The 72,089-nt window shown below is 39.0% G+C and overlaps 1 protein-coding gene across 1 annotated transcript; it reads left to right on the top strand.

Annotated features, from left to right (window-relative positions):
• Window positions 1-32,925: 32,925 nt before the first annotated feature.
• On the top strand, window positions 32,926-37,288 carry LOC101289825 (HAUS augmin-like complex subunit 6). Its single transcript, XM_049712620.1, is given in 5 exon segments — window positions 32,926-33,667; window positions 33,670-34,247; window positions 34,249-34,495; window positions 34,498-35,491; window positions 35,493-37,288. Coding segments are annotated over 5 exon segments (2,880 nt in total). The 3' UTR covers window positions 35,812-37,288.
• Window positions 37,289-72,089: the final 34,801 nt, after the last annotated feature.

The following is a 72,089-nucleotide window of genomic DNA, read 5'->3' as shown; positions in this document are numbered from 1 at the left end:
TTCCAAAATTGGGGAAGTTGGGAGCTTTTACACGGATGCTTCTTATTCAGTACTGAGCATGTGAGTTGGAGTGTCCTAAAAATTGAGTGTCTGCATTCTTAGAAGTTCCAGGAGCTCTGTAATATAAGGCAGAAGCACAGATTCTCTGTGAAGAATATAAATGACCTTACACAAGAAGTGCTAGGAAAGAACTTCCTAGAACTATATTGATGAGGCATCTGAGAAAAAAGATGATGTTCTCCAAATAAGATTTTATTTTACACCTATGAAAAATTTAAAGGTAGTGTTAAAATTATGGAAGAGTTTTGATGAGAATTGCCTGATGGGTCTCATTGCATAGATGGACTTACACCAACTGTATTTATTGACATCTGCACATATTCTTTGACTCCTTCCCAAATTCAATGAATAAGAAATTCTCTATTTCTGGATGGCTTTGTTTACGTGAACATCTGGACCTGTGATTTCTCTTGGGTGTTCTCTATATCAATTCATGTCAACAGTCTTCTACTTTCCTAGGTTCATATCATACCTCTGAGTCTCATAGAACTTGTTAAAATTTCTTGAATATTTACAAAGGATTCATTGATATTAAAATATATTTAAACTATCAGTAATCAAATTATGTGCTTGTGGAAGAGTAATGAACTGACAGATGTGTGAAACAAAACACAGATTCTATAAAATGTTCCAAGTATATTTGGGAATTTAGCATTTTAAGTGAAAGGAGAAAAATGGAGTATTCAAAAATTAATAATTCAATAAATGTTGTTAAAATAAGTGGCTAAACATCAAAAAAGCTGAGGCCTTAAAATAATTGTAGATGAATCAGTAGCTTAAATGTAAAAATTACATCATATACATACTAGATTAAAATATAGATGTTTTGGTTATTTTGAGGCTGAAGAACTTTTAAAGTATAACATCCCAGCTAGAAACCATAAAAGAGAAGGGTGATAGATTTGATCCCTTATTTCACATGGAAAAAATGTCATGGAACAAAGTTTAAAGAATGAAAAAGTGGGGAAACTATTTCCGATGTAGATCATGATCAATATTCCTACAATATTTTTTTAATTCCTATGAAATATTGAGAGAAAAATTTCTGTCCCCATAGAAATAATTTGCAAATGACATAAACACAATAGGATAAATAAAAATCGCCAAAAAACGAGGAAATTATGTTCAACATTTCAGATACTCTAATAAAACAACATCTCCCCCCTCCCCACTTATTAGATTTGCATACAAAAATGATTGGTAACACAACATGTAATAGAGCATAGGAAGATCGACACTCTCATACACTGTTGGTAGAGTACAAATTAGTGCAAGATTTCTTAAGGGCTATTGGCAGAAGACACCAGAGAGAAAATTTTGATCCTTTTTGATCCAGCAACTCCACTTCTAGGAAATTGTTTTAAAGAAATAATAAGACAAAAAAGAAAAAAAAGAAAAGAAAATAATAAACTCAATGTCAGAAGGTAGATGTTTAATAATGATTATTATTGAATGATCATTAATGAGTGAACGCTGCTTGTAACATTGACAAACAAAGTAAGAAGATTCAAGTTCAGTGTCCTTTAATAAGGAAACAGTAAATAAAGCATGGCTCATATATTTATTTTAGAATAGTATGCAGCCATTATTAAGGGTGTCAGTCTACATTAATTAACATAACATGACAGTCACAACATAAAATTGAATGAAAAAGTTGGCTGTTCAGTGGCCTGTACAATATGCTACCATTTATTTAAAAGTATGCACATAACATATATGCGATGGATATGACCCATTTTATGAGCTTGTGGTTCAAAATAAGATGTTATATCTCCTGTTAAATTCTCAAATTAAAAAGCCCAAGTCTCCAGTTTGCCTCTAAACTAAAATGTCCTTTTCTCTTCTTAGGGCTCCCTCTCACATGATGGTCTTAGCAAGTTACCAAGTTTCTTTTTTACACTCATAGGGTCAATTCAGACTACTTTCAGCTCACAGTAGGAGCCAGATCTCAGCTGTGTTTCCTTGAAGCCGGAGAGCACCTCAGATACCACTAAAAACTGGTTCCTTTAGTCAGGGTCATCTGTTACCAAGCCAAAGAGTTGAGGTTGCAGCTTTTTAAATTCTTCCTGAGTGGCTGACATTTTCAGATCCAGCTGGAGCACATTATAATTCCCATCAAGTCTGACACAGCCAAGTCTGACCCTCTAGTTCTGGTCACTGCTCTTGGCCCTAGACCAGACTCCTTCAAGAAAGCAAATGTATCTTGCTGATGAGTGAGGGAAGAATGTTCCCACTATTTCAACTCTGAACACCTCCTCAACCTGGACCTTCTCAGCCACTCAGGATCAAGCCAGGTTTGGTGGGTTTCTTTTTTTAATTAGTTAATTAATTGATTGATTGATTAATTTATTTTTGGCTGCTTTGATTCTTCGTTGCTGTGCGGGCTTCCTCTAATTGCGGTGAGCGGGGGCTACTCTGTTGCGGTGCGCGGGCTTCTCATTGCGGTGGCTTCTCTTGTTGTGGAGCATGGGCTCTAGGTGCGTGGGCTTCAGTAGTTGCAGGACGTGGGCTCAGTAGTTGTGGCTCGGGGCTCTAGAGCTCAGGCTCAGTAGTTGTGGCTCGTGGGCTCTAGAGCGCAGGCTCAGTAGTTGTGGCGCACGGGCTTAGTTGCTCCACAGCATGTGGGATCTTCCCGGACCAGGGCTTGAACCCGTGTCCCTTGCATTGGCAGGTGGATTCTTAACCACTGCCAGGAAAGCCCTGGTGGGTTTCAATGTCCACCAATCACAAGCCCTATTTCCTTAGTGCCTGGAAATTCCCACTGAGGGCTTGTTTTTTCTATCCGTATAAGGATTTCTTTATAGTGGTCTTACTGGATCAAACCAATCGATTTCCACATTTTTCTTAATGAAAAGGGTTGAGCTTTGAAACTTCCCCTCCAGAAAGCTCCATTTATAGCATTTTTTTTTTCACACATCTCAGCAATATTCAGACTCTGGCTACCATCAGTATGTTGGCAAAGAAAAAAATTTAATTAAATATTTTCTTGATACCTATTCCCTTCAATGGGAAAGGGGATTGCTGGAGACAGTGAGAGAGAAAAGAGGTTATTTATGCATGCATTTCCCCCCAAATTTCTACCATATTATTTCTAGATGATAAGATTTCTGGTGATTTGTTTGTAGTATTTTTTCTACATTTTAGTTTTAAAAATGAGCATGTATAACATTTAAAAAATAAAGAAACTATATTTATTTTTGGAAAGTATGCAGTTTCTCAGAGCTCTTTATGCAATTTTTTTGCTACAAGAGCACAGACAAGTAATTCAATGTTTCTAGGCCACAGGTAATCCATGTGTAAAATGGAAGGGTATGATTACTTATCTGTAGCTCAAAAAATATTTTCGTCTTTCCCTAAGAGAAATAATTCACAACAGTATCAATATGGCAGGGATATATTTTGAAGCGTTCACTTTACAGAGGAAGTGGCAGAGTTCTAGAGAAGGTAAGCAGCTTCCTAAAGGTAACACAGGTCATCAGGGGAGAGCTCGACCACACTCAAGTCTTTTGACTCTTCTAGTTGAGTGGTACTGCACTCCACCCCTCTCTGTGCCTGTGTTTGTTTTCCACTTTAAAAATAAGAAGTTTGTAAGATAGTCTTTAAGGTCTATATCTGCTTTAAAATTCAATGATCTTTGAAAAAATTCGTGACGCAGCATACACATGAGACAACTTGGAATATGTTGGCATCACTACCTGTATTGACTTAAATTATCACATTTAACCTGAGCTACTTCAGAATAAGATCTTTTATTTACCAGTTGTGGAGACTTATTTCCTTGTTTTGTCTAGTTAAAAGGCATTGGAAAAAATGAGGCCAGTCCTCACTGTTCAAGGGAGCTCTTATCTCCCTCCACTGTTTGTAAGACTGAGGATGGTTGTAGGTTTTCTCGTTGCAGTCACTTAGGATGCACTTGTAAAGCATATTTTACCTAGATTGCTTCAACAAACTCTTGAACCCTCTGAGCAGTCATTAGCTCATTCTGCTCTTTTGCTTACCTTGTCCTTTTCTACCCTCATTACCTGAGACCACATTCATCTGAGATGGCTTGATTTGTCTGGTGTGAAACAACTGAGATTTGTCTGGAACACTCTTTCTCTGTTTCACTCATATGCTCTCCAGGACCTTCTTTTCACGATGATTTGTTGAGGGCATTCTTTTGGTCTGTAAATTGCATCCAAAGTCATTCAAACTCTGTTTTGGCTCCATAGTAGATTTCTCATGCATATCATTGTATCATAATATTAAAACATATCATCCAAACTTTTCCCCCCCAAAAAAGCTCTTAAAAATCATCCCAGTAGCATTAGGATTGGAACCCAGAAGGCAGGCCTCAGGAGGAAACACGTGGCTTGGATGGGATTGGTGGCCCTAACAGATTTCAGATGTAGTGAAATCTGGATCCGAATCCTGTGTTCTACCCTCCTCCATCACTCTCTCTACCCTTTCTCCCTTTTTCCTTTAAATTACTTATTAACTTAAAAATGTTTAAATTATATAAGAATAATTAGAATAAATGTGAAATCCCCCTATGAATGTCCTCCACTCCTCTCTTTAGTTGTAGCCACTAACATTTTTGATGCCTCTTATTAAATATTTTTCTATTTATCTCATATATATATATACATATATAGATAGATATAGAGATATGGATGTAAACTCATAGTGTTTCCTTTTTGCATTAAAGTGGGTTGTGATATATGTATAATTCTGTGACTTGGTTTTTTCATTTAATAAGTCCTGGATATATTTTTGGGTGAGTAGGTCTGGATTTACTCATTCTTTTGAATCTATCCATTATATGGGTGTACCATAATATATTTAACTATTATCCTAATAATGGATATTATTATTATGCATTATTAAAATGGATATTCAGTCTTTCAATTTTATTTATAAAAATAATGCTACAATAATGTCCTTTAAGCACACGTGCAAGTATTTCCTTACAGCTGTGCTGGTTCAGGCTTATATACTTCATCATATTGGCTTAGCCATGGTTTCTGTTGGATGCTGCTGGGTGACCTTCCAGTTAGCCTGGTGTTAACTGTATTCTTATAGGCCCCAGAGGGAAGCCTTGATCAATGCCAAACAGAAGATATTATGGAGCTGGTGGATAAATTATTTTCCTTCCCTTCCCTGATGGGCTATTGCCAGATGTAGTGTTCAAATGAACCCTCTCAGGGGATATGCTGTGTGACTGAACGACCAGGTGTGCTTTCTGCTAAGGCCGTGCAGTGGCCAGATTCGTAATTCACCATTTTGTATTTGCTTTCCCTCCTTCTTCATCTCATTTTCTTTTTTCTCTATTCTAGCTTCCTTGGGATTGTATCCCTAATGAAACATTAAAAGTATATTTTGCCTTTTTCTAGGCTTTGTTTTCTAGAAAATTTGGGCTTAGAAAAAGGTATATTCTGAAAAAAAATAATTATTAGGTCAAAGGATATGTGGGCTTGTGCTCATTTCATTATACCACCCTACTTTTTAATCAGACATAGTTATAAATATATGGTATTTTTGTTTTCATTACTTATTAATTGCAAATATTTACGTTATAAGAAGAGCTATGTTGTTCTATATGTATATATACTATATATTGTAAAGTAATATATTGTTCCTTTCTGAGCATTCAGTGGTGGTAAAGAACCTCTCTGAGTGTATTCAATATATTCAGGTATAACGTTACATGAAATCCTTTAAGTGATGAGTTCCAGTGCTTTAATTTTGTAGCTAAATAAAACAAAGCCTGAATTAGTTCTTTATTCTTCTCTGAATTACACTATAAAACAGCTACTGCTCTCCACAGAAGCCATCTTTCTGAAAATATGAAGTAGCTCAAAAGAGCATCATTAGGACACCCTATATTACAATTTTTTTTTATGTTGGAAAGGTAGTTGGTAGCATAAACTTTCATAACTTCATGATGCAGAGAGAACTTGATTAGCCTTTTGTCCAAGTTTTAACACACTGTGCAGAGGGTAGAAGGAATTAAAGGACATTTTCATCTTATTCAGTGTTCCGGGGTGAAGTGGGAGTCGGCAAGGGGAGAAATGGTTAGACTCTGAGATAAATAAAATTTGTCAAAACCTGGGCAGCCGAAGCTAATCTCTGGCTTGTCAGCTCTCCATGGCGTTCTTAGTACTATTACCAGCAATCATAATCCTAACCCACATTTGTAGCTTCTGGTCTAGCAGGGTCTAGCAGTCCCTCTATGAATATGTTTTCAAATGTGTATATATTATTCAGAACACTTCGTTTTCTGTGAGAACGTTGGGAAGAGCAGATAACCGTAACTTATGGATCTGGATCTAGAGTGTGATGTACTGGGTCAGGCATACACTCATACACTCATCCCCTCCTGTTTCCCATTCATACGGAGATAGATTCAGAAAGAGAATTTTTATTGCATTGTTAATACAGGCCCATTTTATGTTTTTTCATCCATTACCTGTGGATGTTTTTCTGAGTTGGCCTCACTTTCAGAACCCTGAAACGTAGCTGGACAGAGGGCAGAAGGAAGAGCCTGGATTCTTGGGAAAGTCTCCAAGGGAGATGTATTTAGATCAGGAGAGTAGGTATTAAATTAGGTGTATATATGGGAATTATGTTGGCTTTTCATATTTGCTTAATCAGGAAAATGGGTGTGGTGCTTTAGTGAACTCCTGAAAAGAGTACACGCAGTCAACAGTGAGTGCGGGGTCTCAACACAGATGTAGGAGGAAGGGGAATTTTTAATGGAGTCGAAATACGTCAGCAATGCTTATAGTTGCCAGCAAGCCACATACACCTGTGTTAGCTTAGAAGGAGGTCTGCATGGATTTGTAAAATGGAAACCTCATTTGAATTCTAACTAGATTAAAGACATTGATGAGCCCAGCCCAGTTTATCCTATAATTGGGAAAACTGGGGCTCTCTTCAGTAGTTATCTACCAAAGAACACTTCTTTGCAGTGCTTTATTGATGGAAAAGCAACATTTATGTAACTGCTATCATCCTGGAAACCATGTCTTGAATTCAGAGAGTTGCCACTCCTCAAATTGCAGCTTCCTGCTGGTGACTTAGCAAGCCAGGTCAGAGAGCGAAAAAGAGAAAACTAAAAGTGCAAACAGCACCCTTTCCATGATTCAGCCTTTTTTCTGACCACTTCATGTTTCAGAAATAAAGACTTTATAGTAAAATCTTCAGAAAATGTCTTCATTTTTCTCAAAATAATTCATACACATGGTTACGGAAAATAGAATGAAAGGTCTTATAATGGTGAAAATAACACTGGTGTCCGTGAATTATTCTGGAATAATTATATATGATGCATAACTTGCGTGTATGTATTTTCAGCATCCAGGTTTAGGAAATGTGATAAATTAAAGATGACTGCTAATTGTTTGACACTTATGTAGTGGTCTATGTCTGTATGTCTTTCCTTTAAATCTGGGTGGACTCTTTTACTACTGTGAACAATTGAATCTCGTAGAAATGATTCTGTGCCACTTGTAGGGCCCAGGTCTTAAGAGACTATCAACTTCTGTTATACTTCCTGTCTTTTAGAATTCTTACTCTTGGAACCCAGTACCCATGCTGTGAAAAAACTCACTTACCCCAGTGCAGAAGTCCATGTAGAAAAGAACTAAGACCCTCAACTGATGGCCTTCCCTGAGCTTCCAGGCAACAGCCAGCACTAACTTGCAATTGTGTGAGTGAGCCATCTCTGAAGTGGATACTTCACCTCCACATGAACTGCCCCAGCTAATGCCATGTGAAGGAAAAGCATTGCCCAGCCAAACCTTGGCCAAATTCCTGATCCACAAAATTGTGAGATATAATAAAAGAGTGGCTGATTAAAGCCACTGGATTTGGGGGTAATTTGTTATGCAGCAAAATATAGCCAGAACAGAAATTTTGGCATAGGGAAAGAATAGATATGTTGATTAAGAGATCTGGTTTCTAATTTGGCTCCAACATTTAATAGCTACGTGACTTTAAATAGCTGGGGACAGCTATTAAGCCCTTCTCAGCCTTAGTTTCCTTATCTGTAAAATTGCAATAATAATAGGTATTTTAAAGGCCAAGGTGAGCATTAGCGATATCATATGTAAAGCAACTATTACATTTCTTGAAAGATGATAATAACTCCATACAGAAACAATTATTCATCAAACAGTTAACCCACTCCTCTGTACCTTCTTCTTCCTAAGCAGTTTTCCAGATCAGGGTATTGCCAAAGGGAATATCATTTTTGAAAATCAATTTGGCAGTGTGATTCAGAGCTTTAAAATGTTTATATATCTTTCATCAAGTAATTCCATTTTATGACTCTATTCTAAGGAAACATTCCTAAATACTGGCCATAATACATTCATTCATGAAATAAAATGCTTATATAGTACTCTGATCTCCGCACAGTACTTAAAGAATTTAAGTCTTTTGAAGTTCATCACTGTGTTATGTAGACACATCAACCGACCGCAACATCAGCAGTGGTTGAAACTCTCCTCAAGGTAGCACCATCCCCAAATATTAATTTAGAAAACATCAACAACTATTAGGATAAGTACATGTAGTATGATTCAGTATGGAAGTGGAACTTTTAAGAAGTGCCTTTCATTCAACAAATACTTATTGAATACCAGCAAAATGGTAGACTCTGGGTAAGATCCTAGGAGAACAGAGATGAAACCACAGCCTCTCCTCTTTCCTAGAGAGTCTCATGAGGGTTCATCTTGTCCGGAGTCAGCCCTGCTTCTCATACATTCCATAAATGTCTTTACCTGGATGCCTTCATTGTCACAGTCTTTCTACTCACAACAATCTCCCCATGTTACCAGGCAAAGCATTTTGCATGACTCGATTTGAGTTCTATCTCCTCCAAGCACTCTTCCCTGGATCTGTGCTACACACTTTCTAGCTCCACTGTATCCCCATGGTGCTAGCTTCTTGCAACGTTCACTGTCTACTCATCTCTGGCTGTTCTGTATAGCTAGTTTTCTTTTTAAGTGGCTATGTACTATTTTCACAACTAGGTTAAAAATTCTTCATTAATCTCAAACATAACATTTCTTATGTATACCTAATATATAGAATATGAGATACCTGGGTATCTTGTTAAAATACATATTCTGATTCAGTATGTTTGGGGTGAAATCCTGGATTCTTCATAGATTCCAAGAGGTACAGAGAAAAAAAAATCATTCCAAGTGAAAATGTGCCAGGTGGGTTACAACATGTTGCTTCTAGTTGCTCACAACATAAAGCTGCCTAGAAGACAATTCTTCATAGATGCCAAGCTCTCAGGTGATGTCCTTGCTGCTTGGACCTCAGACCACACTTTGAGTAGCCATAGCAAGGTTGTTGAGGACAGGTACCACCGTATTCCTCTGTTTGTCCAGCACCTTGGACAGTGGACACCTTGTCCAGCACCTTGGACAGCCTTGGACACAGCAAAGATGTTCAATAAATGTTTATGATGGTGAGAAACAAAGAAAGAATACAGACCTTGGGACAATACTGACCTAGGTTACAGTATCAGTTCCACCACTTAATGCTCTGAACGATCATGGGCATTCAGTTATTTATAAAACAACCTTGCAGGGTTTCTATGATGTCAGAATTGAATTATGCATTTTAAAGCACTTGGCATAGTAGTAGTATAGAGCAAGAGACTGACAAATAAATGGTATTTCCTCTTAATGATGATGAAGGACAATTTTACTTTTCTTCAGTGGTATTGTTCTTGGTTTTATACAGAAGGAAATAAAGGGAAGGAAGGTACAGATAAAAATTTTGGCTTGATTTTTAAAGATTATTGCATTTCTATTTTATCAGTTTTAACATATGTTCCAAGAGGTACAGAGAAAAAAAATCATGACAAGTGAAAAGGTGCCAGGTGGGTTACCATATGTTGCTTCTAGTTGCTCACAATATAAAGTTGCCTAGAAGACAATCAAAGCTAATCAGTAGTACCAAAGGAGAAAACAATGTTACTGTCATCTTCCTACTACTCGGTGGTTCATACCCAGCCTGCTTGGCAGAGATAGTGTCTAGGTATTCTCCAGATGAAGCCCTGGCAAAGGCCCTCGGTAGGATGACTCAGAGGGTGGATGTGAAGAGGGTTGGCATGAAGCATTCGGTGCTCACCTAATTGCATCGGAAAAGGAATTGCATGCTGTACTTCCTGAATCAGCTCCCCTCATCCACTGGCAGAAAAAGTAGTTAAAATATCCCCCAGATTCAGACAGTTTGTATTTCAGTTGAGACAGTGAGTAGTCTTTCTTGCATGAATTGTATTTCAGGGCAGGAAAATAATTAGGGGAAGTTTTTTCCTTTTGTTTGTTTGTTTTTAATCATAGCTTAAAAATGAGAAGAAATGGTAGAAATAGAAAACCACATTTACAACGTTAATGGATCTAGATTATGGTCATAGTAGTTGCTAAAACCGTTTGATAAGAAACATTATATGTGAAACTTAATAATAGATGGATCAGGCTGGCATGACCTGAATCCACTAATTAATCTTTCCATCACTAAAGGAGGGGCAGACAGGACCTATTTTTCTTTGGATGCAAGGCAATAGGAAGTGTACGGAAATGTTATAAAGTATTGTTGACAAAAGAAATAACCTATCACTGATCAGGCCTCTAGATCTAACGCCCAGTTACAGAAAAATACAGGGGATGGAGGTCATTAATCAGCCAAATCCAGTTATTCTGTAAGACAAATAATTTAGTTCTTTCAAATAATAAATAGCAGAAAAAGGAGAATTGTTGTATATTAATAGAGACTTATAATACACATAATGTAAATGCAATGTGTGGACCTTGTTTGGATTCTTATTCAGACAAATCAACTTTAAAAGTATTTTTAAATATTCAGGGAACACTGAACTTGAAGTAGATATTAAAATATTATAAGGAATTATTGTTAATCATACGATAATGCTGTTGGAGTCATGTTTTAAAACGTTCTTACCTGTTGAAATGCCTACTGCAGTATTTCTTGATAAAAGAAGTCCATCTTTACCAGAAGGAGGAAACAGTGACATTCAAATTTAGAGAAGTAAAATATTTCACTGGTTAAATTAGCAAAAAATTAAAAGTATTTATGTTGTCAAGTGTGGCAAAAGTGAGAGTAAATAAAAACTCTTATGCATTTAGTAGAAGTTTAAAGAGTAGAACATTTTGTGCAGCGTCTTGGCAATATTTACCAAAGTTCATGTTGCATGTCCTCTATTTTAGGAATTCGGGGAATTTCCAGAATTCCTCTTCTAGCTCTGTGAATCAGGAGAGCTGGATGGAAGCTCTACCTCCTGCTATGGATCTGGCTGGGCTTGGTTCCTCATGGCTCAGGTCTGTCCCATGTTTTTAATTTTTGTTATCAATAAACAATTTTTTATTTTTTAGAAATAGTACTGAGAGTTCCCATATAGCACTGTCCTCACAGTTCCTCCTATTTTTAGTAACATATTAGTAGAGTATATTTGTTATAATTAATGAACCAATACTGGCACACTGTTATTAGCTGAAGTCTAATTTATTCAGCATTTCCTTAGTTTTTACCTAGTGTCCGTTCTCTGTTCCAGGATCCTGCCTGGGGTACTATATTATATTTAGTTGTCATGTCTCTTTAGGCTCCTCTTGGCTGTGACAGTTACTTAGACCTTGTTTTCAATGACCTTGACAGTTTTGAGGAGTGCTGATCAGGTATAATGTAGGGTGCCTTTGTATTGAAAATTTTCTGGTGTGTTTCTTATGGTTAGCTTGAGGTTATGGCTTTTGGGGAAGAAGTTCAGAGGTATAAAGTACCACTTTCATTGTTGCTTAAATTCTTTCAGCTTTGGCTGTTGTGCCCTGTTAATGTACCCCCATTAGTGTGTGTGTGTGTGTGTGTGTGTGTGTGTGTGTGTCTGTGTCTGTGTCTGTGTCTGTGTCTGTGTCTGTGTCTGTGTCTGTGTGGTGTTTTCTTTGAGCACTTTCTTACTTTCTGGGCTGCAAGATGCTCCAGGAGTCATCTTGTATATTCCCTGCCCTAGTCCTAGGACCAGCCATTTCTCCAATAAGCCCTGGTTCCTTATTGGTATTATTTCTTCTAGGCCTTCTCAGCTGACAGAGCAAAAATATATGTGTGCATACTAACCTATATTTATCCATATATCTGTAAATATTTCTTTATGTAATAAACTATACCTGTATTAAGTTAAACATGAGTTCTTACTGAGGTCTCCAACTCTAATCCATTACCACATGGATCATTCTAGCTAGTTACCCTTGCTGGTCTGTAACCTCCCATTCCAACAGTAAGAAACAGTAAGAAACCAGGGTCTCATCATCCACCATCTATTTACTTAGTTTTTCATTTTCAGTGGACATGTATAGCAGTGTTAGAATTATTAATCCCTATCTCACGGGAAAGAGTTTTATCAACTTATAAAACTGTATAGTGCCTATATACAGTTCCTGTTGTTATTATTCTTACAGATTCTACTCATTTCCAAAGTCACTTAGGTCAGTACACTTCCCCTAACCCTCTTCACTGAAGTTGTTTCATTTTTTTTTTTTTTTTTTTTTTTTTTGCGGTACGCGGGCCTCTCACTGTTGTGGCCTCTCCCGTCGTGGAGCACAGGCTCCGGACGCGCAGGCTCAGCGGCCATGGCTCACGGGCCCAGCCGCTTCGCGGCATGTGGGATCTTCCCAGACTGGGGCACGAACCCGTGTCCCCTGCACCGGCAGGCGGACTCTCAACCACTGCGCCACCAGGGAAGCCCTCATATATTTTTAATACAATTAGATTCCCTTACCATAGTCTGCATTGTTCTTGGCACCTCCTAAACTCCTATATGATTTTTTAAAATTTGCATATATTAAGGTTCATTCTTTGTGCTGTAAAGTTCTATGGGTTTTGATAAGTGCAGAGTGTAATGTACCACCATTACAGTACTATACAAAATAATTTTACCACAGGTAAAATACCCTGTGCTTCACCTATTCATCCCTCCTTTCCTCTCTGCAGCATCAATTGAACTGTTTACTCTCTCTATAGTTTTGCCCTTTCCAGAATGTCATATGATTTGAACGCTATAGTATATAACCTTTTTTGGACTGGCTTCCTTTACTTAGCAATATGCATTTAAGTTTCCTCTATGTCTTTGTAGGCTGAAATGTTGTTTCTTTATATCACTGAATAGTATTTCATTGTATGATATACTACAGTTTATTTATAATTCACCTATTAAAGAACATCTTGGTTATTTCCAGTTTTTGGTGAGAGAATAAAACCACTATAAAATTTTGTATTCAGGGTTTTGTGTAGACATGTATTCAGCTCATCTGAATAAACAACTAGGAGCACAATTGCTAGATTGTATGGTAAAGCTGGGTTTATAAGAAACTGCCAAACTTCCATCCAAAGTGGCTTTAGCATTTTGTATTTCTACCTGCAATTAATTCTATTCCTAATGTTCTGTATCCTTGCCAGCATTTGGTATTGTTTGTTTTTTGAATCATAGCTATTTTAATAGGTGTATAGAGGTATCAATTGTTATTTTAATTTTCAGTTTCCTAATGACGAATGATATTAAAATTTTTTTTGTTGTTTATTTGCCATCTGTGTATCTTTCTGAGGTATTTGTTCAGATCTTTTGCCCTTTTTAAAATTGCTTTATTTTCTTACTATTGAGTGTTAAGAGTTCTTTGTATATTCTGAATACAAGCCCTTTATCAGGTAAATGTTTTGAATTTTTTGTCATCCAGTCTGTGAGTTATCTTTTCAGTCTCTAAGCACCCATTTTATTTTTACTTCTGGGGCTACAGAATAGGGATGATTAGCTGTTATTCTTCTAATAGCAGTGGCAGAGCCTAGAGGGAAGACACTCAACCTCACGATCTTATTAGAATACCCTAATTATGTCAAGTTTGGTAACATTGCATCGAGCAAAGAAAGTCACATGCTCAAATTCTGCATTAATGAAATAGGGTAGAATATATGGATGGGGGATAGGGAAGAATGAATAATCTTAATAATATAATCAGTCCCATCATCCATGAAACTACAGTGGCTTTCTATTACTTTATTCTGTGTCTTATTTAATGTTAAACATTTCTTCAATCTTTCTGAAAGATCTTAATGTGAGAAAGCAACCAATTCTGTATTTCTTTCTTTTGCATAATTTTAATTCCCAGACATTGTTCACATTGATCAATGTTACATAAATAAGAGTGTAAGGTCGGATCTTAACAAACGGCACCGCGAAACAGAGGAAAGCTTCAAGTGAGCTTTATTAGGGAGCGCTCCCAGGCGAGGTTCACTGGTCCGAGAGAAAGGGGCCAGAGAAGTTGCACCCGGGCGAGGGTTGGGCAAGATTTTATAGGGGAAGAAGGGAAAGGGGTGTGGTGAATCTGGGAGGGCGCAGGGTATTCCTTATTTGGTGGTCTTTTCGGGTAACCTGGGGGACCGTTAGTCCCGCCCCTCGAAAGGTGGGAAGGCTGGGCTGGGTTCAAAGTCCCCAGGTCAGTTCCTGGAACTGGGTGGTCCGGAATGTCTCCAGGGCAGTTTCTGGAACTGGGTGGTCCAGAGGATGCAACCTGTGAATCTGATTGTGTTCCCCTGCCTCGGGCCAGTTGGCCTTACAAAGAGCTCACCTAACAAATATCTCTTTGAGTGCAATTCAGTGAAAATAGCTGGTTTCTCTCCATTACCTTGTCGAAGTTTACATGTAGTTCTGTTCTATAATAACTTTCACAGTTGTCTAACAAATTTATAATGGATTGGTTGCTTATTACCAGTTTTTTTAAAAAGTCATGGCTTCTCCAGTCATTCTGTATATCAAAATTATTTCATAAAGTGACTTAGTTCTTCTATATTTGAAAATGATATCTGCTTTTTTCTACTTGAGAAACAGCTTAGTTGGATGTATCTTTTTGGGTCATATTGTCTTGCCCTGATAATTGTAGCAGTTGCTTCAGCATCGTTATTATTGTTGTGGTTATTGTTTATATTATTTTTATGTTGTACTTTAAAAATTAAGACGTCGCAGAAAATCAAAGTTTTTGACTATTTTCCCAATCTCAGTACATTATTCGAAGGCAACAATGGTATCGGCTTTGTGTATTATCATTCAAGACCACTTTATATGTCTTTAGTTACAGATATATAAATATATATTCCATTTCTTTTTTTTTTTTTTTTTTTTTGCGGTATGCGGGCCTCTCACTGCTGTGGCCTCTCCCGTTGTGGAGCACAGGCTCTGGACGCGCAGGCTCAGCGGCCATGGCTCATGGGCCCAGCTGCTCCGCGGCATGTGGGATCTTCCTGGACCCGGGCACGAACCCGTGTCCCCTGCATCGGCAGGCGGACCCCCAACCACTGCGCCACCAGAGAAGCCCTATATTCCATTTCTTTTAGCACTGAACATCACTATGGAAAACTCAGAAAAATTTAACTTCTGAGCAGAACTGATTTTTTGCCTAGATTCACCCAACCCCATCTGTCCCTTAGAAATCCTTATTTAATCTTTGAAGTTTGGTAATGTCTTTAAAAGTATATATCTCACTCTTATTTATTCTGTGTCATTTTCCTGGAACATATTACGCACACATGTGCACACACACAGTGGAGGAAAATTGTTCCAAGACATGGAAGAAGAAGAAATTTCTGAAAGAAAATATAAATTCAAATTCATTTCTAGTTTGGAAAAAATGTCTCTTTTACTGTATTTTTTTTTTCTTTTTGGTATAATGTATTTATTTATTTATTTTTTATTGGAGTATAATTGCTTTACAATGTTGTGTTAGTTTCTGCTTACAATTAAGTAAATCAGCTATATGTATACCTATATCCCCTCCCTCTTGGACCTCTTTTACTGTACTTTTTACTGTACCTCTTTTACTGTGTCTTTGAATGTTTTTTCTTCCTCTGTTCTGATTTTACTTCAAGAAGACCTATTATATGTAGATTGGATCTCCTTGTGTTCTGCATATATCACTCTCCCCCTAATTATTATAAATTATTTTTCCAATTTTATTTTTCTCACTTCAGATGTCTAAAGTCTGTCCCTGATATCCCTGGATGTTTTTAGCAGAGTCCGATCTACTGTTTACTGTTTATAACTTGTTTTCATTTCCCTGATAGTTTTGTTATATTTTCCATTTCTGAGATGTCAGTTTAGTATTAATTTTATATTTTAATTTCTTTTTATATTATTATAATTTTTTATCTTTTTTAGATAATTTGTTTATCTAAACAAATTAATTTGTTTTTCTTTTATATACAGTCTGATTTCAAAGAAGTTATGCTTTCTAAAATTTATTTGATACCATAGTTTTTTAAGTGTTCTCCTTCCTTCCTCCTGGTATAATCCTGAAGAGTAGTCTTTATCTGCTTGTTGTTTGTTGTACTGTATTCCTTCTTTTTATGTTTTTGTCTATACTGGATCCTAATTGATTGTAAATTATATTTGTGTAGACTTTTGGGACTAGCTGTTTTCTATACTGTATATGACAAGGGGCTAGGGGAGTGAATCAGCAGAGAGGGCATGTTAAATTCACGTGTAGTTTTTCCAAATGCCGTCTCATCAACTCTGTTACTTATTTTGCTGCAAGAGTATATCTGCTCTTCACTCTCACAGAGTGTGGCTGGCACCCCTCTGAGGAAGTAGGGGATCTCTGTGCCAAGCAGCTTAGTCCTGTATGCTACAAGTCTCTCTCTCCTTATTGTCTTAAGTGTTTAATTTTCTCCAGCTGACTGTTAGAGGCAGCTGCAAAGCAGAAAACCTAGCCAGTCACACCAGAAGGTGACTTTGAGAAGATAGCATGCAGACTGCTTTCCTCATTGTCCCCTACTCCCGACCCGCGGAGGAGCGAGAATTCAGTGTTGTATCAATAGCCTCTCAAACCCTTGAGCTTGTGTCCTAAACTTTGGGGTCTTTAAGACCTTGCTGCATAATACAGAAAACTTTCTGTCATGTTAGAACATGAAGGTACATGTTATGTCTCTGTGTATTTCATTAATTTGATAAAAATAACATATTATGGGTTGTGAATATTTTATAACTTCAGTGAAGATGGGATTCAGTCCCCACTCCCCCTTCTCTCTCTCTCTCATTGTGTTGTTTTTGCTTAATGGTAGACGTATCTTTATTTCACTATTTTTAACCAGATGTCTCCCTGTTTAAGTTTTATTAAACATGCGGTTTTCTAACTTTTAGGAGTTAAAAAAAAATCTACGTAAGAAAGTTGGAAAAAATGTTAAACCACAGAAATAAGTAAATAAATAAATAAACTAACCCATTACCCACTACCTAGAAATAATAGTGCTTATCAGATAACTTTTAATATTTTAGAGGCCCCATAAGCTGTAAAAAAGCCCTGTAGATGGGAAGAATGTTTAATTTGGTTTAACCAAATATCTCAGTGTTCACCTGATACAACAAAAACACAAAATACAGTTTTGAAAGTGATTAGTTAATTAATAAATCAAGAAATATTGGTCTAAGTCTATTAGTGATGTGAAAATTGCTAACAACAACAGAAAAAACAAACAGCTAAGAAAGATAAAAGTGGTTGTCTCAGGTATAAGGATAGGAGGAATGGGGAGAGGTCAGGCAGGAGATTTGTTTTTTATCCTAAGCTTTTCTGTATTATTTGATTTTTGTGACCATGTAAGTGAATTACTTGGATGAGATAAAAATCATTCATTAAAAGTAAAGATTCAAAATAAATTAGATGTTAGTGAAAATAGGTATTTTTTTACATTTTGCTAAATGCTTCTCTTATCACAGACTTTAGTTTTAAATATTAAATTAAGGTATATAGTAGAGATTAAATATGGAATAATGCTCAGATCTCTATTTGGTTATGCATTTTTTTTTTTTTTTTTTGGCGGTACACGGGCCTCTCACTGTTGTGGTCTTTCCCTTTACGGAGCACAGGCTCCGGACACGCAGGCTCAGCGGCCATGGCTCCGTGGCATGTGGGATCTTCCCGGACCGGGGCACGAACCCGTGTCCCCTGCATCGGCAGGCAGACTCTCAACCACTGCGCCACCAGGGAAGCCCTGGTTATGCATTTTTTTAAAGATTTTTTTTTTTATGTGGATCATTTGTAAAGTCTTTATTGAATTTGTTACCATATTGCATCTGTTTTATGTTTTGGTTTTTTGGCCGCAAGGCATGTGGGATCTTAGCTCCCCAACCAGGCATCAAGCCTGCAGCCCCTGCATTGGAAGGCGAAGTCTTAACCACTGGACCATCAGGGAAATCCTGGTTATGCATTTTAATATTTCTTGGCACCTGTTGATACACTGTCCCTTATTTCCCTAATTCTTTCTGATTCCCTGTGTTCTAGATCACATGCCTTAGATCTTATGTCTTTGGTTATATTAGCTTAATTATATACATTTATTATTAAGGTCATATACATTTCATTTCTGTTTCTCATAGAGTCTGTTTGGGGAGCATGAAAAGCATCCTTTATACCTGGCGTGTGTCCCTGTCTCTGGATTTCTAACAGTAGGTTTTTCTGGGTCTTCCACCACTTCTCGCAACAGCCATAGTCAAGCCCTTCCCTTGCCATGTTCTTTGTCACCCAGGTGGAGGACTGCTGATTTTTTTTTTTCCCCCACACTGAGCAGCATGCTGGATCTTAGTTCTTCGACCAGGGATCGAACCTGCGCCCCCTGCAGTGGAAGTGCGTAGTCTTAGCCACTGGACCGCCAGAGAAGTCCTGAGGACTCCTGACTGTGTAAAGAAAATAAAGCAGAGACAAATGATACACTTTCCAGGTCCAAGTTTTGAGCCTCCTGGGACCAAATTTTCTCTATCTACACATGCAGGATGTCAGAATGCAAAATGCTCAGATTCTGTGAAAAGGTGGAAACAATGTCATTGATGTCATACACTCTGAATTACCCAGTGATGTCAGATTATTTAAGGCCTCCCCTTCCACCTCTCATTGACAAATACGTGTGGGGAGTCACATGGATTTACTTCTACGGAATGCTTGAAATGAGAGGGGAAAGTGGACATGGGTGTTATTGAAGAGGAAAAATGCAGAAATAAGGTAGTGTGCTACTATCAATTTCAGAAATCTAAAGATGTGAGAGTACTTGGATATTGCTGGAGTTTGAGAAATAAATGAGAGGTTTATCCCACAAGTCCGATCGCTTTAAACATCTGGAGAGACTCCAGGATTCCTTGGGGGTGGGGGGGGGGTGGAATAACAAAGCCACTTGCTTAACTTCCCCTTCATTTCAGGAATATCATAATTAGAGCAAGGCATGAATAATAAGGAGCTCTGCAAGGTCACATCCATCATCAAAGCAGGAGAAATGTAATCTCCCAGCCCCTGCAAAAACCTGTAGCAGTAGGCTGAGGCATCACATGGTAGGTTTAGATGATTCTTTTACTCCTTTGATCAGTATACTCAATTCAAAGGGTTCCGAAAGCAAAATAAAACAGTAAAGAAAACTCTTGGCATTTGTGTTACATTTGCTTTGCACTCTTTACTATCCTATCTGATCTTCTTACAAATCGGCTGAGGTGGGCACAGAAAGGATGATTACCCCCATTTAATAGATGGGGGTAACTAGGCACAGATGGATTGCATGGCTTGCCTAAAGCCAGGCAGCAGTTTTTCACAGGGGTAGGATTAGAGCCCGAGTTGCCTGATACTTTGGCATTTTCTCCTGCCTGCTTACATTGCTGCTTCTCCAATTCATTCACACAGGTGGCTCAAAGGAGGAGGTATATATCAAGTACCTGGAGTAGAGCTTACTGGAGAATAGGTGCTCTGTAAATGGTGGCTACGCCTTTAGTTTGAGCCACTCCTTTCCAGGCATCACCCCCTGGAATGCAGGCCCTTATAGGATGTGATTTTTCTTAATGATCCCTGCAGCAAGACAGAATTTTTTTAGAATGGACTTACTATGTACTTTGTTTGGGAAAATGAAGGCTATGGAGTCTGCAAAATTTTGCAGCTGAAGCTAGCAAAACTACCCCATTCTTATTTTTCCAGCCTTTTGCTCTTATGTTTCCTGTCTTCCTACTTCACTAATGTTCTCCTCAAATATATTCAAACATGTTATGACTATTAGCATTAACATTAGCAAAATGTAAGTTTTGTCTTCATAAGTAAATGAGAGAACTCCAGCCAGCATTTGCATTACTTGAACCTTGTTGTTTATTATTTTTCAATCACCTTCCAGTCATGCATTCTCTCCATGTATGCCAGAGATTTGTTTTATTTTCATTTTTTTCCTCAGTTATTTTATGTTGGCTTTGAGGCTCCAGAGCTGTAAGACTATTGCATGATCAGTTTTGTTCCTCTGTTACAGTGGAGTTTTCATGAAATTAATTATGCTGTTTCCTTCTCAGTAATGTCCTCTGATGAATATTTTATTTTGCTCAATTGCTGTGTGGTCGGCCTTGCTTGATATTTTGTGGTACCTTTTCAAATAAGAAGATGCTCCTGAGACTTTTCAGAGCCTCTGCTGCAGCCTTAATAGGAAATCCAGAGATCAGCCAAAGGAGCTCTTCACTCTAAGAGCACAGAAAATGCCTAATAGCGGGGCCCACAGGGTGAGAACAAGATTCACCTGACCTCCCAATGTCCGTATGTTAGAAATCATCATGGCATCAGCAGAGAGAAGGGAAATAAATACATCCCATCATGGAGATGTGTTACTAAACCAATCCAGTTCCATGACCTTGACTACTCAGAACTGCATGGGCTTCCTATTTATTTTGCTATGAGCACAGAGTTGACTCTAGAATATTCACTATAAAACCTCCTCAAGGGGGCTTCCCTGGTGGTGCAGTGGTTGAGAGTCCGCCTGCCGATGCAGGGGACACGGGTTTGAGCCCTGGTCCGGGAAGATCCCACATGCCACGGAGCAGCTGGGCCCGTGAGCCACAACTACTGAGCCTGCGCATAAGGAGCCTGTGCTCCGCAACAAGAGAGGCCGCAATAGTGAGAGGCCCGCGCACCGCGATGAAGAGTGGCCCCCGCTCGCCGCAACTAGAGGAAGCCTTCGTGCAGAAACGAAGACCCAACACAGACCAAAATAAAACAAAAAACAAACAAAAAACCTCCTCTGGCAACTCCAAGGGCTGTGTAGTTGAGTGTTTTTCTGAGGTGGGCATAAGTTCAGCAGCAAGAAAGAGCCCATCAGAAGAGTGGCTGGAGCAGGTGCCATGCAGAAGAAAGGAAAAAACAGAAATGGAGCAGCTGCTCATTGCCAGACACTGCTTGGTGTTTTAAAAGTATCTCATTTAGGGCTTCCCTGGTGGCGCAGTGGTTGAGAATCCGCCTGACGATGCAGGGGACACGGGTTTGTGCCCAGGTCCGGGAAGATCCCACATGCCGCGGAGCGGCTGGGCCCGTGAGCCATGGCCGCTGAGCCTGCGCGTCCGGAGCCTGTGCTCCGCAACGGGAGAGGCCACAGCAGTGAGAGGCCCGCGTACCTAAAAAAAAAAAAAAAAAAAAAAGTATCTCATTTAATTGTCAAAATTACCTCGCCATCAGGTTATGAACCCCGTTATAAATATGCGACCTCTGGTGCTCAGAGAGGTTAAGTAACTTGTCTAAGGAGCCCAGTGGCTGGCATTTAAATATTTGCTGATTCAATAATGAATGAATGAATGTTATGCCGCCAATGCAGGGAATTGATAAAGGGAGCGCCTCTTATCTCTATTTTATAGGAATAAATATTCCCTGTGGCAGAAGGAAGACTTAGCAAATGACATGGGAGCTTACTAAATGAAGTTTTTGGCATGAAATGCTGGCAGGAAGAGAAGGGGGCTGTGTCCCTGTTGTCCCAGTTGTGGGCTCTGTAGTCTCATCTACAAAATGGGGACTACACGGCTCTGCCTACCTTCCTTCCCACCCCTACCCTGCTTTTTACCAATGAGCCTTTGGGAGGCTCTCACTGAGATACGTAAGGTGATGTAATTATACATAATTCTGTATCTGGCCAAGAACTGGGGACAGGAGTCAAGGTCCTAAATGTTTTCTGCCTTTTGGGGCACCTGGAGGTAAGGGAAGTTAAAGAATTGGGAACTTCAGAGTTGGACAGTAAACGTGGGTTTCATAGTTAAATGGCACAGGTTGTGCCTGGCCATCCTGTTTAGAAGCCCTCATTTCCTTTTCAGGCCCTGTTTCTACTAAACCTTGTGGTTTTCCGAATTGTGCCGAGAGCAAATCCCACATCCCCTTTGAAATGATTTGATTTCTGTACTCAAAACTGGTCTGGAGGGCAGACTGCTGAAAAAGCTTCTTTCCCCTTGAATTAAATGCTCTTGGGCAGGGGAAAACAGACTGTCAGATTGTTGTGGCTGGTTGAAAGCAGGCAGGTATCTCCAGTATCCACATCAAAGCCTTCAGTGCCCATGGTGACATTAATAATAAATCTTGAGTTTCTTGCAGATTTTCAACTAAGCAATGTTGCTTTTCCTGTGGTTAGATCAGTTCCAATGTGTTTGGTGCTAGCATTTCAGACATCTTCTGCCAAAATGAATGTGAAATAATTACAGCATGAGATGCTTTCGCTTTGCTCACCAGAAGCAGTCTTTTAACCTAACATAATAGAGTTTTCAAGTGAATCTTGGTTATGAAAACCTTTCCTTTCTGAGGATTACTAACCAATCCAGGTAACTGCTAGGGTGGTCTTGAGTTCTTTTCTCTGATATTGATGTACCCATATTAGGTGGAACTGGGCGAAAGCAGTTGGAATAGGCACACAAATGGGGACCGAAAGTGGGAGTTGGGTGGGCTTCATCTATCGGCCACAGCAGAGGGCAGGTGAAAAAAGAACTCCCTCTAATTTCTCTCTGTCCCCACTGCCCTTCCCCAGTCCATGCCACCGCCAGCTCTCGTCTGACCATTGCAGAAACCTCCTATTCTTTTTGCTTCCACTCTCAACCTGCTCCAATTTAGGAAGCCAAAGTGAGTTTCTTAAACAAAAGCCAACCTAAACAATTTACTCCCCTGGTTGAAACCTTTCGTTGGTTTTCAGTTCCATTTAACATAATTCCAAAATCCTACCCCAGCCAACATGTCCAGCAGGTCCCTGGTCTCATGTTCATTGCTCTCCCCTCCTTACTGTGCCCTGGCTGTGCTGGACCTCCATCAAGCCCCTTACCCCTTCACAGCCCTGCCCACGCCTTCTTACCGCTGCCCTCTCTTCCTCCCTCTTTGTCTCGCCTGTACTAATCCATCAAGTCTCATGTTAAGTTGGTTCCTCAGAAGGTCTTCCCTGATTCTAAAATAAAACTAGACACATAGGGAAGATGGCCAAGGTGGCTGAGTAGGAAGGCCCCAAACACTTCCCCTCCCACAGGCATGTCAACATTACAACTACTTGCAGAGCAACTACCTATGAGAATAACCTGAAGACTAGTAGAAAATAATTTGCACAACTAAGGATATGAAAAGAAGGAAGCACAACAAGATAAGTCGGAGGGGCAAAGAAGCAGTACAGTCAGGGCCCACACACCTGGGGGAGGTGACCCACAAATGGGACGCTAATCACAGCCACAGAGGTCCTCCCCAAGAAGCGAGGGGTCCAAGCCCCACATCAGGCTCCCCAGCCCCCGGGTCCTGACAAGGAAGACGAGGCCCCAGGACGTCTAGCTTCGAAAACCAGCAGGGCTGAGGGAACAGACACTTCGCTCTTAAAGGGTGTGTGAAAATCTCATGTGCTCCAAATCCCAGCAAAGAGGCAGTAGTGTCAAAGGAGCCTAGATCAGGGCTTCCCTGGCGGCGCAGTGGTTGAGAGTCCGCCTGCCGATGCAGGGGATGCGCGTTCGTGCCCAGCTCTGGGAAGATCTCACATGCCGCGGCGCGGCTGGGCCCGTGAGCCATGGCCGCTGAGCCGGCGCATCCAGAGCCTGTGCTGCGCAACGGGAGAGGCCACAGCGGTGAGAGGCCCGCGTACCGCAAAAAAACAACAACAACAACAATAAAAAAAAACGCCTAGAGGGCTTCCCTGGTGGCGCAGTGATTGAGGGTCCGCCTGCTGATGCAGGGGACGCAGGTTCATGCCCCGGTCTGGGAGGATCCCACATGCCGCTGAGCGGCTGGGCCCGTGAGCCATGGCCGCTGAGCCTGCGCGTCCGGAGCCTGTGCTCCGCAACGGGAGAGGCCACAACAGTGAGAGGCCCACGTACCGCAAAACAACAACAACAACAGTAAAGAAAAGCCTAGATGAGACCCACTTTTTCAACTTAGCGAGCCTCCTGTAGAGGCAGGTGGCAGCTGGGGATGGAGATACTAGCAGCAGCCATTTTTGGAAGCTCGTTCTACCACGATGGCAAGCCCCATTTTGGAACCCACCCTCTAGCCTGTTAGTGTCAGGAGCTTACCTTCTTACCAGTGGGTCAGCGCCAGCGATGTGCCCCCGGCGCCATGCACCCAGCTGTGGGGGGATCTGGGCCTATCTGCCAGTAGACAGGCGGCAGCCACCAAACCTCCCCAGGCCATACAGCCAACCATGTGGGAAGCCTAACCCCTAACCCTGCCTTACAACAGGCCTGCAGCCATCACACGAGGCAGGGCCTGGCAGCCAACCAGGCCAGGGACCAGTGGTGCCTGCCAGCACACCCATAGTATGAAGGTTTCTTGGAAAATTAAGGAAAGAACTACCATGTGTTCCAGCAATTTCACTTATGAGTATTTGCCTGAAAAAAACAAAAGCACTAATTCCAAAAGATATATGCACCTCAATATTCATTGCAGCATTAGTTACAGTAGCCAAGATATGGAAGCAGCCTAAGTGTCCATTGATAGAGTAATGGATTAAGTAGATGCGGTGTATATATACAATGGAATATTATTCAGCCACAAACAATGAAATCTTGCCATTTGCAACAACATGGGTGGATTGGGAGGGTATTAGCTAAATGAAATAAGTCAGAGAGAGAAAGACAAATGCTATAGATCTCACATATATGTGGAATCTAAGAAAAAAACAAACAAAAACCAAGAAAACAGACTCATAGATAGAACAAACAGGTGGTTGCCAGAAGGGCAGGGGATGGGGGTGGGTGAACTAGGTGGAAGGGATCAAAAGATACAAACCTTCAGTAATAGAATAAATAAGTCATGGGGATGTAATATACAGCAGAAGGCATATGGTCAATAATGCAGTAATAACTTTGGAGACAGATGTTTACTAGGCTTATCGTGGTGGTCATTTCATAATGTATGTAAATGTCAAATTACTATTTAGTACACCTGAAACTCACATAATATTGTGTGTCAACTCTATATCAATGAAAAAAAAAGTTTTTCTTGTATTTTCCTTTCATAGCACTTAAGACTAAGGCTGTTTGTTAGTGTGTATTTTATATATGTCATAATTTTAAAAATATATGTCTTCCTTCCCACTGATTTATAAACTCAGTTAAGTAGGGACCAAGTCTGTTTTGTCCACCAGTATATCCTTAGCACCTAACAGAGTACCTGACACATAAGAGGTACTCTAAATATTTAGAGAATGAATAAAAAGCTGGCTTCTTGTGCCAGCTGTCCAAGTTGACTTACTCTCGTTTCTAAACCACTGTATAGGATGCCTGGTTTCAGGCCTCACATCAGTGGGCACAGCCTTGCCTGGTCCTTGTAATTGACTGGCTCCACCATGTTGGCCTTGGTAGGCATGCTGCCTATACCAGCCCTGTTTTTTCTAATGCAAAACAGATTTATTTGTGAGGTGAAAAGGAAAGCACACTTCTGTCAAATGAAGAAGATCAAGATTCTTAAGTAGCTGACTTTGGGACCTGCCGGGTGGGAAGACTTGCTGCGTTGCCTTCAGATGTTCTCTCTTTACCTGATGTGTCAGATGCTTCAGCAGCCTTTTCAGCCTGTCTTTCACTCTTGGCCGCCTTTTCTAAGTCCTGATAGTTAAGCTGGTATTCCAGATAGCTTATGTTCCTGGTCTGTTCATCCAGGAACTCTTTCATGAAGCGTGAGAGATTGGTTTCTTTATTTGTAGAAGCCGAGGTCTTCAGTTCTTGCAACAGCGTGTTTAACACTTTCTCCAACTGCAGATCCAAGCCAAATCCTTGGAACGTGACCTCATACCACTTGCTCAAAATCTGATTCCTGGTTGTTCCCACCCTTCTGGCAGTGTTTTGAGCCCTTGCTCAAAGCCTGTTTAAATGGAACCCTTCAAAATCCTTATATATTTTAAAGCTGTAGCATCTTTTTTTCTTTTAAAAAATTTACTTATTTATTTATTTATTTTTGGCTGCGTTTGGTCTTCGCTGCTGCACGTGGGCCTTCTCTAGTTGCGGCGAGCGGGAGCTACTCTTTGTTGTGGTGCTGGTGCTTCTCATTGCGGTGGCCTCTCTTGTTGTGGTGCACGGGTTCTAGGGCACGTGGGCTCAGTAGTTGTGGCTCGTGGGCTCTAGAGCACAGGCTCAGTAGTTGTGGCTCGTGGGCTCTAGAGCACAGGCTCAGTAGTTGTGGCACATGGGCTTAGTTGCTCCACGGCATGTGAGATCTTCCCAGACCGGGGCTCTAACCTGTGTCCCCTGCATTGACATGTGGATTCTCAACCACTGTGTCACCAGGGAAGCCCAAGCTGTAGCATCTTGATAGACCCCTCTGAGGAAGACTAGTAACTCTATAGCACTGTGAAAGTCAGCCCAGGCCTCACTGAACTTCTTGTCTGGGCTTATATGAAGAGGAAGTTCAAGTAGAAATGTTTATAAATTAATCTGCATTGAAAATATAATGGTTGTTGCAATTTATAGGGAGTCAGGCTTTTGGGATTCCCCAGTCATAAAACTTAAGAATATAAATGATACACTTTGGGAATAAAAGTATAGAAAGAAATGTGATGTGTATGCCAATTATGCATGCATCTAACATCCCTCTTACACCTGCTCCTGCAAGGAGTCAAAGAAATCCTTTTTTCATAGAGTTCTCATTCCAAATTTTGTGAAAATTTAAATTGTCTTACCCTTGACTCTCCACACTTCTCACTTGATTCTGACCCTCTTCAAGAGCCTGACTCCATTTATTCCTGAAGTATCTTGCAAATACCACAGTATGTTTAATACCGACAACACCAAGTATACCGATTTTGTTGCAAAGATTCATCATTATCTTAACTTATCATGAGGTAAAGGGCATTGACACAGAACATTCAAGTATGCTACTTCAATACCCTTTTCATTTTTTTAAACAAAACGATCCTCAGCCTCTCATTAATAAATGTTATGTGCCTGTTAGAAAAGCTTCCTGGCTCTAATTTATCTGATGGCATTTTCTATCACAATAAACAAAATACTAGTGAAAGGTTGAGCCTGCTTCTGTCTTTCCCTTTGCCAATTTACAAAATAAACATTTACTGATTTGGTCATTAGAGTTTAAACTATTGAACTGAAGACAGATGTTCCTTGAACAAAGATTGAAAAGAGGAGACAGATCAGAAATTCTCACAAGGCCAGAACTTAAAACATTGATGATTACAGCTTCTCTTATCTGTCACCAGAGCCTTTAGGGTGAAAATATGGCTCTGGATTTTCTGGAGATGCGTATAGTGTACACCAGCCTATGGACTTTGGAAAACCTTTTTCCTTTGTGTTCTTCCAGTGAATTAAAAAGAAAATAATTTCTGAATTTAGCCTTGTAAACTGAACTTTGCCCAGCAAGTATATTGAACTGATGCATGACTGAATGCCCAAGTCCCTGTTCATTTTGGGGATTTAGCAAGCATTCCTCTGAAAACGAACCAACTCTGTCAATGTCAGTACCACCCCAAAAAATATTACAATGAAACTAAATTCTTCTTTTTTAAAAAATTTGCGTCGAGGGACTTCCCTGGTGGTGCAGTGGTTAGGAATCCACCTGCCAATGCAAGGGACATGGGTTCAATCCCTGGTCTGAGAAGATCCCACATGCTGTGGAGCAACTAAGCCCATGTGCTGCAACTACTGAGCCTGCGCTCTAGGGCCCGTGTGCTGCAGCTACTGAGCTCGTGTGCTGCAACTACTGAAGCCCGCACGCCTAGATCCCGTGTTCTGCAACAAGAGAAGCCACCGCAACGAGAAGCCCGTGCACTGCAACGAAGAGTAGCCCCCGCTCGCCACAGCTAGAAGAAGCCCTCGTGCAGCAACGAAGACCCAAGGCAGCCAAAAAAAAAAAAAAAAAAATTGCATGGAAAAAGGAAATGTGATTATTTGGAGGAAGAAATCAGTGCAGGGAATGGGAATTGTTAAAATGTAATCAATCTCTGAAAGTATTGAGAATCTAAGTGAAACTATAGGATGAATGGGTGGCAGGTTTCTTCAGGTCTGAGAGTCCTCCTAAGAACTGGGTTCGATTGGAAAGGTTGACTGCACACAGTGTGACTGAAGGCTTTGTGCCTTACCCTCACTGGCTACAAAAAGAAACAAAGAAATTAAAAATATCCAATATCAGTGCAACATAAACATCCTCTTGGTGCCTGAAATTCCACCATGAAGATTCATTGCTTTGGGAAAGCCTAGTTTCTTGGTAGTCATCTTGGTTTAAACTGTCTTCCCTAAAAAAGCCACAAACAGAATATGTAGAGGTTGGTGAGAATAGAGGAAATGAGAAAGGGAGGTAAATGTAGAGCTATATCAGCCTGTTTAGGATAGGAAGGGTGGGAAGGAGCAAAGAAGGACCATATTAGTGAGTAACACACTCCTGAGGGCTGAGTTGGAGGGTGAGAATGCACCCATCACAAGGCAACCTCCTTCCTGCTTTAATCAAAACCCAGGACGACTATCCGGGTGGGGCAGAAATTTCCTTTGTGAAATAGCACTTTCCCTTGAAGCCAAGGAGTTCTTAGGGACATTTTCTGGCCATATATCTAACACCTCCAGAGCACTCTAAGAGGCACAGTGGGAAGAGGGTGGGCCAGTTAGATAATAGACCGCAAAAGCGTCCACGCCTACATGTAGCATTGTCTGAACTAGACACACACACAGAGAAAGGGCAATTTGGAAAGAAAAGGTACATCCCAGGAGCCAAGACAAAAGGGGAAGTTATAATGAGTTCTTCCCTTCTTCCTGCTCTTCCTCCTTTTACTTCTGTGAATGTTTACAGAAAATCACAATCCTGCTCTGTATTTTGAGAGAGAATATAAATCTACCACCTACCAACATGTCACAGCCACCATTTGCCACTGCCAACCACCTATGGATTTCCTATAAGCAGGGTTCATTCATTGTGCAAATTAGATAATTGAAACAATCTATCTGCTTCAGGCAGCTGGCTTCAGGGATGATGCTTGCCTGTTGCCATGACAAGTAATTTTCAGAGTGAAATTTTAGGTACAATAACTCACTGAACAATAAGCTGTTGCCCTGTTCTATCAGGAAGACAAGACCTTAAGGATAAAATTCTTTCTTTATTTATATTTATTGGCTACTGGAGATGATAAAGCAATCTCTTGCCAATTAGTATTCTAGCCAGCCCCTTTTCTTCTGCTTTATGATCATCTCCCTTGCTGCAAAGGAAGATAGGATGAAAGAGTACAATTCTGTTGATGTTGGTTCTCTGGGATTCCTCAGTCATACCTTCTAGATGGTGGGCTATTCATTATGGTGCAGACCTTGAAGGGATGAAATCAGAGGAGCTAGGAAATCCATAGCTTGTGTTGCTTCACAAATATGCGTGTGGCATCTTCACCCAGGGATTAATTATACTTCTATATATTCTAATCAGAAAGAAAAGTCTTTTTAAATTTTTTTTATTGAGTATAGTTGATCTACAGTGTTGTGTTAGTATCTGCTGTACAGCAAAGTGATTCTGTTATACATATATATACATTATTTTTTAATATTCTTTTGCATTGTGGTTTATCACAGGATACTGAATATGGTTCTCTGTGCTATACAGTAGGACCTTGTTTTCTATGCATTCTGTATATAAAAGCTTATATCTGCTAACCCCAACCTCCCAGTCCATCCCTCCCCCCAATCCCCTCCCCCTTGGCAAGCACAAGTCTGTTCTCTATGTCCGTGATTCTGTTTCTGTTTCACAGATAGGTTCATTTGTGTCATATTTTAGATTCCACGTTTAAGTGATATCATATGGTATTTGTATTTGTTTCAGAAAGAAAAGTCTTAGAAGGAGAGTAACATAGGCTTGGAACATTTTTCCCTGTGTTTTATAGGATTAAAAGCAGTCAGCAAAGTCAGAGAGGACAGAAGAGGACATGAGCTCTGTGAAAGCTGGGACCCCAGCGGCTTTTGATCTCTGCCTTGTCCCCTTAGCCTGGAAGGGCTCAAGCCCCATCAGGTGCACTTGATAGATATTTTCTGAACAAACAAGTGAAAGAATGAATTGCTTTCTCCCACTTCACTTCAGTCACATTGCATTCTAGTGTCCTCCCCCTTCCCCTTCTCATCAAAACCTGCTCTTACAAACCTATCTCCATTTAAGCACAAGTCCCTACGACCTGCTCCATGAAAAGAGGTCTATATGTCCACATAAGTTTGGGAAATTATGCATGCATTCTATTCTTGGTGATTGAAAATGCTCATGAGAATACTAGAGGCACTTTCTCCTGCAGCTAAGAAATCGGAATAACTTCGCCTAACTCAAAATTTCCTAAACTTTATTCATTTATTTCATTTCATTTGGTAGATGTTAATTGAACATTTGCTATGTGCCAGGAAATGGTCTAGACATAGGAAGTGACCAATCAGATAAAGTCCCTGCCTGTCCTATGGAATTTACGTTCTGGTGGGGAAGACAGAGAGTGCACAAATAAATAAAATATTTAGCTGATCAGATGTTGGTAAGTGAAGTGCAATGAAGAAAAACAAAAAGGCAAGAGCGGTAGGGAGGACTGTGACAGGGAGTTACAGTTTTAAGTTCAGTAGTTATTATTGAGGAGAGGTTTGAGCAAAGACCTGCAAGAGGTGAGGGAGTGAGTCACTGGGGGGAAAGGTATTCCAAGCAGAGGAAGCAGCAAGTGCAAAGGTCCTGAGAATGTCTGCATGTCTGGAGTGTGTGAGGAAACCAAGATGGCCAGGGCTGCTGGATGACTCTAGGATGGGAAGGGCAGTAAGAGGAAAGGTCATGGAGGTGAGAGGGGTAGGGATGGGGGTCAGGTTACGGAGATCATATCTAACCGCAAAAGTGCTTCACTGGTAATGCTGAGAAGTGTTGTCTTTGCTCAGAACCCTCCTTGGTCTCCGCACACACAAGTAAAAAACAAACACACACACACAATTTTAAGAAAAAGCAAAAACGAGACCGGTTTCCTCATGAGTAAAATAATATTGCCTTCCTTTCAAATATTTTTTTTAATAATAAAATATAAATTTTATAGAGTTGTGGGCATTTAGTTAATGCTCAGTAAACGTTAGCTCTTTGCTTTTTTTCTCTTTCTCACTCCATCTCCCAAAAAAACATGTTGTCTGCCCACTCTACTATCATGCTGCTATAGCAATGATAACAGTAAGCAATAAGCATGAAGTGCAGAATCAAAGACATAGGACAACGAGCGTTTGAAGGTGGACAGATAAAAACTTTGGTGGATATAATGCCATAGATTCCACTAATGAAAAAGATGAGAGAAACTAAAAGATCCCACACCAGAGGATCAAGAAAGCAGACAGGGCAACAGGGATCAGGATTCTAGGCTGTAAATGTGGACGTCGGCTGCAAACAGTGAGGAAGGCACCTTGTACCCACCAGGGAGGTTTCTTTTTTTTTTTTTTGCGGTACGCGGGCCTCTCCCTGCTGTGGCCTCTCCCGTTGCGGAGCACAGGCTCTGGACGCGCAGGCTCAGTGGCCATGGCTCATGGGACTAGCTGCTCCGCGGCATGTGGGATCTTCCCGGACCGGGGCACGAACCCGTGTCCCCTGCATCGGCAGGTGGACTCTCAACCACTGCGCCACCAGGGAAGCACAGGGAAGTTTCTTGAAAGAGTGAACGTTAGATGTTTTGGGGGGGGTATATGGGAGGATGAGTGGGCCTTTTGGACAGTCCATGTTGAAGACTACTAGACCCCATGGGTTGAAAACGTGGGGATATTTAGGTTCTGACAAAAGATTGGCAAATCACTGCTTGAGAGTTTCGGTTTCCCTACATCATAACCAACACATGATATTGTCATACTTTGTTAATCTAATGGATATGGAAGTCTCTTTCATTGATATTTTACTTTATATTTCCCCAATTATACTGTCATTGAGCTTCTGGTCATATGTTTGTTGGAAATTAGGGTTAAATTCATTTAATTCATTGATATTTATTGAGATTACTTATATTCATATAATATTTTCATTTATTTCACTGTTGCCCTATTAATGGTTATGGGTATTGTTGCCAGGTTTTGGTATTACAAGCAATGTTTTAATGAACAATCACCTACCCATGTCATCTTGTACATATTTAGGTTTCTTTGTTGGGTAAATTTCCACAAATAAAATCACTGAATCAAAAGTGTATTTATTTATAATAATTAGTAGGAAATATACTTTATTTTAATCATTTAGTCATTGTATAATACAGGAACATATTATAATCTTTAAAAAGATCAAAAGGGTAAATTGTAAAAAGTAAGTCTTTAATCAGCTTTTCCCCTCTAGCCCTCCAGTTCCTTTTCCTGGGGGCTAATACTGCTACCAGCTTATAAAGAATCCTTCAGGACTTCCCTTTGGCTGCTGTTCCGTACTACGCTTAGAGGCTCTATTTCCCTGAGACTTTAGAGTCTCAGGCCGCTTGAGGCATTTGAGGCCATTTGAGGCGAAATGGTTCCAGGCGAGAGAGGATCAGGCAGTGGCAATGGAGGGGTCACAGTCACGTCAGGCTGCCTGTAGGGAAAAAGCCTGAGGGGCCCTTTTGGTCGCTGGACCCTGCACTTTCTTCCTTTGCCGGTCCCTGCCTACCACGAAGATGAGTTTGGCCTGGGTCACCACTTTGGAGAAGGAGCATCTCTGGATGTATCTGCAGGCACTCGGCTTCAAGCTGGGCTCGGCGACCGTAGCCTGTGGAAAGATGGTGTCACACACGCACCTCGGAGTGAACATGTTTGACAAGTTGAACCGTGAGGCCTTTCAAATAGTTTCTTATTTTTTGTTTCAAATGCTTGACCAGTCTCTCAGTAAAGAAGTGTTCAAGCTTTGTTGGCCTCCATTTGACCAAAAAAGTGATACTGAATTCCGAAAACATTGCTGTGAATGGTTAAAAAAGATTTCTGCTGAATGTGGAAGTAGCTTTCCTCCAGTTGTGGGTTCACTATTTCTTTCTTCTGGTGGTCCTAAGTTTATTCATTTGATGTATCACTCTGCAAGATTTGTTGCAATAAAAAATATAAAAACCCATTCTAAAAATTCTGTACATTTTACAGAGACATTTAATGTAAAGCCACAAAATTTGCACAAGTGCATTGCCAGATGCCATGTAGCACGTAACAGATTTTTACAAATTTTGCAGAGAGAAGATTGTGTTACCTGAAAATGCCAGGAAAATGCACAATTGTCAGTTAAACAAGCACGAAATTTGAGATCAGAATGTATAGGACAGCAAAACCAAATTAAAAAAATGGAACCCTATGATGACCAAAGTAATATACAAGAGAAAATTCAAAAGGTTCGGTCTTTGTGGGCTTCAGTGAATGAAACATTCATGTTTTTGGAAAAAGAGAAGTTGTTAATTCAGTCCTTAGTCTTGTTAACCAATATACTTTAGATGGAACTAATGTTGCTATCAATATTCCAAGGCTCTTACCTGACAAAATTGAGAAAAAAATGTGTCAGTTGCACATAGGAAATGTTTATGAGGCTGGAAAATTGAATCTCTTAACAGTTATTCAGTTATTAAATGAAGTCTTGAAAGTAATGAAATGTGAACATTGTCAGGCTGACCAAGCAAGACTGACAATAGACCTTCACTTCCTTGAAAAAGAGACCAAATTTCAGAGAGAAAGACTGTCAGATCTGAAACATATGAGGTATAAAATAAAAGAAGATCTCACAACTATAAGACATTCTATTGTTGAAAAACAAGAAGAATGGCATAAAATTTGGAAAGAATTTCTCGGCCTGTCTCCTTTCAGTCTAATTAAAGGTTGGACTCCAGCTGTGGATCTTTTACCACCTATGTCTCCCCTTTCGTTTGATCCTGCCTCAGAAGAAGCATACGCGAAGAGTATTCTTTTGCAGTACCCTGCTTCACTTCCAGATACATCTAAGCAACATATCCAGGAAAATGATTGCAAGAAGGGCAAGTGATACGCTGGAAACTAAATGTGATCTAGCCAAGAGCCCTGCTTCTTTCCTGTTACAGCTCATTTCACCATCAGATAGAAACAGTGTTACACTACTTGAAAAGGACAGGAAGTTGACATCTTCTAGAGAGAAAAATGAAACAGTTTCTAAGAAAACACCAGAATTTGAAGTGGAAGACTCTTCATCATCCCATATTGCAAAGAGTAGTGCATTTGGAGGGTCTCTGCCAGCTAAAAAAGTGATCCGTTCCAAAAATAGCAAGATCATCTGGTAGAAGAGGTTGCAAGGGCAGTTTTATCTGATTCACCACAACCTTCTAAAGGAAAAGAAGTAATGTTAGAGGAACTAATTGACTCTCTAGTTTCTAACCTGTTCTTAACAAGGAATCAAGTTCCTTGAACTCCAGAAAACCTGATAAGTGATATTAGGAGCTCATGGAGAAAAACTGTTAAAATAGAAGAAAACAGAAGTACAGAACCAATTCAGATGGATACTGAACATAGAGAAGTGTTGCCAGAATCCTTACCTGTGGTGCATAATCAAAAAGAGTTTAACAGGGCCAGTTTTTTCTCAGCAACCACTGTGTCCGATTCTAGCCATTCTCATTTGCCTGAAGAGAAAGTTGTTTCAGATTGCCTGAAGTGTGTGCTTCAGAAACCTGTGGTGACCAGTTACATAGGTGAACCAACAAAACAAAATCTGTCAGATTTGTTAAATAAGGACATAATTTGTAAGCAAGATTTGGAATGTACAGCTTTACAGAACAAGCTTTTAGAAACTAGCCAAATAGAGACATTCTCCCCTGCTGTAGGCAATAGGAGAGATGTGATAGGTAGCAGTGAAGAATAGTATATTAAAATATCAGACTCGAAAGCTTTTTACAGAGATCTGTCCATGCATAAAAGTATGTTATGGAACTCTTTTCAGGTATCAAGTGGAATTAGTTCCAGTTTTAAAGATAGTGATTTTGGCATATTACATGAAACTCTTCCAGAAGAAGTTGGTCAGTTAAGTCTTAATAGCTCCAGTAGTACAGAGGCCAATTTTAAACTGGAAGCAAATAGTCCTATGCACAGTGGCATTTTCCCAGAAGGTGTTGTGGAAGGAAGACAAACTACTCCAGAATCAGACTTTAATTTACAGGCTACTTGCAGTGGATATGAAGCTCTGAAGAAATCTCTGTCCAAGCAAAGGGAAGAAATTTGCCTCTCTAATCCTGAAACAGTTGAAAGACAAACCTGAATTGAGCCTTACTTCCCAATACATGCAAACTGATGATATGCTTAACTGTTTGGGCACTCATGATTTGCACACTGACTATACAAAACCATCTTCATGCATGTCCCTTAATGAAAGAAAACGGTCTCTTTCACCACTAATTAGGTTTTCTCCAGTGGAACAAAGATTGAGAACCACAATACCATGTAGTCTTGGAGAACTTCTACCTAATTTAACAGTCAGTTTTGCTGAAGAAGAAATCTTGAATAAGAGCCTTGATGCAAAAGAATCTCCATCTGACTTGAAAGATGAAGCAGTAGCCCAGTCAGTTTAACTATGATGAACTTAAGTTGAAGCAGTGTCACGGGATAAAAACTGATTTGTAATTTAAATACACATTGTGAGTGTAACTGTTTTTCAAGGTCTAAAAAAGTCCTAAATAATGCTTTTTAGCCTTCTCTGCTGATTTTAGGTAAGGAGAGTATGTTTGGATTTTCTCTCTTTGTATGGATATGGGGTGAAATGTGAAGTATTTCGAAAGCAAACAAGTTACGAGAAGCCATTTTGATTTCTTTTTTGTTGTTGTTAGTTTCTGCTTTATAACAAAGTGAATCAGTTATATATATACATATGTTCCCATATCTCTTCCCTCTTGCGTCTCCCTCCCTCCCACCCTCCCTATCCCTCCCCTCCAGGTGGTCACAAAGCACCGAGCTGATCTCCCTGTGCTATGCGGCTGCTTCCCACTAGCTATCTGTTTTACGTTTGGTAGTGTATATATGTCCATGCCACTCTCTCACTTCATCCCAGCTTACCCTTCTCCCTCCCTGTGTCCTCAAGTCCATTCTCTAGTAGGTCTGTGTTTTTATTCCTGTCTTACCCCTAGGTTCTTCATGACATTTTTTTTTCTTAAATTCCATATATGTGTTAGCATATGGTATTTGTCTTTCTCTTTCTGACTTACTTCACTCTGTATGACAGACTCTAGGTCTATCCACCTGATTACAAGTAGCTCAATTTTGTTTCTTTTTCTGGCTGAGTAATATTCCGTTGTATATATGTGCCACATCTTCTTTATCCATTCATCCGATGATGGACACTTAGGTTGTGTGTAATCTTGTAAGCATGAAATAAATGGCAAAGTATTAGGTTAACTAATTCATTATGTTCTAGTTTCAGTTAATTAACATAAGGATGAGTAGTTTTTGATGTGTTTTATTAAGTGGTTAACTTAATAGCCATTGGATATACTGATCTTTCTTTTTAGGGAAATAAACAACTTTTATTGTTTCTTTTTAGAACATTCTGGTACTAAACAAAAAAAATGAGGAAAGTAATGCTTTGGGGTGTATAATCAAAATGACAAAGTTTAAGTTTGGGAAAGCTCTAAAGAGGCTTAATGATTATTCACGTAGGTTGATCCTGAAAAATGATGTTTGATGGAATAAAGTGCATGTGATGATAGTGAAGACTGGAGCAGAATGAATTTAGGAAAAAGGAAAAAGGTGGAAGATGACTAGATACTTTTGAGGGATGCTAACTATAAATCCTTTCAGTGGGTTGTATAGCAGTTTTATATTTAGTCTAATTTAGACTTTGAGAATTTAACTCTAGTTTTTTATTTTAACAGAAAAAATGTAAATTAAAAAATTAGTCTGTGTTTGGTTTTTTTTGGAGGGGCACTGTTTTGGGAGAAGGGAGCTATTTTTTTTTTAAATTTTTTATTGGAGTATAGTTGCTTTGCAATGTTGTGTTGGTTTCTGCTGCACGGTGAAGTGAATCAGCCATGCGCATACACACATCCCCTCCCTCTTGGACCTCCCTCGCTCCTCCGCCCCCCCCCTCCCCCGCCATCCCACCCAACTGGGCCATCACGGAGCTCTGAGCTGAGCTCCCTGTGCTATACGGCAGGTTAAGGGAGCTAATTTTGTTTGTTACCTTCCTCCTCAAAAACCATCAGTTACCCACTGCCTACAGAACAGCTTCAAATTAACTTGAGAAAATTGAATTTGGGCTTAAATAACTTGTTCAGTGTTCCACAGCTAAGTCAGTGATGAAGCTAGGATTTGACCCTATTTTCCTTTCTTAATATACCAACAAGACCTCCTAGAAGTAACTAAAAGGCCAGGATGTAGGATATGGCTGAAGGAGTGGGCCTTCTGGACTCTGAGAGTCAGATGTGAGGCCTCTTGTACAGTGTCCTGCCTCATGTAGTCAGATCCCCTTGCCAAGAAAAGGGCTTGTCTTTAGCATCCAAGTGAATACATGCCATTGCCCTCTGCAGACCAGGAGGTTAAGCACATGCTGGAAGGGTGATAGCACCTACAGCACCCCTGTGTCTAGCCCCAACTCTTAACCATCACAACCTTGTTCAATTTGCCAGGAAACTGGCAAGAAGAGGAGAAAAGTTGAAGGGAGGAGTTCTGGAAGTGGATGGGCCTAACAGTTCATCTTTCTTCACTCATTTTGGCTTACTTTCTCTGTGTTGCTTGTTTGATCCAAGTTTGAAGGCCAGTCTTTTTATGTAAGAAAAGACAGAAGAAAAGCACATATAACTACCTTATTTGCAGCAGAAAAGAAAGAGGAAGAGAAAAGCTTCTCCTAAGGTGCCATATTCTTTTATTAGTTAATAGAACAAATAGGGACTCTGTAAGTCTACTGGGAAACTATCCTCTAGTCTTAAGAAACCCAGTATCAGTAAATCCAAAATTAACATGTAAAGGAGAAGGTAGAGTTATCATATTAGCATCTACAAAGTGCCAGGGCTATTCCTGGATACTTAATAATACATATTATATCATTTAATTCTCATACCTCTGTAAGACAGTGATATTGTACCTATTTTACAGGTAATGGTAGCAAAGCTAGGGAGCTTAAATGACTTGTCTAAGGTGGACTTGAGGAATTACCTGGGATACCTCTTAAAAAAACATATATTCTGTAGGTCTAAAATGAGGATTAGAAATCTGCATTTTACATAGCTTCCCTGGTAATTCTTAGGCTCAGTAAAAAGCTTGAGAGCCACTGCTAGGGGATGCAGATTCACATTTAGCCCTGGGGTATCTTAAAGAAGCTAGGTACACTATTACATACATACTGCTTTAGAGATCTTAGCCCTCTGATAAGGAAGCTGAAGTTCACCAATAAGTGTGGGCCCTGAATTACTGAGAATCAAAAGATCAAAATATCTCTGGGTATTAATGGATTTACAAAAACCACATTGTTGTTAAGTGAGTCATACCTGTGATAGGCTGAGAGTTTTTGGCATTTTTCCCTGTCCTTTGTATGCCAGTAGTATAAACAAAAGTATATTAAATCTGTCACTTTCTCCTAAACCATTCTGATTATGACTTACTACCTTCAGCCTCTTCCTTATCCAGTATTGCCTGCATACCTGCCTTTTGACCTTAAGGGACTGCTTTGATCATATCACTTCTTGGTTTAAAATTCCATTAATAGTTCATTGGTAATTCCAGAATAGAGTTCAAAGTTAAGGGATATAAGGTCTCCTCCATAGATTCCTCTTTTCCCCCTTCCACTTATGCTCTTCCATTTTTTTCTTCCGGAAGTGCTTTGGTGAGCATGCGTCTTTAAAAATCTTAATTCACAGTTCTGAAGCTGGAATATCCTACCTTCATCTCCCAGCTTTTCACAGTTATAGTTGTCCTTTAGGGTTCAGAACAAATGTCACTTTCACCTTGAAGTCTTAATCTCTTATCCATGGGCCTGTCCCTTCTCTGAAATCTCCTATGGCTTATGTTAACTTTTATTCACTTAGTATTTTTCATTTATTGCTTTTATTGTATTTTTTCATGGTTGTATGTAATTCCTCCAGTTGTATTGATTAAATACATACAGACAGACATACTTACGTAGATGTGCATGTGGGGTGTGTCCACGCATACATATACTCCAAGGGCCATAGATCATCCTTAGCAGATATTGAAGTATTGGAATTGTTTTCTTTGCCTTCTGTGTGATGGAATTAAAGTAATGGTAAAGAGGGAGGGCTACTTTATTGCTAAGAGTACTTTTTCTCATTACATTCACAGCAGAATGTACCTTGTTTTATTCACTATTCATAAGATAAAGGTGTGTAAACTGACTTCTCTATCAGTTTGAAACTTTAGATAATGCCTCTATGTCCTAATTGTTTTAAATGTTTAAAGAGGACAAGCATATAATATCGCTTAACATGAAAAATGTTATCAAGTGGAATAAAGACTCTTTGTTGTTAAAGAAAATCAATTTGGGGGAGTTTAATTGAAAACAAAAATACAAGTATTTTGAAACCATTCTTTACCATGTGTTTCTTAACCATGATCTATGGAGTCAATTTTATTTAATTCTTGAGACCTGTATAAAAGGAAACACTGTTTTTTCCCTACTCTGAGTGTACTAAAATTAAAGTAGATATGTTTAAGGACATTTTCCTCTATGTAAAGGAAGTATTTGCTAAAGTAAAATTCTGTTTCACATGAAGTTGCAGATACATAGTTGATACACCTTTCGCCTTATGCACTGTGAATGTTAAATCCACATCCTGAATTTAAAATATTTGTGAGTCCTCCATGGGACTGTTTGTAAATGTTTTGCATACTAGTCTTGAATAAACATTCAGTATCAAAAAATAAAAAAGAATCCTTCAGAAATATTCCATGTATATATAAGCTACTGTGTACATAGGAGAATTCCTTTTGTTAAAGCAGATTTGTGCTTTATTCTGCATTGTAGTTTATAGGATGGAGATAGCTCTTGCCAGGACATTGATGAAAACAGAGAAAACAGGCTTTGATGTAAGCATTCTCATAGGAAGATATTTCTTTATTGTCTTGTCATTTAGTCTTAGCCATACACTGTCACCGTGATGGATGCCACCAATAAAAGTGATTGTTCTCTTAATTTTAGTATGCTTAACACTTCACTCTGGAGGAAAAGCTGGCTGTAAATATGGGGCCCTGCACTGTTCCTGGCCACAAATTTTGGAACTTGCTTCAATCTGAACTCATTACACTCTGCATTTGGTGCATAGCAGTTATACTGGGAACCCTCTTCACCATCATCCTGGTGGTTCTCTGCTTCTCTCTTGTATTGTTATCTCTTGTTTCTTATGTCCCATAAAGTATTCTGTCCTAGTTTACTTCTTCATTTTGGGGAAAAAAAAATCTCCTCATAGCTTTCTATGAAAGAAATTTGTGGGAGGTTAATAGCTTGAGAACTGATTGATTTGAAAATATTTTCAGGGTATTCTTATTCTTGATTGGTAGTCTTCCTGGGTATTGAATTCTATGTTGGAAATTGTTTTTCTTCAGAACTGTGAAGGCATTGATACAGGTTTCAGTGTTGCTTTTCAGAAATCTGAAGACTCTTTTTCTTCTAACTGGGGTAGTTAAATATCTTCTACTATCTCCAAATGGTAATGAGAAAACAGCTCTTTTGAGTTGCCTAGGTGTTTTACATGTATGTATGACTATCCTGCTCACGCCCAGAGTCTAGACATTTAGGAAGGACCTGAGCTTAGGATTCCTATCACAAGCTCTGCCATTGCTTTTCCCAGGGCATCTTTTTTTTTTTTTTTTTTTTGCGGTACGCGGGCCTCTCACTGTTGCGGCCTCTCCCGCTGCGGAGCACAGGCTCCGGACGCGCAGGCCCAGCGGCCATGGCCCACGGGCCCAGCCGCTCCACGGCACGTGGGATCCTCCCAGACCGGGGCACGAACCCGTGTCCCCTGCATTGGCAGGCGGACTCTCAACCACTGCGCCACCAGGGAAGCCCCAGGGCATCTTTTAAAATAACCACTTACAGTTGAGCCGATGAAAAATTAGTGACCTCTGTCCCAACCACCATATAAATAATAGGGGCTTGGTACCCTGCCATCTCCTACTTGCTTGTGACCCGGGATGGAGGATTGCCCTTCCCCCAGCTCATTGCATCCCCCCTCTCCTCTTTGTGGGATCTGTAAGTAATAAATCTTTGACTTTATGTCCTTTGTGTGAATGTTCTGGGTCTTTAATCAAAACAACCCCTGAGTTTTCACTTTTCCGAGGTGGGAGCTGGGATGCTGAGGGGGAGCTACCTGCTGGCCCATGGGTGGGTGGGTACGTTGTGCCTCCCCATTCAGCAGGTCGTAATCTGAATATTCTTAATTTAATACACCATCAACTGGTACTCCAACACACCAGTGAGGTGAATTTTTACAATATTATGCCTTCTGTATTATTAGGCATTTTGCTGGATTCTTGTAGGACTTTTCAACCTGGAAACTATCCTTCAGTTTTTTAGAAGTTTTCTTAAACTAGTTTATTTGTGATTCTTCCTGTCCTTTTCCTCTCTTTTCTCTTCCAAGAACTCTTTTAATTTCAATTTGTTTTTCTGGGTTGGACCTTCAGCTTTCTTATCTTTACTTTCTCATTTTTATCTCTTTTGTTTATGCTCTACTTCCTGGAGATTTCTTCAAGCATATATTTTATCTTTTTTCTGAAACTCTTGATTCCTAGCATGCTTTTAATTTATGAGTTGTTTTAATTTGTTCTCTGAATTTTCTTTCTTAGAATATCCTGTTCTTGCTTCATGGATGGAATATTTTCTATTATTAGTCCACTGATATATAAAAAAATCATTTTAATCTTATCTCAACAACTTTCTTCTCCCTGTATTAGTTCCTTTATATTTTCTGCTTGATTGTGTCCTTGACCTTGGACTTCCCAGCCTCCAGAGCTGTGAGAAATCACTTTCTGCTGTTAAACCATCTAGTCTATAATATTTTGTTAAAGCTGACCAAGCTGACTAATACGGAGAGTGTAAACTGGAACTTCCTCGATGTGTCAGTCTTTTGGGAGAAGCAGAAATTGAGTAAAGTCTAGAGCATAAGATACTGTTGAGAAAAGAAAGCTAAAATGTGGTTGAAGTAGGGGGTTATCGATAGTCTGTGGGAAGCATGAAGACCCTTGGTATCTTTCAGGTCACGGAAAAGAGTGGTAAGACTCATTGAAGGTAAAGCTCACTTGCCTAAGCGTTTGATTTGTTAGCATCCCTAAGCCCAAGGAATACTCAAAACGTTTAGAAAACTGAGGGAGATGGGATGTGTTCTGCTGTGAATGAACATGTACCAGAGAAGATTCCATTGCCATGTGTAAGAGAGAGCGGATACATTTAAAATGCGACCATTTGATGTAAGACTTATGCTGGGTGGTGAATGGTTCAGCACGTAATCTCACAGCTCCTTGTGGCATATTTTTAAGTACTGTACTTGCAGATGACCTTTTACAGAGGTAAATTGCCTATAAGGGGCTATAGTGCTACATTTTAATAATGCTTCAGGGACATTAGGAGGAAAGTAACGGTTATTATTTGGTGATAGGGTCCCATTATTAACTCTCAGGCTGCCGCTGAGCAGCAAATCCAGCTTCAGCAAGAGATGTCTCTTCTGAGGCTTTAAGAATTGATCCAAGCTGGCAGAGCTATATACGCAGTAAGTTAAGGGGGGAAAGTAGAAAAAACAAGGAAGGAGAGGAAAAATGCTTGGAGTAAGAAAATCTAAGTGGTTCACTTTGGAAAAAAATATCGATAAATGGTTCACTCTTACGGAGAAGAGGCAATCTTTGAACTAGAGTATAAGGGAATGGAGTATAAGGGAATGGAGTATCAGGGAATCCTAGTTTTTACCTGAGTTGGTCCATTTCCAGTCTTCTGTATGATGCATCCTGAAGGTAAGTTTTTCTGGGGATTTCCTATTTAGTTTATCTTATATAACTGCTAAATTAAAATAACAACCTCATAATACTAAGGAAAGACCCTTCAAATGGCTTGTTTTTCTACATACAGAAAGAAGTGAAAACACTTTCATCTGGTAATCAAGACTATTTATACTTATAATGTGGACTTTCCAACCTGATACTTTCCTTCCCCCACTCACTACTTTCAGGGTATCCTGCTTAGAGCAGATAGATGTCCTTTCTGCCCGCTAATGTATTATGCTTATTCATAATTTCCTGCTTCTGTTGTGATATTCTTCCCTTCCTTTTGAATTACTACAGTCCAGAGATCAGCAAATTTTTTCTGTAAAGGGTCAGATAGTAAATATTTTCAGTTTTGTGAGCCATATGTTCTCTGTTGCAACTACTTAATTCAATTCAATTCTGCTGTTGTTGAATGAAAGCAACCATAGATAACATGCAAACAAATGGGTGTGGAGGGAAGGACCAAGAAGGTGATACAGGAGGCTCCTGAACTTCCCTCCTTTCATGGATGCATTGAATGTACAGCTACCCATGAAGCAATTCCTTCTGAAGGAAATCCAGAAATGAGATGAATGTCTCCTGTACATGTGGAGAGTAAGAAAATATCCACATCAAGACAGGTAAGAAAGGCTGAGAACAATCCCACCCCAGCACAACACCATACAATCAAGACGGAACTGCTAAATCCCAGCTTCTCCCTGAAGAGTGAAGTGTTTGGGCCACACATATAGTGCTGATAACCTTTAAGGCTGACATCTGAGGGATGGACCCCTTGCTCTGAAAGCCAGTGGAGCCAGCATCCACAAGACCCACAAGACTATAGCATATAAAGAAGTAGTTCTCAATGGGGACCTGAACAGCCCTTGTGGCTATCCCCCAGGGCTCAGTGCAAAGAGAGAAGGCAAAAGTGCCTATTTTCCACTCTTTCCCTGAAAGGAGCCTGAATACATAGTTTCCAAGAAAAACAAGTCTGAATTGAACAACCTAATTTTACACCTCAAGAAACTAGAAAGGAACAAACTAAACCCAAATTTAGCGGGAGAAAAAAATAGCTAAAGATCAGATCAGAAAAAGATGAAGTAGAAACTAAAAAGACAATAAAACTAAGAACTGTTTTTTTTTTTAAAAGGTAAGCAAAAGTGACAAACCTTTAGCTAGACTAAGAAAAAAAGAGAAAGGACTCAAATAAATAAAATCAGAAATGAATGAGGAGACATTAGAACTGCTAACACTGAAATATTAAGAATTATAAGAAACTACCGGGAACAGTTATAAACCAACAAATTAGATAGCCTAGAGTAAATGGATAAAGTCCTAGAAACATACAATCTACCAAGACCAAAGCATGAAGAAATAGAAAACCTGAACAAACCAGTTACTTTTAGGGAGATTGAATCAATAATCAAAAACTGCCCAACAAAGAAAATTTCAGAACAAGATGGATTTAATGCTGAATTCTACCAAACGTTTAAAGAATTAATACTAATTTTTCTCAAAGTCTTCCAAAAAAACAGAAGAGGAGGGAATACTTCCAAATTCATTTTATGAGACCAGCATTACCCTGATACCAAAATCAGGCAAGGACACCACAAGAAAAGAATACTACAGGCCAGTATGCCGGATGCAAAAGTCCTCAACAAAATATTAGCAGACATAGATGCTAAACATAGATGCGAAAGTCCACAACACAATATTAGCAAAACAAATTTAAAAGTACATTAAAGGACTGTGACAGTACACTATGATCAAATGGGATTTATTCCAGGGATATGACGTAAGGATTGTTCAGCATCCACAGATCAATATGAGATATACCACATTAACAAAATGAAGGATAAAAATCATGTGATCATCTCAATAGATGCAGAAAAAGCATTTGACAAAAGTCAACATCTTTTAGTGATAAAACCTCTAAACTAAGTATAAAAGGAATGTGCCTCAACATAATAAAGGCCATATCTGACAAACGTATAGCTAATATCATACTCAATAGTGAAAAGGAGAAATCTTTTCCTCTAAGATCAGAAACAAGACAAAGATGTTCATTCTCACCACTTTCATTCAACATAGTACTGGAAGTCCTAGCCAGAGCAATTAGGCAAGGAAAAGAAATAAAATGCATCTAAATCAGAAAGGAAGAAGTAAAATTATCTCTGTTTAGAAATGACATGATATTATATATATTTAGAAGCCCTAAAGACTCCAATAAAAATGTATTAGAAGTAATAAACAATTTCAGTAAAACTGCAGGTTATAGAATCATTATATAAAAATCAGTTGCATCTCTATATACTACCAATGAACTATTGGAAAGAGAAAGACAAATTCTGCATGGTATCACCTATATGTGGAATCTAAAAAAAAACCCAAAATCAAAAAAAAGTCAAACACAGAGAAGCAGAGAGAAGATGGTGGTTTCCAGACGCTGAGAGGTGGGAAAAATAGGAAGAGACTGGTAAATGGGTATAAGCTTTCAGTTATAAGATGAATAAAGTCTGAGAATCTAATATATAGCATGGTGACTATAGTCAATAATACTGTGTTGTATAACTGAAATTTGATAAGAGAGTCAAATTTAAGTGTTTTTTTTAAAAGAGTATAAATATGTTCGGTGATGGACATGTTAATTAACTCATGGTGGACATCTTTTCACAATGCATATGTATATCAAATCATGATGTTGCACACTTTAAATATTTTACAGTTTTGTCAGTTAGATCTCAGTTGAGCTAAAAGAAAACGCCAAAATCTCAAATGTATGTGGCCAGATTTGGCCCTCTGGTTGTAGTTTACCTACTGCAATCCTGAATCCTACTGTGAAAGAAGCCAGTCAAAAAAGACAGTATATTGTATGACTTCATTTATATGAAAGGCCCAGAACTGGCAGATCTGTAGAGACATAAATTAGCTTAGTGGCTGTGATGAACCCAAGCCCCATGTTCTCTATAAGACCATCCTCAATGCATTTCCCTTTCAATCTCCAAAGGTGCCAAGATTTTCACTTCATTGTCTTTGTGGTTTCTGGGCAGTGTTAGCTTGGCTAGAGTATGCTTCTCCCACCCTTTGCAGGGTTTTTGCTCTCTCAGTTTCCCAGTCTCATGTCAGAAGCTGAACCAGAACTGGAAATGACATGGGTTTTTTGTTTGTTTGGTTTGGTTATTTATTTGTTTGTTTCTTATGTCAAGCTGAATCAAATCAAAGGAAATTTAAGAGCTACAATCACTGTCCCACGTCCATTGTTCTTAGTTCTCAACATTCTTTTTTCACTTACATCACACACTGATAGACAAAGAAATAGTGTCATACGGGTTCCCCAGGGTGACCCAGAGATCAAGTCAGGGATGGAGGTGGAGAAAAGTTCAGATAGAAAAATTCTCTCTTCCTTCATCCTTTTTCAACTAAACAAAAAGCAGCAACAAAGTAAACATGAAATACACAAGAAAATCCTTACCAAATCTAATTTTAAAATAATACTTTTTTCCTCTGCTTTCCTCTGTCACCCGAGAGCTACAATGCTTGAGTTAATGGCTTATTATTGACCAAGAGTGATGATCATGGTTGCATTTAGCCAAACCTGGATTCTTTGTGATTCTGGGATTCTGATGAAATATTTAGGCGTGTATTTCTCTGCCTTGGTTCTCATATTCTTATGTAATATCCTGAGTATTTGGACTCAGGAAGTGGCAAATGTTATGTTTGCTGGATGAGACATTTGAAGTGAGTGGTTATAGCTCGGGAAATCTTACCTATATGTTTTCCATTTAGAAAGTTCTCAAAGTATTCTATGAGAACTTACAGGAAAATTAAAAAAGAAATCAAGGCATACACACCCATGAAATTTATAAACATATGAAAGTCAAAATGATTCGTTCATCACATAGCTGTTAGATAAAACATGAATGTGAAATTAGCAAGTTAAATTAGATTGATATCTCATCTGGTTAGTAACGTAGTATTAATAGCTCAGTCAGATCCATTTATTTATTTATTTGTTACGAATTTATTTATTTATTTATTTTTGGCTGCGTTGGGTCTTCGTTGCTGCGCACTGGCTTTCTCTAGTTGCGGCGAGTGGGGGCTACTCTTCGTTGTGGTGCGCGGACTTCTCATTGCAGTGGCTTCTATTGTTGCAGAGCATGGGCTTCTGGTGTGCAGGCTTCAGTAGTTGTGACACGTGGGCTTCAGTAGTTGTGGCTCACGGGCTTAGTTGCTCCACGGCATGTGGGATATTCCTGGACCAGGGCTCGAACCCGTGTCCCCTGCATTGGCAGGCAGATTCTTAACCACTGTGCCACCAGGGAAGCCCCCATTAATTATTTTCACACCCCATATGACTAGATCTTGTTTATAAGGTGGCCTCTGAGGGAAGGAAGTGTGGAGCAATCCGTTACCAACAGGCAGAGATTCTGTGACTTTTTTAAGCACCAAATGGAGTCTGTGAGCCACATTAACACCTGATCAGGAGAGTTTCAGGTCATAATTAAAGTCACTGAAACAGGGTATGCTCTACAAGACGGACAGCCTGTTATAATGATAGAACAAGACATCAAAACCCCTCATCTGACTTCTTCCTGGGTGTTTTCTATCAAAACTTCCACCTGCTTCCTCACTTTTACCATTATTCAGAAAAATGACTATAGTGTGACCTGAGGTAAAGCCTTCTGAATTTTCATTAAAATTAAAAAATCAGTATGAAAAGAAAAAATCACTATATTGTCAGTAATACCTCTCTCACTTTTTCTTACTTAAAAAGGATCTGAATAACTTGGTAGACATGGACTTATTATGTCATATTGGGATTTCAGTATTAAATTATATCACATTGCAGCCATATGGAATTGCCGTTTTTGACAGTCAAAAAGAATAAAATTCCAGTAATTTCACTGAACCCAACTCAGTAATGAGAACAGTTATTCATTGATTTTTTTTCTGTGTCAGATACTCTGCTGTGTAAAATCTATATTTTCTTATTAATCCTCATAATAATCATATGAGTAGTGCTAGTAGATCTTCATCAGTTCCTCCCCACTCCCACTTCTACCAAAGCCACATCGAATAGACCTTGAGAAGCTAATGAGTTTTCAAGACCAATCCCCTGTCTCACTTCTGACCCTGCACTTCCTACCAGGTTGCCCCTCCTAAACTCTTTTTTATAGAAACTTTTGCAATCATACTCTCGATATAGGCATTGTCATCATTATACACTTCTTAAAAACTATTTTTTAAAACTGAGGTATAGTTAATTTACAGTGTTGTGTTAATTTCAGGTGTACAGCAAAGTGATTCAGTTATATTCACATACACACATACACACACATCTTCTTTTTCAGATTCTTTTCCATTATAGGCTATTACAAAATACTGAACATAGCTCCCTGTGCTATACAATAGGTCTTTGCTGTTTATCTGTTTTATATGTAGTAGTGTGTATATGTTAATTCCAAAATCCTAATTTATCCCTTCCCCCCTTTCCCTTTTGGTAATGATAAGTTTCTTTTCTTTGTCTGTGAGTCTACTTCTGTTCTGTAAATAAGTTCATTTACATCAGTTTTTAGATTCCACATATAAATGTTAAGATATTTGTCTTTCTCAGTCTGACTTCACTTAATATAATAATCTCTAGGTCCATCCATATTGCTGCAAATGGCATTATTTCACTCTTTTTACGGCTGAGTAGTATTCCATTGTATGTATGTACCACATCTTCTTTATCCATTCATCTGTTGATGGACACTTAGGTTGCTTCCATGTTGGCATTATTATCACCATACACTCTTGACACACAGAGAAATGGAAGCTCAGGGATTTGAGGAAGGAAGCCGGTTAGAACATAACTAAGGCAGGATTTAAATCTGTGTCTTCTTGACTCAAAATGTTGAGCTCCTTCACTGATCTCATTTTATCTATGTTTTATGACTCAGTTGCCCAATGTAAAGCACTATGAAGGTGATTTAACCCATTCAGACCAAATTGAATTTACCTTTTAAAAATTTACCTTTTACGCAATTTTTACACAATCTCCCAATTCATCCCACCCCCCTCCTTATATACACTATTATATATAAAACTAATTAGATAACTAATGAGAACCTACTGGGTAGCACAGGGAACTCTATTCAATGGTTTGTGGTGACCTAAATGGGAAGGAAATCCGAAAAAGAGGGGATATATGTATACATATGGCTGATTCACTTTGCTGTACAGCAGAAACTAACACAACCTTGTAAAGCAACTATACTCCAATAAAAATTTTTTAAAAAGTTTACCTTTTTGGGGCTTCCCTGGTGGCTCAGTGGTTAAGAATCCTCCTGCCAATGCAGGGGACACGGGTTCGAGCCCTGGTCCGGAAGATACCATATGCCGTGGAGTAACGAAGCCCGTGCGCCACAACTACTGAGCCTGCAAGCCACAACTACAGAAGCCCGCATGCCTAGAGCCTATGCTCCGCAACAAGAGAAGCCCACACACAGCAACGAAGACCCAACGCAGCCAAATATAAATAAAATAAATTTTTAAAAAATTTACCTTTTTCTTAGAGCCAGTTGAGGTAGATAGAGATGGTCGCTTTGTCCTTGTCTCCATGTGATGTCAAAAACAGAGGGCCTCAGAAACTACGGGAACAAATGGTTCTAAATGTTAGTGTATTTCTTTGTCACTGGGGTAACTTTCTACAAGTGAAGTATTCTGGGTTCCTTCCCTAGAGATTCCCAATCCAAGTCTGGGATAAGTCCAAAAAAGTCCACTTTTCAATAAGTTTCACCAGGTGATGCTGGTGAGAAACTTCAGGAAAAAACTTGGACAAATGTCCAACTGCCTTATTTTATTTATAGATGAAGAAAGGGGAGTCACTCCAGAGCTGTGAAGCTGCTAAACTTGCTTCTTTGCTAGTAGCATCGGTGCCAGAACTAGAACTTGGGTCTTTGGACTCTTAATCAAGTAGTATGATTTTAAAACTTCAGTCACAGACCCCAAATACGAATATATACACTAAGCATTACTGTAGATTAAATAAATGACATGTCTCACATATGCAGTATTTATCAATATGCACATGAATGCTTTTTAGGCCAGTAAATTAATTTAAAGCTCTGCTGAATTCAGTGTACTGTTTTTATTATATATGTTTTTGCCATCATCACTCTGCAGAGTTTTTTTTAGGTGTTAAATAAGGGTCCTCACAACCTGAGCATCGTGGGGGCCATGGTCTAGGGCTCTTTTATTAGCTCTGCTCTGGCTGAGCCTAGCAGCTCTGGCTGCTGCTGCATCCTTTATAGTGGTCAAAAGTAGATGCTATAATTAGGCTTCCACTTGCCAGCTTGCTTAGATCAGCTGGGGACATTAAAAATCAGCCAAGGCCTGAAAGCAATCAAAGTGAAATTGGATGAAACTTCTAAGGATATCTTCAAACAGAACATTTCCCAGAAGTCACCATTTGCAGACTAGCCAGGTTTGGAAACCCCAACTTTAGCTATGTAGAATGAACAAGTACATCATGTCCTCTACAGAAATGGACCTGAAACAAGCCTGATCCTTGGACCTCTTAAGTGATGCTATGCATTTGAAGAAGGTCTTGGATTTGCCCAGTCAAATGCACACCAGGGTGGGTTTGTAGCTATTCCTTGCATGTGGCGAATAGGCAGACTGAACAAGAATCTCCAGATGAAGAAAATGGGAAGATGAATATGGGGACTGAACAGGAGAGTATAAAGAATCCCCTCCTCCCTCACTCCACCAACACCATGTGAGCGGTAGTTGTGAGCTCCTTGTACTTGGTGAAATGTTCACACCACGTGTGGTTCAGAACCTGCACCTTACAGGAGACTTGCAACCCTGGGGCTCTTGTCCTCTCATCTGGGAGCATGCTGTGTTGTTCTCTGTCAGCTATCTCCATCAGTTTACTTATGCTAGTTTATAAAGACTGTTTGCATCTTTAACTGTGCCTGTTGGTGTCTTCTCATCAATCATGTCCCACAGTCCTGTTGTGACAACCATGCACCCATATTTCTCAGGCCATACCAGGAATAAAAGGAAGGGAGTAACAAGAAAAATTAATAGTAATAATGATGGTCATTTGGACATGTCACCTCTGCCTATTTCTGCAAGTCTGTAAATCTAAGGTGAGGTCTTAAGATGCCTGCTGGTGTCCTGCAGACGTCTTTTCTAAAGCCAGTTCTTCAATCTGCAAATGTGTTTAATCTCCATTCCCTTGTCCTCTGTCTTCTTAATGCCCACTTTCTTTATCAGCATTTGTTTTGTTAGTCTATTTGATGGGCATCTATTGTTTAGGCTTTTAAGACTTTCTAGAAAGCCCTACCCCCTTCAGTTTGGCCTGAATGGGTTGGGTCACCTTCATAATGCTTTGTATCAGGCAAAACTGAGTCACAAAACATAAAGCTACTGTGATGTGGGTGAAGCAACTAAGCATGTGACTTGACTGGGTTTTAAATCTTGCCCCAGTTATGCTCCAGCTCTCTTCCTTCCTCAAATCCCTGAGTCTCCCTTTCACCATCTGCCAAGTCGAAGAATGGCATGCCCCTCTGCCAATGCCTGTCCACAGAGGTGTAGCTCATAGGACTTCCTTGTTCTACCTAGTGTCTCTCTTCCCTGCTTCCTTGGTTAGTCATGCTCAGTTGCTCAGCAGGGTAGGACTCCCACATGCCCTGATATCCTCAAATTCCCTTTCAACCAGGATTTCAGCAGAGCATGAGAAGTTTTGAGGTGCAGTTGCAATTAGAAAAAAAAATTACGGGTGCTCATGGAATTGACTTAGACAAGATCTCATGCAAAAAAATCTGCCTTTTTCAATTCCTATATGCTAGATTTCCAGGCAAATCAGTTATTTCTTAGGGAATGAAAATTTTGGTAGGACTTCAGAAATGACAGATTTCCAGGTGAAAATTGCCTGAACTAACCACTCACCATAAACTGCACTCCAAAACTCTAATTCTGAAATATCATGTTACATACTTTTCAAAACTCTGTCTCTGGTGCTTAGTACTTGGGCCACTTCTGACCACCCATGTGGAGAAATAAAATATATTTTTTAAAAAATGCAGATCATCTTCTTTTCCTCAACCTTGTTTTTAAGTACCATATCTCCCTCTGATGCTCTGTGCTTATTCTAGGACATTTTCCAAACCTTTTGATATTTCCTGGCCCTGACTCTGCCCTGTCCTTATGTGACTGTCTGCCTACAACTAATAAAAAAATCGAATTCATATTAAAGTATATTGAGGACAGATGACTTACCCAGATATCAGGGGATTATTATCAAATCAAATCAGACCAAATAGATAAACCTAAAACAAATTCAGATCTAATAGTCTTGGAGGGATTATAATGTATGATTTTGATTTTAAGTGCCCTGAAAAGATTATTAGAAGCATTAATGACCATTTTTCCAATATTGGGCAACAGTGTGATTGCTTGATTTTGTTGCATGTATCCTAGATAGACCCTTTAAAAAGCAAAGCCATGTACTGACAAAGTGGATCAGGCTGTTTGCAAGTATGAAAATAAAGAAACAATTATGTAGCTGGAAATATACCAAGTAAAGAACCTATTTCTGAGAGATGGGTAAGAATTTTTGAGAACAAGATTCTTTGAAAAACAAAATTATGCTAGGGAGGAGAGATGTCACATCCTCTTGAATTTTTGGACTCAGATATAAATTGACTGATCTAAATATAGGAAAAGTTGGTTTGTAAATTGAAAATGCATTAGGACCATTTGCTCCCATTCCCACAGGACTACACTGTTAGGGAGAGATGTGTCTGAGGCCATATTTTGTTTGGTTTGAAAGGACCTTGAAGACTGAAGGGCAGAGTTGGTTCTGCTTTGATTATTGTAATGCCAACATATTTTTATTCAGTGCGAGCCTGGTGATTCCTAGTCAGAGGGGAAATGTACTTGTTTAATGAAAGATTTCCTGGATGAAGGAAGGAACACATGGTAGCCTCAGGTTTTCTGTCATATTGGAAATAAATGTAAAAATATGTGTTTGCCTTTCTAGGATGCTACATTGACTTTAGGTGTTCAGGTGCAGTTTAGAGAAGACCCTCCAAATGTCCATGGACTTCAAGAAGGCATCACATCTTAATGTGGGGTGATACCAGCAGGCAGAGACAAAAAATAGATGGGTTTACAAAACAGCCAAACTGGATGACTGTGACCCTGAAGGTTGCTTTGCCTTTATTGTAGTTTAAGGAGTGCACTCTGATCTGAGCTAATGACACATTCTAGTCCTATGAACCTGAAAATATCATTTGATTTCCTCAGAAGATGAATTAAAGTTTCCTAACAGGAAGGTGAAAATGAAAAATATTTTCAAGTTTCTCATAAATCAGGAAACAAGCTATGTGCTCAGAACGAATTATTCTATTTAGTTCTCACAACCACCTTGCCAGCTCTATGTTATTATCCTCATTTTACCGATGAGCCTGGAGGTCAGAGTAGCCTTCTCCAAGTCACAGAGTGAAGAAGCAGGTGAGAAGACCCTTAGCTCCTTCCTACCCCTGCCTAACAGGGCACAGAAGTAAGTCAAACTTCCGGGCTCAGTCAGGGCCAAGTGGTTCAAACAGGACTGCCGAGGGCCTTGGCTTTCCCCTCCCAAGCAAGCACACTGGGCTTTTTTGGGCAAACAGGCCTTGCACCTGGGGCTCAGGGATGAGTCCTTGGTATCTGTGTGTCCCAGGCACATGGCTTCCCTGAGTGGCCCACTCCACAGGACAAAGCTTCTAATGGGGTCCCTCCCTTTGAGTTAAGTTCATTAACCTCGTCTAGTACTCTAGTCACAGTTTATGGACTCTTGAAGGAGTCCTGGTTCCCTGTGTGGCTCTTTCCCAATCTATTCTCCAAGCTGTCCTAGGGTCATCATTCTGCTTGTTCCTAAGTACCCCCAAGTTCCCACTGAAGAGCTAATAATATCTTAAGCCCTTGACCAAGAACTTCTAACATCTGAAAGTTGAATTTCCCATAGAAAATCTCAGTTATCCCTTCTACCATGCATGCAAATCTCTAGGAACGAATTCCCTTTGGAAAGTAAGACCATTTGTGTTTGAACACTCTCATCTTTGGAAATTGCTTCCTTATCTAGAGCCCAAATATATTGAGCTGCCTATAGCTTTCACCCTAGTCCCCGTTCTCAGAGAAGTTAACTGATGTTTTTCAAAGGCTCAAAGCAAGTAGGTGACAGAGTTAACCACCATTCCTCAGGTGGCAAATGAGAAGGGTTTGGAACTGAATCAAGTTCCCAGGCTTAGACTGACATTCATTCATTCAAAATATACTTTTTGTGTTCCTACTAGGTGGCAGGCACAGTTGTAATTTCTTGGTATACATCAGTGGACAGAAACCATGAGGAATAAGTCTAATCACTATTCCATAGGAAAAACCTTTAAATATTTCAGGTCAGTTATGTTTTTGCCATTGAGCCATCTCCAGGCTTACAGGCTAAATCTATCCAGTTCTTTCTGTATACGATATGATGTCATCATCCTTTATGCGGAGCCTCATTAGAAATGAGGGCCAAAAGAAAATGGGCCACATTCCTTTCCTCTTCATCACACCCCAATGTCTAACAAATACTAACACTCAATAAGTAGTTGTCAAGAAAATAATATGACTGCATCTTGCTTATTTCTGGAACTCTTCTAATTTGGGCTGGAACTTGAACTGTATCTCTTTCAGCTAGAATTTATAAATTTACTCCCTGAATAATGATAGAAATCCTATTACAGTATGGGATAAGATTGATCACAAGGTGTTGTTTTAAGGAAACTACACAAAATAAAAGTATAAGTGGACTATTCATGTCAAAGGTAGGCATCGAAATAAAGAATAAGCTTACAGCCAGAGATCCTAGAACTAGTGAAAATGAGGACCACAGCACATCAGAAAAGGGTTGTGGATATTTGGAACTTTAGGTTTATTTGTCCAGGTAAAGAATTTCCCAGAAGAGCAAACCCCATTATAAAGGATTTTATTATTATCAGCAGTGTATCTTGAACTGTAGCTCTCACCAGCAGAACTCACCACTTCTGCATGAATGTATTTTAAATAAATATTTCTGTCTTTTCCTTTGAACTCCTAGCATTTAGTGCTAACGACCATTATTTAACTTACTCTTGTACCCTGGCATCTCTTAAAATACTATACTGTTACGTGCTTGGTGTTATTATACTTTTTCTTCTTTTGCATGTATTGTCTCTTTAACCAGAGTAAAGTTACTTTTTGAAAGCAGTGCAATGTTTTTCACTTCTTTCTGGGTCTCACAAAGTCTACAAGACATTGTTGTATTAGTCAGGCTGGACCAAAATGCTGTAACAAATAGATCCACAGACATATAATGGCTTAAATGCAATGTAACTTATATCTTATTCATTTAAGCGACCTGGGTGTTCTTGTTTATAAACATGTGAATTCAGGGCTAGTAACTTTCACTATCTATTTCCTCCCTCCCCAGAACTTTGCTGCTGCCTTCAAGTTTGCAGAAGCTCAAAGAGCTTAGCTGAGCCACATCCCATTCTTAAAACATGGCTCACAAATACAAACATGATTTCCAGTCAGTGTTATTGGAGATTTGAGGCATATGGCCATATCAGAGGCATAGGTGACTGGGGGATGTAGCCCTTTCCTGAGCAGCCACTTTCCAGACACAAGTCTGTACTCTAGAAGGCAAAAATGGATTTTGATGGGCAACTAGCTGTCTCTGCTAAGCACAAAGTGGGTTTAACAAATATTTGTTGATGTATTTATATCAGCAGTAAAGATTAATCGCTTTTATTTCTCCTTGGAACAGTGCTATTAAATGCCTCTTAGAAATTTTAGAAAATTCTGCAGTAGTGTGCACTAGATTATGCATTTCTTCAACAGTGATTTGAAAGATGGCTGATGTTTATCTAAGGAGATGTGAAGCCATTTAATATTATTAATTGCTAACAAATGGTTAGGATTTACACGAATTGTCAAAGCTTAAAGCTCCAAATAATCATTCCTCACACAGGAAAATTTATTGTGCCATTATGCTTATTTCTATCAGGGTTCCTATCGTACAATCGCTGTTCGCTATTAAATTTTTATTGCACATTTAATTTATCTTTCCCTCTAGTGGGGAAATGTATTAGAGAATTCATTCGACACTCGTATCATCTCCCCTTCTGTTTTTCTCACTCTGCTCCCCCTGAAATAGATAGGAGTATATTTGTATCTTGGTAGTAATTATACAAAAGCTGAGGAGAATGATGCTTTGCTGCTGCCTGAAGGGAATTATCCAGCCAGAATTAGCTTTATGGAAAACCAAGTGGACTTCCATTATAAACATCCATTTTCAGTGGTTTATAAAGAGTTCTGGAAAAAATCCATTTATAAGTTAAAGCTTGCTTTTCATCGATTAAGATAGAAAGTAATTTTGGTTTCCAAATATTAAAGGCAGACGGCTTGTTAAAGGTTGAGGTTGAGGGGCTATTTTGTTTACAAAGTGCTGTATTGAAAATGAGGTTTTATGTTCCTGAAGGTATAACTTTTACGTGCAAAGGTTAGAAATCTCATTCCCTGCCCCTTTTCCTGCTTCTAGAGTTATATATAGTTGAATCAAGAGGAACACAATGAAACAGCACACAAAAACCACCTTTTTTTTCATCAACAATGCTTTTTTCTTAACAGGGCCCGATTCAGTGCAAACACCCTATGCTTTTGTCAGTGGAATCACTCTCTTGAATTTCGGAAAGATTTCTAGCTCTTGGGCCTCATTCACTAAAACAGAAGTCAGCTTGGATTATTGATTAATCTGAAGCTTTGGTCTCTCACAGGATTTGATAACATGCTGCAAGTATTTTTCACACATTGAACAGGTACCAAAGTTTTATTTGTGTTTTGGGTAAGAGGCTGGACATGACAAAATATCAGTGATCCCATGTCTAGAGCCTAAGTGAGGTTATATATTTTTTCCTTTGAGTTAATAACAACTATAAGGCCTGCTGAACTCAGAAGGGAATGCATAGCTCTCTCCCTCTGGCAGGAAGAATCTCTGAATCCTCCGAAGACTGGTGGTTACGACTTTGATATGCCTTCATTTCCACCCCACTGAGAACAGCTTTTCTCTTGAGCACACTGAATGCATTTAATCTACGTATGTATTTGCCAATGACTATATTTGTCTATTTCCTTATAGACATTGACATTAATGCCCTGGAGAACAGTGTAATTAGTGCTTCAGAAGAAATGGCGTTTAGATCTGACATTTAGAGGGTTTTGATACTGGACAGTAGCTTGGGGCTTAATAGTTTTTGAGTAATTTCTCCATCTTTCCCTTACTACCTGAATGTAACAGCCAGTCGAGAAAGACTGAGCAACCACCAAAGCTCAGCTGCCTTCCCCATTCACCTCCTGAGGGTAGGGTTCTGGAACCTCATAAATTATGTTCAGCCTGACACACCATCCAGCGGGACTTCCACTTTGGTCAGGACGTACTCTTGCAACCCTACTCTCTAGGGTCTTCCTGTCAGCCTGAGAACCACATGGAACAAACTCTTCCTTTTCTGATAATTACTGATTATCATTAGGTACAATGCCAGGGCTTGGCATCATTGACCTGAAGGGGCATACTTCTTCAAGTGCTAACCAGCATACGATGCTTAGTAGCTATTCAATACATGTTGTGTCTGTGTTGCTTAACACTTTGACTGATCTGTTCTATAAGCTTAGGAGACCCACCTGACAACGCTTTTCCTTGAACTGACTGTCTAGCTCCCTCCTGCAAGATCCCACCAGACACACATGCACACATACATACTCACCCTAAACTGATCTTGACACTGTTAACTGGTTATAAGTGACCAAAGCCTACTCAAACTGGTCCAAGATGAAGGAAGTGATTGTTTTAAGAACAGAAGAGGCTATACAGAGGTTGAGGAAGTGGCAAGTCAGTAATTGAGACTGCTCCTTCCATCTTTCATGGACTCCTGGGAACTCCCATCTCAGACTTTTTCCATATATTTGCTTCATTTTCTTAGTTTTTCTCTGCAGAACAACTTTCTCTCAAGCTCCCCTTTTCTGCTTCCAAATTAATTTACTTGTAAGTATCTTGGTTTGCATGGTCCTTACTGCAGCCCTGACTCTCCAGAAATATTTGGTTTAATCACACACCATCAACTGTCTTCAGTCTTCAAGTGCTTTTGTTCAAATTCTCAAGTTCAGACAGTGCCAGTAATCTGTAGTCTCCCAACTGACAGTCTTCTGTAGTCAGCCAAAGGTAGTTGAAATTCTGAGACCTCATTTTGTCATTTAGTAGGACTAGGTGATTTGCTTTATGTTATAATTTTAAACCATCAGTAGTTTCATTATTTGAGGATTTATTAATGAACATATAACAAGAACTACAGAGAAGCAGGAAAGGTTTTGCCAAATATTTTAAGGTAGAATGAAATAAAGGAGGGTTTTTTTTTTCCTGTTTCTCATGTTCTGAAAAATTTCCTGGCTAGACTCTAATTTATATTCTGAATTTAAGTTGGCAATACAGTTTGTATAATAGAAAACCACTTTTTCCTCCTTTACTAAATAAACGTTGAATAAATTTTTAAGAATATTGGTTTGAAAGACTGTTGAATGATAACTCGGCCCTGGGTGCCTGTATCTTTCAGGCAGGCTGTGGTTTGCATCTGACACTCAGAGCTAGTTCTAACCCCACATTATCTCTAAAAATTGTGTTTAGGAATTGGCCCAGTTTCTGGTATAAGGGAATTTAACCCTGGTTGCCCCGAACTGCTGGCTGAGCCTCTCCCTGGGTCAACGAGAGCCTTGGGTGGAAGAGAAATCTCTGCCAGGATGACAACTGCCGCCCTCCTACAGTCACAAGGGTATATAGAGCCCTGGACTGAGCAGAGGCTGCTCCTTTGCCAGGCTGTTCTACTTTTTAGTTTGATTTCCTCCCAGCATGTCACCTCCCTGTAGAGCCATGGGATGTCTTTCTGATTTGGTTTGGCAGCATTAATCTAAAGAACATGTTTAATGGCCTGGCCATGGTTATTTGCATAGTTTTGTTTTGCTTTTTGGTAGCTGCTGACCTTTGTTAACACTGGGAGGCCTTGGGTTTGCTAAAGACTTGCTTCTGCCTGGAGCCCAGATTCTCCTCCCAGATGTTCTGTGTCTGCAGTCGCTGCCACTGTGCTTTCGGAGGCGTTCTAATTCAGGGCCACTGACTGCTGTCAGAATGAATGCACGTGGCCGAGAGGGGAAGGTGGCAGCAGCTCCAGGCAAGCTGTCTCCTTTGCTGACTCATTGCTGCCCCACGGGGTCAGACTTCTCTGCTCACCAGGGCAGCGAATCTCCAGGTGGGGTAGTCTCAGTGTACTAGTGATGGATTGCATTATTGGGGAATTCCTGGCTGAGGCTGCTGTCAAGTGCGCTGAGAGCTACTGTCACTGGAGGAGAGAGAGTGAGCAAAGGGCTCACCTTAGAAGCCACGCACTTTCGTTTTTCCAGATCTGGTGTCATTTGCTATTAGTGTCAATGGAACATGGCCATGGACCTTTGCTTCTCCTGACTTTCCTGATTCGTGGGCTACCCAAGCTCTTCTCCAGGTGACAGTTCAGACTTGCAGTCTTGATGCTCTCTTCCATTCCTCTTCCCCACAGACTTAACGCCCACAGGCTCTCTCATTTCCTCTGGCACTGCATTACCTTCTGGACAACATTCTCTCCCTAGCCAAGGCCCTCTTCATCTCACCCAGCTTGGATTGAAAAACAACAGTGGGGAGCCAGTAAGAGGAGATTTCTATGTAAAAAGCAGATCTCCACACTTAATTCAGAGGTGACTCTGAAATAAGGCTTTTTCCCTGAGGGAAGTAGGTCAAGGCATCGTCACTTTTACTATTTCTTTCTCTGATGATTTGTGTGGCGGTTCCCGAGGCACTGCTGCCAGGTACGGAAGTTCTTATCACTTGTAACTCACCCCAGACTTGAAGCATTTTAGATTAGAAGTTTGTAAAGAAAAAGAAAAACAAAATAAAACCGACAACAGAAAAGGGATCATTGGAATGAATGCACATTCCAGCCACCCTACAAGGTTCATTTTGTCTCATCTCCATGAAACCACCTACTGCTCTAGCTTCCCACACTGACACTTTCTTCTCTGATATCCACAGATCCTACCACTGTACTATATGAGACATGTGGCTTAAATTATTACATAGCTATAGGTGGATTTCTAGGTCTTTAGGTCTTTAAACACTGCAGGCCTTTTTTTTTTCTTCTCTAAATTGGGGTGTAATGGCTTTGAGGGCAGAGGCTATATCTTATCTGGAACAACCTGAGAATGGGATGGATTAAGTCTTGCGCAGTTTTTCCCAGATTTGATTACAAACTCTAAAGCAAAGCATGAGAAAAAGCATATTATTGTAGTATTAACGATGTTGTTATGAAAAGCATTATTGACTTATATATGCTTCCAAATCATTTTAGAAAGTGATTTGAGAAACCCTTATCTCTATCTTTCTATCTTCATGCCTACAAGAGGATGATTTTTTTTTAAAAGGTGAGGAAATGACAGCAAAGGGAAAATGAATCAGAAAAATAAGATAAATAGAAAGTTTGATAATACATAATGAATATCATGAGACAGTATTCCACTGCTGGAGATGAGCCTCAAATTTGGTTGTAAATTTACCAGCAACCAAAACAAAAAGGAAACACAATCTGTTGCAAACATTATGATGCCCATAAAATGAAAACTTAAGCAAATGCAGGAAATGCCTGCTATTTCTGGTTCTGAGATCCCAGTGACCTACAACTCATGATTCCCGAGAAGGGCCACTGATGCTATTATAGCCAACATTTTGTCATTGCCAACATTTTCAAAAATAGGCAAGTTTCTCAGCATCCCTCCAGCACATGCTAGTGACATGTAGTTTAATAGGCAGTGTTCCATGTGCCTCAAAACAGTGCTTCATAAAAACAGCAACAACAACAACAAAAAACCAGTGCTTCATGAAATAGTATTTTTCTTGCTGAAACCAATAGTACAAAAATTTTATGTGGTTTGTGTATCAGTAAACATTGGTAATCAACCCAGTGGAGGGCAGGTTTGACAAACTATCACTAAAGTTATGGGTGAATACTTGAGTAGAAATTCATAAAATCTCCCCCAAGAGGAAGCCTGAATATTCATGTAAATGTTTAGGTAGGAAAAGTATCTAATTTGAAATAACTGCCAAGAAATTGTAATATAAAGTTTCATGACCATGTGTTCCATACTAGCAAATAAAAAAAAAAAAGAGGGTGGCAAATCTTCTCCATCATTGCAGATCCAAAATCATCTTGAGCAAAAGAATAAAGAGTAGAAAATGTCAGTTAATGGTTTTCCATGAACCCGCATTTTCAGGAAATTGGATTGGTAGTTTTGTTCATTTTGTGTTTTATAGTATCTCAGCAGGAGCAGTACTGGGTGGTCTCATAAACTTTCAGAATGTGGAGAGCTGGGGAGAAAAGGGCATAACGTGGAGAATATTTACTGAATATTTACTGGTGGGCAAAGGGAAATAAGGTATTTGCTAAAGAAAAGGGGGAGAATAAAGTTATAAATAATAAAGTCAAGAATAAAGTTTCCTCTTCAGAGAACAGGAGGTAAAGAGAAATCAAAGGGACTTTTCCTTCCCTTTCCCCATCAATCTTCTTTCTGCCTTGTGGCTTTTCTCATGCCCCACTGCTACAGTGGCACATTGCGGGTGGGGACAGTCCTACCAGAGGGAGAGCAAATGACAAGAGTTTGTGTTCTGGAGCACTGGAGACAGGGCCCAGGGGGGCTGGGTTACCCAAGGCCTTGCAAGCACTGATAAAGAGTTTGGATTTTGTTTCATAGTACATGGCACCATTGCAGGGTTTTACATAGGTGAACAGTGGGATCAGATTTTCGTTTTAGAAATATTCCTTTGGCAGCGTTATGGAGCATTGACTGGAGAGGACAGTTGCCTTAATTCTGTCTCCAAATACTTTGTGATGAGCCCTCTGATTCCTGGTATTTCATGCCACCCTGAAGTGGTAAGCATTCTTGCTCTGTCCACTGTTTCTCTAAGAAGGGCCTTCTAAAGGTCAAAAGTACACCGAAGAACGACATGCCAGGCTATGTTTTGTGAAGCATCATTTCAAGTCGGCCCACCATATCTGAAGCTTCCGCATCCCAGGTTGAATTGGTTGGTTGAATCCGGGGATGTGGAACCTGCAGATATGGGAGGGGAGTGGGGGTGACTGTACTATGCCATTTTATGTGAGGGACTTGAGCATCCGCAGATTTGGGTATGGGAGGTGGATGGGGGTCCTGGAACCAATCCCCATTGGATACCGAGGGACGACTGTACCATGAGTCGTTTTCATCTCAAAACCTTTTTTAAGTTCATCATTCCTAATAGGAGAAGGCTTCCTCATTAGCCCTGTCTGTGGACTCCTCACTCTGATGTCACCTGTACCCATGGTACTTCAAGTCCATCTTTCTCTAAATTCTCTTCTCTAGTGAAATTAGTCTACTTATTCCCCAAATAGGCCTGTAATATTGATGCTGTTTTCACTTCTTGGGCTGCTTTCACCACTTTTCTCTTCTGAGCCAAGAAATACCCAAACTTTAAATCCATATCAAATATTTTCATCGCTAAGGAGGCAAAATAAATTAGAAATAGCCTGGTCTCTAAAAGCAAATGTATCTGGATTTCATGCTAGCTTTGGTGTTTGTAGACTGACAGTACAATATCCCAACCAGGATGTGGACATTGATACAGTTGAAATACACAACGCTTCTGTCACCACGAGGATCTCCTGTTACTGCTTTACAGGCTACATTCACTTCCTTCTCACGCCAGTTCCCTCCTTGACTCCTGGTAATCAATAACCTGTATTTCTATAATTTTGTGGTTTTAAGAATGTTATTTAAATGGAATTATTGTGTAACTTTTGGGATTAGATTTTTTTCACTCAGCGTAATTCTCTAGAGATTCTTCCAGATTGTTGCATGTTTCAATAGTTCATTCATTTTTACTGCTGAGTTAGGTATTCCATGGTATGAATGTAACAGTCTGGTTAACTTTTCGCCTATTGAAGGACATTTGAATTGTTTCCAGTTTTGGCTGTTACAGGTACAGCTGCTATGAATATTTGTGTACAGGTTTTTGCATGGACATATGTCTTCATGTCTCTGGGATAAATACCCAAGAGTGCAATTGCTGGATCGTATGGTAGTTGTTTGGTTTTGTTGTTGTTTTAAGAAACTGCCAAACTCATTTTCATAGTGATTGTATCATTTTTCATTTTTACCAACAATGTATGAGTGATTTCATTTCTATATATCCTCACTAGCATTTAGTGTTGTCACTATTTTTTCTTTTAGCCGTTCTGATAGGTTTATAGTGAGATCTCACTGTGGTTTTATTTTGCATTTGGTGGATGGCCAATGATGTTGAACATTTTCTGATGTGCTTATTTTCCATCTGTATATCCTCTATGGTGAGATGTATCTTCATGTCTTTTGGTCTTTTGCCCATTATCTAATTGGATTGTTTGCTTTTTTGGTTGAGTTTTGAGAGTTCATTTTACATATTCTAGTCCTTTATCAGATATGTGGTTTACAGATATTTTCTCCCATTCTGTAACTTGTTTTTTTTTTATCCTCTTAACAGGGTCTTTCCCAGAGCAAAAGTGTCTTTTAAAAAAATTCTGATGAAGTCCCAATTTATCAGTTCTTCCTTTTATCAATTGTGATTTTGGTATCAAATCTAAGAACTAGCTCTAGATCTTGAAGTTCCTGAGAAATTCTCTTATGTTTTCTTAAAAAGTTTTTTTTTTAGTTTTGCATTTTATATTGGTCTATGATACACTTTGAATTAGTTTTTTTTTTTTTTTAAAGAAGATGTTGGGGGTAGGAGTTTATTAATAAATTTATTTATTTTTGCTGTGTTGGGTCTTAGTTTCTGTGCGAGGGCTTTCTGTAGTTGTGGCAAGCAGGGGCCACTCTTCAACACGGTGCGTGGGCCTCTCACTATCGCGGCCTCTCTTGTTGCGGAGCACAGGCCCCAGAGGCGCAGGCTCAGTAGTTGTGGCTCACGGGCCTAGTTGCTCCGCGGCATGTGGGATCTTCCCGGACCAGGGCTCGAACCCGTGTCCCCTGCATTAGCAGGCAGATTCTCAACCGCTGCACCACCAGGGAAGCGCTTGAATTAGTTTTTATTTAAGATGTGATACTTAAGGTGAGGTCTATTTTTTTGCTTCGATGTCCAATTGTTCCAGCACCATTTGTTGAAAAGGCTATCCTTCATTAAATTACTTTTGTATGTTTGTCAAGAATCAGTTGGGCATATTTCTGTGAGTCACTTTCTGAGTTCTCTATTCTGTTTCATTGATCTATGTGTCTTTTCCTCCACCAGTACCACGTAGTCTTGTTTACTAGAACTGTATAAGTATTGAAATCAAGTAGACTGATTATTACCAGTTTATTCCTATTTGTCATATTTGTTTTAGCTATTCTTGTTCCTTTACCATTCCATGTAAATTGTAAAATAATCTTGTCCATATCTATAAAAATCTTGTTAATATTTTGATTGGAATTACAGTAAACCTATATGCCAGTTTGGGGAGAATTGATGTCTTTGTTAAATCTTCTAATCCATAACCATGATTCTCTATTTATGTATTTAAAATTTTTTTTTCATTAGCAGTATATAGTTTTTAATCTGCAGGTCATACATGTTTTGATAGATTTACATCTAAATCCTTATATTTTGAATGATTGTAAATGGTATTTTCCTTTAAATTTTGTTTTCCACATGTTAATTATTACTGTATAGAAATGCTGTTGATTCTTGTGTGTTGATCTTGTATCCTGTGACCTTGCTGAACTTACTTATTCATTCCAGGAGGATTTTTGGGAAAGATTCATTGGGGTTTTCTAGGTAAGCAATGTCATCTTCAAATAGACACCGTTTTACTTCTTCATTTCCAATCTGTATGTGTTTTCTTTCTTTCCTGGCTTTATTGCCCCAGCTAGAACTTGCAGTACTATGTTGAATAAGAGTGATGAGAACAGATATCCCTGCCTTGTCCCTGTTCTAAGGGGAGGTAATTCAGTCTTTCACCATTGTGCACAATGTTAGTTACAGGTTTTCTGTAGATTCCTCTGTAGCTGAGGAGGTTCTCTATTTCTTTCTTTCTTTTTTTTTTATCATCAATGGGTGTTGCAGACTAAATACATGTAGGAGTTGCTTTAGATGAAAGTGTCTTTCTTCCTGGGAGAGTTCCAAGAAAGTTACTAGGGTTTGAGATCTGGAAGGTAAAGAGAAGTGAGACGTGGCTTGACAACAGTGGACTTGAATGTTGAAATTGGCATCCCTCATTCATGCCTGGTGTTCAGAGTTGAAGTAACTCTGGCATTTCCCATTTTCTGGAAATCCTTCTCCAGTGGTCAAATGACCTGCATCCTTCCCTCTCACTATGAAGCTATTTCTGTTGACCCATGGTGTGGGCTGAATGCTAGTCTACCTGTTTCCTCATTTGTGAGCACAAATCACAGATGGAAGACAATTGAAGAAAACTTAAAGCCTGAAGGGAAAAGGGGGACAGGACTTTTGAAGATCCTATAAATCAGCTAAATTCTTTTCTTTCACAGAGTGGAGTTTAACAAATAATATCAAATATTGAAGAATCAAGCAATAAAAGAATAAGCATTTACATTGAAAATAGGTAGACTAAAAATGAGAAAAACAAAACTGAAATAATTAAAAATTATTGCTCTTAGGTTTTGAGATCTGGGTGAGTTGGGGTGATGAGATGTTAATTTTGATTAAAAACCCTTTTGTTGTAACCTGAAACTATTATAATATCATAAGTCAACTATACTTCAATAAAAGAAAAAAAGTATGTATTATTGATGCCAGCAATTACAAGTACATATTATGGCATTAAAAGAGCTGTTCCCATCAGTTTGTTGCTTATATATTTGAAGGTAATATAACTGTATTACTTAAAAAAAGTCCTTCTGACTTTGAATTTTTTAAAAAAATGCATATTTTGGACAAAAACTATTTAATCTGCAAAACAAATTTATAAACAAAAGGATGCCAGAAGAAAACATACTTCCACTTCTATTTCTCTAATTTTTAAAGTTTGAAGCTAAATCATTCTTTGTAAGAGGAGCATCTAACAAAATAACTGGCATATAATAGATGCTCAGAGAGCATTTGTTGAATGAATGAAGTTGTTAGCTAGTTATTTAAAAAGTTCGAAACTTTTCCACTCTCATTCGCATATTTCTTAGTTTTTTTTAAAATAATTTAGAATTTTAGATCTGGATTACCATTGTTACCGAGTCTAAGCTGGTACTGCTCACCACACAGGAGGTCAGTAATCAAGAGACGAGTTTTTGGGGCAAGGAATAGCGACTTTATTTGAAAAGCTAGCAAACCAAGAAGATAGTGGGGTCATGCCCCCAAAGAACCATCTTGCCTGAGTTAGAATTCAGGCTCATTTTATACTAAAAGGGGAGGAGTAAAGTCAAACACTTCCTGGTTCCCATCAGCCTCTGGAGGGGATGTGTTAATTTCTTCCTGCCTGCAGTCATTCATTCACAGGTGGGCCTGGTCTGGATGTTTTCTATATTTTAGCTTAATGTTCATTACCTGGGAAGCAGGGTTCCCAGAGATGGGCCATTATGTATAATTTAAGCTTATAGGCAACATCCCTTTAGTGATTAACTTGTAATAGAATACAAAATGTTCTTCCCTATTACACTATTTGTATTTTTATTATTCTGTTTTATTTATATCTTGTAAACTCAGCGATTAACTCATTTTAATGAACATATTCTTTTAAAACAATAATAAAAAAAAGAACAACTTCATTCTTGGGTGTTTATCTTTCAATAATTGTCTCAGAAAGGATACTTGACTATTAGATTTTTTATACCCTTATATATCTAAAAATTAAAAAAAACCTGTGGCCTTTCCATACAAATGGCAATTTGAATATTTTTGGTTAGCAACGTTTAACCTAAAACTCTACACTATCTTTTATTTTCATGTTGTGTAAAGGCAGTCTGTGTTCAGCTAGAATATGTTTTTTTTGTGGTTTACCTGTTGATTCTTGGAATATATGTAGGATTCTTTCTCTAGATATGAAATTTAAAACTTTTATCAGGAAGGCTGTTTTCATTAAATTTTCCAGATTCTTTGTGACCACCTTTTGATTTGCCAAAATGAGGTAGAACAAATCCCAGATTGGTATCACCAGCTGTTCATCTGCTCAGTTTGGAAGTGCCTTGTTTTTCCTCTTAAGAGAAAGAGTATTTTTGAATAAGTGAAAGCGGCTTTCGAATGTACTAAGGGTTGTAAAGAATCATCAGGTCAATGAAGGATATAAACAGCATAGCTATATTATATTACCGTGGCTTCTCAACAGGACAACTTTTCCTTTAGTTAACTATCCATAGGAGAAGCCAGTATATACGGAATGGCTGTGATTTCTAGTCCATGAAATGTATTCAAGGTATGCCAAGGAATGTGATAACATGTCAGTAAGTGAAAAAGAAAAAAAACCTTGTGTACCGTTTCACAGGACTGTGCCTAGTTGAATACTCTCTTTTTAGTCTGAGTGTCCCTGGTAGCCTTGGTACTTATGGAGTATCTTTCTGCCTCTCAGTGAGTCAAAAATAAATTCAACAAAGGCAGAGACAATACCCACTAATTGTCTGCAGCCCACATAGTGGGAAACATTGAGGGTGCTCAATTAATTTTGACTGACAGATGTGCTAATCATTCGCTTGGATAGGTAGTCATGAAGAGTGTCCCAGCTTGAACCTAAGCTGCATTTACCTATAATTCTATATGGAAATGCTATATGGATAGATACATTGAGCCTCCTGGGCCTTTTACTGTGAAGTTCATAGGATCTTGCTACTCACAGTGTGGTTTGGGGACAAGCAATATCGAGGTCACCTGGGAGCATGTTAACAATGTAGAATCACAGGTCCCCTCATGTTCTACTGGATCAGAAACTACACATTATGTTTTGACAAATGCTGTTCTTGGCATTTTCTACAAACAGATACATCCCAAAGAAAGAACTGAAGTATGCACAGATTGTTTCCCAAACTCTGGACACCCTCTGGCTCTGTTCTTATGGGTTGGATTTGATGAGCCTGATCGTTTTAACTGGGGGAAGCTAAAATCAGTGTGAGCTTTGAGTTCAGCAGTCTCCCGCAGCTCCCGAGCTCTTGGCAGTGCTAGGATACCCATAATATTGGCATTGGTGGACATGCTGGCATCTGTGCTGGGCATCATCTGCATAGCTGCTGCTCTTGGCTTTGCAGCAGCAAGAAGCTTCAACCCAGCAAGTTAGAGCAGGAGAGAGGAAAACTACTGTCGGCTTCCTTTTGCCAAGAAGGCTAGCTTTTGAAGCACAATCTCACTGTCTACCTCACAGAGAAAATGAAGCCATCAGATGGCTCGCCTGTCATTTACAAAATTGCTTTCATCTGCATCCATTCTTTCCTTCTTTTCTGTTCTGATTTCATGACTTTTTGCTTTCTTAAGGATCACATGCTATTATTCTTCCCCTAGTCTCCTGTATCTTTAATTCCTCTTGAAATACTGTTCCCTTTTAATTAACATTTAAATCTGTATTTATCTTAAAATAGTTCCTTTGACTCCATCTTCTGCACTCTTCGGCTCTCTTTCTCCTTTTTAAAAAATTAAATGCTTTTATTATTTTGAAGTGGGCATAGGAATATTTTTATCCTCTTAATGTTACTTATTTGTTTTATTTATGTTTTTTCCCAGCTTTATTGAGATATAATTGCCACATAACATTGTGTAAATTTAAGGTGTATGATGTAATAATGATTCGATGTATTTCTTCTTTTTAAAGATTCCTTTCCTAAAAAGTTGTTGCAACCATTACTTTTATTTCTTTATCTTTCATTTATTTTATGGTCACTGATTTTTAAAGCTGTGATATAGACCATAAATGTAGAAAAATTACATAACAGTCTATTTATGAATGACTAATATAGTTTAATTTTTCCTGTTTTTCAGTTTTAGAATAATAGAATCATGTTGTGTATATATATATATGTGTGGATATATGTGTGTGTGTGTGTATATATATACACACACACATATATGTCTTAATTCTTTTACTCAATATTATGTTTATAAGATTCATTCATAATGTTGGGTGCAACTGCAGTTCATTTTCACTACTGTATAGTGTTCTATTTTTTTGAATATACTGCAATTCACTTATCCATTCTTCTCTAAATTGACATTTGACCTGTTTCCAGTTTAGAGCTATTATACATAATGTTTCTATTAACATGTCTGTACAGGTATCCTGGAACACACATGAAGAGTTTCTATAGGATATATTCATGTGAATGGAATTACTGGGTCATAGGTCACATGTTTTTAATTTACTAAATAATGCCAAATGTTTTCCATTCCATCAGCTACATTTAGTGTGTTCCTGTTCTCAATATCCTCACCAACACTTGATAGTGTCAGGCTTTTTACCCTTTGCCAAGTTACTGCGTGTGTAATGCTATTTCATTATAGTTTTAATTTTTATTTTCCTGAGTATGCATGAAACTATGCTTTTCATGTATGTTGGCTATTTGGACTTCTTTTGTATAAGTGAGTATTCAACCCGTTTGCCCATTAAAAAAATAGGATGGTCTATTTCTTATTAATTTATAGAAATTCTTTTTTTTTGCTACAAATACCTTTTACCAATCTGAACTTGTATTCTTATTATCTTTGTGAACTTACGTTTTTAATTTTAATGCAGTTGAAAGTATCAGTGTTTTTGTTTATGGATAGTACTATTTGTGTCTTAAGAAACTATTTTTAACCAAAACTTCTGAAGAATTACCTTTAAAAAAATCTTTATGATTTTGCTTTTTACATATAAATCTTTAATCTACCTGAACCTGATGGTTATGTATGAAGTGAGAAAAGGGTCCAATTTAATTTCCTTCTGTATGAATATCCAGTTGTCTAAGAACTATTCCTTGTAATGTCTGTCATTTTCCCACTTATTTACAATACCATCTCTGTCATATATCAAGTATATATTATGAATAAGTCTATTTCTCTGCCCTTTATTACATTATCTATTGTTACTATAATTTAAAAATAATTCTAATATACAGTAGAGGAAGCCCGTCTAACTTATATTCCTTCTTTAAAAGTGTCTTGGTTATCCTAGGCCCCTTTGCACGTCAATATATTTTAGAATATACTTTTCACACTTTGTAAAAGCAATCTGACTAGGATATTGTACGGCACTGCATTAAATCTATAAATCAGTTTGAATATAATTGACTTTGTAATGGTGTTTCAACCCATTAAAATGATATCTCTCTCCATTTATTCAATACATCTTAGCAAAATTTATATATATATGCCAAATACTTATATATAATATTTAATAAAGTTTACAGATACCAAATATTTATATATATATTATATACCTATAATGTATATATATATTAAAGGTGCTACACATATATTTTAGCCTTTTTAGATTTGATACTATTGTTAATGGCATCTTTAAAATTTTATTTTCTAGTGGTTTGTTCTGATATTCTGAATATCATTTTCATAAACTGATTTTGTATTCAGCAACGTTGTTATAATCACGTATTGTTTTAAATAATTCATCTGTAGATTATTTTTGATATTATACATATGCAATCATATCATTTGTGTGTAGACACCACTTTTATCTTTCTTTTCAAATTCTTACACACTTAAAAAATTGAAGTATAATTGAAAAACTTGTAAGATATTGAAAGTATACAGTGTGATGGTTTGGTATACATATACATTGTGAAAGGATTCCCACCATTGAGTTAATGAACACCTGTAACCTTACATATTTACCCCCACCTTTTTTTTTTTGGTGAGAGCACTGAAGTTCCACTCTTAGAAAATTTCGGTTATACAATACAGTATTATCAACTATAGTCACTACATCATACAGTAGGTCCTCAGACCTTATTTATCTAATAACTGAAAGTTAGTACCCTCTTATCATCCTCTCCCTGGTTTCCTCAACCCCATTCCCAACCCCTGGCAACCATCATTCTAATCTCTGTTTCTATAGGTTCATTATTTTTTAGACTCACATAAAAGTAATATCATGCAGTATTTGTTTTTCTCTGTCTGGATTATCTCACTTAGCATAATGACCTCCACATTCATTCATAATACTGAATGTGGTAAGACTTCCTTCCTTTTTAAAGCTGAATAATATTCCATTGTATATACCACATTTTAAAATCTATTCATCCATCAATGGACATTTAGGGTGTTTCTATACCTTGGCTATTCTGTATAATACTGCTGTAAATAGTGGAGTACAGATACCTCTTTGATAATAATGATTTAGTTTCCTTTGGATATATACAGAAGTAGGATTGCTGGATCATACTGTAGCTCTATTTTAAATTTCTTGAGGAACCTCCATAGTGTTTTCCGTAGTGCTATACCAGCTTACATTCCCACCAACAATATGTGAGGGTTCCCTTTCCTCCACATCCTTGCCAGCATAGTTGAGGATGTGCTAAAACCTTTCAGTGTCCCAAAGGGGAGGATTGCAGTCAGCACCTAGATGCAGGCTAATTAGAAGCTGAGCCCTGAGGCAATAGCTGGGAAAGTATGCCATCAAACCCCTTTCAGGGAGAAAGTGAGAGACGGGCACTTTTGCTCCCTCCCTCTGTACTGAGACTGAGGATATAACTACAGGGGTTGGGAGTGCTTCTGCATCAGTAAAATCTGCTTCTTTGCTCTATTCTCGTGGGACTTGTGAATGTTTAAACCTCGTTGATTATCAGAACTAGGTGATTT

The sequence above is a fragment of the Orcinus orca genome, chromosome 7 (assembly GCF_937001465.1).
Source record: "Orcinus orca chromosome 7, mOrcOrc1.1, whole genome shotgun sequence".
NCBI lineage: Eukaryota > Metazoa > Chordata > Mammalia > Artiodactyla > Delphinidae > Orcinus > Orcinus orca.
Note: the sequence above shows the minus strand (reverse complement) of the source record. Positions and strands in the feature narration are given on the sequence as shown.